At 33.6% G+C, this 72,089-nt stretch overlaps 2 protein-coding genes across 2 annotated transcripts; both read right to left on the bottom strand.

The window, feature by feature from the left end:
* Positions 1-14,241: 14,241 nt before the first annotated feature.
* On the bottom strand, positions 14,242-27,533 carry LOC133181488 (NFX1-type zinc finger-containing protein 1-like). Its single transcript, XM_061315980.1, has 3 exons — positions 27,481-27,533; positions 15,271-21,519; positions 14,242-14,906 (listed from the first exon to the last, which is right to left on the bottom strand). Exons 2-3 carry the CDS (start codon positions 21,485-21,487, stop codon positions 14,242-14,244), a joined length of 6,882 nt encoding a protein of 2,293 aa, XP_061171964.1. The 5' UTR covers positions 21,488-21,519; positions 27,481-27,533.
* A 5,248-nt stretch (positions 27,534-32,781) lies between these two features.
* On the bottom strand, positions 32,782-69,820 carry LOC133181633 (uncharacterized). The gene is made up of 20 exons (XM_061316177.1): positions 69,773-69,820; positions 68,240-68,330; positions 64,934-67,884; positions 64,693-64,836; positions 64,395-64,553; positions 64,193-64,279; positions 64,013-64,094; positions 63,356-63,432; positions 63,116-63,253; positions 61,464-61,601; positions 60,625-60,770; positions 57,576-57,735; positions 52,282-52,294; positions 45,708-45,718; positions 43,565-43,775; positions 42,419-42,526; positions 42,191-42,318; positions 41,597-41,685; positions 38,891-38,971; positions 32,782-33,592 (listed from the first exon to the last, which is right to left on the bottom strand). Exons 2-20 carry the CDS (start codon positions 68,274-68,276, stop codon positions 32,860-32,862), a joined length of 5,493 nt encoding a protein of 1,830 aa, XP_061172161.1. The 5' UTR covers positions 68,277-68,330; positions 69,773-69,820; the 3' UTR covers positions 32,782-32,859.
* Positions 69,821-72,089: the final 2,269 nt, after the last annotated feature.

The following is a 72,089-nucleotide window of genomic DNA, read 5'->3' as shown; positions in this document are numbered from 1 at the left end:
AGGGTCGAAATTCACAAAAAACCTACAAAAAATAAGGAAACCTGTTTTTTATACACTGAATTATCGACGGATTTTTCTGTTATTTCCCGATCATGACAAGGAGCACACGGCGGGTGTGACCGGTCGGCAGGGGATGCCACTACTCCATGGCACCTGATCCCATCTCTGATGTTTTGGAGGTCCGTGTTTGCTCTGCTCCTATTTTGTATTGTATAATGGACTTTTGAACTTGAATATTGTTCGTTATCTCCATATATTTCATTTGATTTCAATATAACTTGGCACATAAGTAAACTACACTAAGATACATAATTCTGATTATCGATTTTTGATTTCAATGAACGTTGTTGCCATGGTTACTATAAAATTTATTACTACTCCTACAGTTTTAGTCTGATATCAATATAATTTGGCACACAAGAAGACTACAATAAGATACATAATTCTTTTCATTAGTTTTTGATTTCAATGAACGTTGTTGCCATTATTATTTAAAATAGAAATTTCTATGAAAAACTTTCAAAATGCTACTCCTCCTACAGTTTTGATCTGATTTCAATATAACTTGGCACACAAGTAGATTAAACTTAGATTATCAGTTTTTGATTTCAATAAACGGTGTTGCCATGGTCACTAACAATAGAAATTTCTGAATACTTTCAAAACGCTACTCCTCCTACAATTTTTGTCTGATTTCAGTATAACTTGGCATACAAGTAGACTACACTGAGATTCATAATTTTCTTTATTGTTTTTTGATTTTGTTGAATGATGTTGCCATGGTTACTTAAATCAAAATTTCTGTAAAATTGTTTTAAAAGGCTACTCCTCCTACATTTTTAGTCTGATTGCAATAAATCTTGCCATAAAAAGACTAAACCAAGGATCATTTTTCTATTTATTGCTGTTGCAAAGTTTCAAGTCCAAGTGCTACTTTTTTCTTCCTTATAAGTACAACCAGTAGAAGTACAGTCTCCTTAGAGACTTCTGGTTATTATTTCCAAGGGAATGTGTCGTAAAATGAACACACATCATGAAAAAATTTAAGACTATAGACATTTCCATTATGTAGAATTAAAAATAAAGAAAAATATCAAATAATAATTCGAGATAAGAAAATCAAAATGCGTTGACTATGAAAAGATTCCTCATATCTCTACATACTGAAATAAAATAATTTATGAGAAACAAATTACTAGTAGTTCATCTATGTAGCCTAAAGTCGTTGAACGGAGCAGAGATCGACAAGCTTTTTTTTAAAGATTAAAACTAACCCCAGTCCTATAGGTCGGGACCCAATTTATAACGAAGTGTTCCTTTACATAAAAGTACAAAACAAATTATTAATTCGAAATGACAAATTAATAATTTATGACAAAGTAGTTATTCAAAATATCAAAGTGATTATTAATGGACTTTTGCGAGAAGCACTGACTTTTACGATCGACGGCTTACTTGTACAGTAGGACAGTATATGGAAATTAAAATTAAGCGTAATAGTTAAATAACGATTATAATGGGCCACCTCAAAGCACATATTACATTGTCTAAGAAGGGAACGACAACCACCCTACCCTCAACCCCCTCCCTTCCCACATTGACCAACTCTTGCTTAGTTTTCCTTCCGGAATGTTTTTTCTTCCTTATTTGATTCCTTCAGAAAATGAGATTGAAAGGAGATACTTATCCTCACGAATAAATAAATTAAGCTATGTAATTCTGCCTCCCATCATCTCTTGCGTTGAATGCTTACCAGTTTATCATGTAAGTGCTTCAAACAAAATATCTATAACCACTATTATGGTTTTCTTATCTTTTATCAATTCCGTACCTCCGTATATAAGGTAGGTTTAAATGTCAAAGTAAGTCGTCAACTGTAAAAGTCATTGCTTCTCGCAAAAGTCCATTAGTAATTACACACTAATAATTTGTTAGTAGTTAAAGTATCATAGTAATTTGAAATGTCAGATAACTAATTTGTTTGTTTGTTTGTTTATTGTTGTTTAACGTCCCTCTCGAGAATTTTTCACTCATATGGAGACGCCACTACTTGCCGGTGGAGATCTGCAAATTTTGACCTATACTCGGCACTCAGGGCCATTGAGCAGTGAGGGATCTTTATCGTGCCAGCACCTAATGCGACACGGGATCTCGGTTTATACAGTCTCATCCGAAGGACCGGTCTTCATCTCCCACAGTGGAATTCGAACCCCCGACGTAAGGATCAACTCCCTACTCCGCAACTCTAGAGCAAACGCTCTAACCACTGCGCCACGAGGGCGACCAACTAATTTGTAACTTATTTGTAATTACAAATTAGTAACTTATTGCAAATAAGTAATTTGTTTCTTACAAATTAATAATCTGTTTCTTAATATAATTTAGAATAACAAATTAATAATTTATAATTTCAAATTGATATTTTTTGTAATAATTATTTGTAATTACAAATTGATAATTTATCATTTCAAAGTAATTATTTGTTATAAAAAAAAAAGTAACAACTTGTACTTACAAAGCAAAATATTTTTAAATTTCAAATTAGGACAGGAGCTGTCTTTAGAACCTGTCCTACCAACTTGCGTTTGATTTTGAAGAACATTTAAAAAGGAAACGATTGTGTAAACTTTTAAAGTCAGTCCTTAACTTCTGACCTCATTGGTCAATAACATTGATTCTTAAAGTTTTCACCCCCCCCCCTTTTGACTATTAATTTACTTAACAGTTTTTATACAACAAACATATAAAATTTATGTAAATTTTTACAGGATCATACTCACATTTGTATCTTGTCCACTTTGAATATTATGGAAGAACACCGTACTTGATCAAACCGTATTTTGCAATGCATAATACGTTTAAATCACCGTCGTTTTTCAAAAACCATTGAAGTATCATATAACTCTGTTTATGGGATTTTGCCAAAACTTTATTTCTAACATACAGGCACACTAAATGGATTGTCAGTAATTATGTTTCTTTCAATAGTTTCTAATAGAGGTCGATGAAAATTTTGAAGATACGAGCGAAAACACAATTTCCCAGGCTTTTTAAAGATTAATAAAGATAATAACTCCGAATTTGCCCGTCTGATATTCCTAAATATTTTCCCCAACTTACTAACAAATACTGCAGTTCCTAGATATTGACCATCTAAAACAGAATCCCCCAAAGTGTTCTTTTTCTTCCGCTTCTTTTAACTCCTGCTGGACACATCACTAGTGGTGATGTAAATTTATCTGAAAACGATGACTTGAAAGCAATCATTTTAAAAGGTCCAAAATTCAGGGAGTCCTAGTCTTTCAAAAGGTAACAGAACTTCATATCTATTACAAATTCTGTTGAAGAGTATGCCAGACAATGAACAATATAAGTAGGGAAAAACTCGACACTTTGTCAGAATAGATAACGTTTTATATATATGTATATTAAAGAATCGTATTTGGCCATAAAAGACCAAATGCATACCATCTATATCCCTTCGTTTTCAGTAAACTTGAAGATAAAAAAAAAGAGACTATGAACAATATGTTATGATTCCAGCTGACAAAGCCTATAAATATATTCTTTGTTTGTAAGGCTCATTATTACAGTTGCATTTTAGAAGAACTTGACTTTAATTCCACATCTGGTAAACCAACTTATTTAGTCTTGCACATCCCTTGCAAAGGATGAAATTCTTCAAAATCACGCTTAGTTTTAAATACTTTTAAAATTCAATTCAAAGCTAGTAAATTTGAGTAACCGTACTTATACTACATTCCAAAGGTTCATAAAAAATCCTTACAAACGTCAAACGAGTTATCAAATCTACTCTAAAATAATTTATTAACCCAATCATCCCGCCCCCTCCAAGGTATAGTTTTATCTACCTATCGGATACCTTGGCGGTTATCTTAATTAAGTAAAAAAAATTAATACCGACTTGTCTTTTGGTGTGCAATATGATAATACGGAGAAAGGGAGACAACTTTTATTTTACACAAAATTCACCAAACTCGTGTCAAAAGAGAGAAAACGTGAAATTTCAACCACAATTAGTTGACTGGTAAATCTCTAATTTTAATCATAGAAGAGTTCTACTTCTGGTTATGTTAAAATAAAATATCCATTGGACATGCAATCCTTTCTAACAATATACCCTTCTCACCTGCATACGGAGTTTATATCTCTCAGCTGATTCGATACGCAAGAGCATGCTCTACGTACAATTTCTAAAACGAGGTAATATATTGAAAAACAAGTTGATGAAACAAGAATATCAGCAGTCTCGTTTAAAGGCATTATTTCGAAAGTTCTATGGTCGATACAATGACCTAGCCAGCAAAAACAATCAACAATTAAGTCAAATGCTGACTGACTTTTTTTTTCATACTAATTGTTTGGTCATTATTTACACACTGAATTGTCGACGGATTTTTCCGTTCTTTCCCGATCATGACAAGGAGCATACGGCGGGTGTGACCGGTCGGCAGGGGATGCTCACTCCTCAATGGCACCTGATCCCGCCTCTGGTGTCTTAGAGGTTCGTGTTTGCTCTGCTCCTATTTTGTAATGTTTAATGGACTTTTGAGCTCGAATACTGTTCGTTATCTCCACATATTTCACAGAACTGTATTCAGCATATATCCATTACATGCTTTACCATATCATGCTTTAAAATAGGCAAAACATCGGAACAGCCAAATCGCAAAAACATTTATATACAGTGCAGGAAACTAATTTTGTTACAGCATCGATGCTGATTTGAATGCTTCCTTTGCTTGCTGATTTGAATGCTTCCTTTGCTTGCTGATTTAATGCTAGTAATCCTTATCCTGATGCTGTTTTATAATTAGGTCAATGCTACCGGAAGTAGCATCATGCTACCGGAAGTAGATAATGAATTTCAGCATTGCCGTTTAAAACAATAAAAGTGCCTTTTACAATTATTTGATCATAATATCTCACTATGCATCAATAATGTGAATACTTTAAACAATATTCTTTCCTTCTTTTTTAATTTTTTACTGAATTAAAACTCATTGATTTTCTTATGCTAGTAGGATAATGCTGATTTTATGTAGGTCAATGCTGGTTTTATCCTTTGCTTGCTGATGCTGATCCTGGTAATGCTGTTTTTTAAATGCTGATGCTAGCTCGATCCTGATGCTACTAATGCTTATGCTGATGCTGGTTTATGTAACAGAATTAGTTCCCTGCACTGTGTGTGTATATATATATATATATATATATATATATATATATATATATATATATATATATATATATATATATATATATATATATATATATATATATATATATGTTGTTTAACTTCCCTCTCGAGAATTTTTCACTCATATGGAGACGCCACCACTTGCCGGTGTAGAGCTGCTAATTTTTGACCTATACTCGGCATCAGGCCATTGAGCAGTGAGGGATCTTTTTCGTGCCAGCACCTACCGCGACACGGGATCTCAGTTTATACGGTCTCATCCAAAAGACCGGTCTCCACGTCCCACAGTGGGATTCGAACCCGCGACGTAAGGATCAACTCCTCACTCTAGAGCAGACGCGTTAACCACTGCGCCACGCGGGCAACCAAAACCACATCTAACGGAAAGAGTGAGAATAACTTTAAATTTGGAAAAGCGAAGAAAAGTTGAATTACCAACTTTAAAGTTGGAAAAGCCAACTTTAAAGTTGGAAAATGAAAATCCAAGACTGAAGTTGGAATTACCAACTTTAAAGTCAGAATTATCAACTATAAAGTTGGAATTTTCAACTTAAAAAGTGGCACTAATACGCTTCCGTACTAATCAGGGTTCAATATGATATCTTCATCCCCCTCTTCTTAACTAAATAATTCTAATGGGGTTCAATATTTCACAGCCATATCTTGAACCCCCTCCTCCTAACGAGAAGTTTTAGTTGGAATTCAATATTTCACAGCCATATCTTGAAACCCCCACCCCCTCAACGATAAGAAAAATTAAATTTGGGGGATATCATTTTGCAGTCATGATATCTTGAATCCCTCCTCTTAATAAACTATTCTAGTGGGTTCAGTATTTCGGAAGAAATGACGTTGAAACCTAATGCATTCCTATATTGCTTGCAAATTATTTTAGATCTAGTTTATTAAAGCTTTCATTAGACAGATTTCTGCCATTGTACTGATGGAAGGAAATTAGCTGTATAGCTCCAATGTAGTGAATATTCCAGTTTTGGATAAGTTTGTATAAAATCTTTCTCCTGAGTCTTAAAGAACAAGGTACGGTTTCAACACAAATCTGGCCCGGTAATTTTCTTAAATATGAAAGAGACATAAGAAATTAAAACTCATGCTTTAATTTCGGAAATTCCAAGCAGTGAGATCACACAAATATTTTCATCATATGTCCTCATTAATGCTAATTGTAACGTCATGAACTTGTGCATTTTCCAGTATTTTCTCAGCAACTGGCCAAAGGGCCTTAACGGTCACCTGAGTATAATGTAACTCTTTAAAAAATCCATAGATTGAATACAAAATAAAACACGAGGCCCGCGAGCCTTATAGATCACCTGAGTATCATGTAACAATATTCCCACAATTGAATTTGGTTCGAGTTTTAAACCAGAGGCCATGAAATTCACAATTTTGAAAGAGGCACCATTGCTCATCATAACTATACATTTAGCATGCTTACTTTGATTACTTAATATCCAGAGGCAGAGCAGAGGAACAAAGAAAAAATGTTTTTCCACCATATAATCAGTAGTGCCCCCACCCCACAGGAACCCCTGACCCTGGGACCACACATTTCACAATTTTTGAAAAGGCACCCTTGCTCATCATAAATGTTTGATTAATACCAAAGAGCAGATTTCAAAGCATTAATTCATTTTCAGTATATAATCATTAGAGCACCCCCCGGTACCCCTGATCCAGGGGCCTTGAAATTCACAACTCTGGAAGAAGCGCCCTTGCTCATCATAACTATATACTTGAATCAAAGAATTAATGCATTTTACTATATAATCATTAGAGCCCCGCCCTAACACTAGAACCCCTGACCCAGAGGCCATAAAATTCACAATTTTGGAAGTGGCACCCTTCCTCATCATAACTATGTACATAGTTCATTGATTTAATACCCAGGCGCAAAGGAGAAGATTCTCAAAGAATTAATGCATTTTCACTATATAATCAATAGAGCCCCGCCCTAACATCAAAAAACGGATAGCAAAAGGTCAAGTGACCTAACAAAATAAGCTGATAAATTAAGCTATGTTACCCAAAAGCAAGAGAAATAGGATGATCAGGGATCAGCAAAATAAATAATTTAGTGTTCAGTAACAAATCTTAAAGTTGATCTATTTACTTGCCTGTACATGCCCCTATTTGTCATTATCCCCATGCGGGTTAAAAAAAACAACAGTTCTTTAGCACTTTTAGTAAACCCATCTCATTCCCTCTCACTTGGCCTTTGTACTCTGTACACACAAGTACTAGTACTCTGAAATTGACATTAAAAAGATGCTTGAGTTTCTGATTGACAATATCGTTTTGGTTTTTGGAGACCAGGTCTATCTAACAATCTATTGGAATTCCCATGGGTACCAATTGAGCTCCGTTATTAACAGACCTTTTTGTATTCATATGAAGTAGAATTTGTCCAAAATCTTATACGTGAAAAGAAGGAAACACTTGCTGTTGCCTTCACTTCGACATTTAGATATATCGACGACATATTGTCAATTAACAATGGTTATTTCCATTCTTATGTCGATACGATATATCCCGGTGGGCTTGAGATAAAAGATACCACAGAGTAGAGTCTGACACATCTGCTTCATGTTTGGATATTTTACTTGAAAAAGACGTTAATGGTAATCTAACAACCAAGCTTTATGATAAACGTGATGACTTTAACTTTTCAATCGTCAACTTCCCTTACTTATGCAGCAATATACCTTCATCACCTGCATACAGGGTATATATCTCTCAGTTGATTCGATACGCAAGAGCATGCTCTACGTATGTACAATTTCTAAAACGAGGTAAATTATTGACAAATAAGTTGATGAAACAAGAATATCAGCTGTCTCGTCTAAAGTCATCATTTTGTAAGTTCTATGGTCGATACAATGACCTTGTTAGCAAATACAATTTATCATTGAGTCAAATGCTGATTGACGTTTTTTTTCATACTAATTGTTAGGCCATTATTTACACACTGAATTGTCGACGGATTTTTCCGTTATTACCCAATCATGACAAGGAGCATACGGCGGGTGTGACCGGTCGGCAGGGGATGCTCACTCCTCAATGGCACCTGATCCCACCTCTGATGTTTTGGAAGTCCATATTTGCTCTGCTCCTATTTTGTATTGTTTAATGGACTTTTGAACTTGAATACTGTTCGTTATCTCCATATATTTCATTCCATAAAAGGACGGCTGGACTGTCTGCCCCCTTAGTAGAAACGAGTTCCTGTGATCAGGTAGGAATTTCACACAGGCACCTGAAGCGCGGATAACATAATCTCTTAACCCAACCAGCCACCCACCTAACTTCCAAAACACAACTAGTCTCTGTTTTCTCGAAAATATCTGATTTCTCCTTCAATTCCATCTATCTGTCATTCTGTGCAATCGGTTAGTATTTTTATTAAGGTAAAAATTTGGCCATATGCGGTATAATGAAAATACATGGTAAGGAACAAAAATTATAAACAAACGGCATTCTAGTGTAATGTTGAAATACCAGCATATAATGTTAAATTATCAGCATATACAGATATAATGAGTTATACACAGATGAAAGTTGGGGCGTTCCATACAAAATTTCACGATTTTTATTATATGACAATAATTATCACTTGATATCTATAATAAGACTATACATTGTAAAGGTTGGTCTTTGATGTACATGTATATCAATCTATACTCTCTTATTTATTTGCAAAGCATCATATCAATACAAAGGAATACTGCACTTAAGGACAAGCGAAATTTGCGATAAAATAAAGTTTCAAAACAAAGCATTTTCTTTTAATTGCAGTAATGCTCAACATCCAATCTACATGTACAACTTAATGTAATTACATTAAATAAAAGTATGTATTTACGAAGTACGAATCCGTTTTCAAAGGCGGGGTCATAGCAATTTCTTAAATCTCCATTTGATATTGAGAACGCCCACTTTTTACTGACTTCATACATAGTCAGCGCATGCTTGTCTATTGTTCTCCGTTCAACAGGGTGTCAGATCATTTCTCTCGAAAACCCTTTCTCTCCTATGTTATTTCTCTCCCATACCATTTCACGGTAGGTCATTTCACGGCAGGTCATTTCACTCTCCTACCTAGCTTGTCTTTTCAAATAAAATGCATGTATATATCACTGATAAAAAAAAAAATGCACGTGAGAGGGTCTGCTTTTGTAATTCCTGGTAAAAAATGTTAAAAAAAAGAAATCAAACAAATTTAAAATTCAGTATATTGTTGGGAACTTTTGGCATGTGGAAGGCGTCGTCGTCCATAAGAACCATATTATTAAGGGAAAAAAAGTAATCCAGAGTTAATTTCTTTTTAATTAAATAATCATTTTAACCGGCCCAGTATATAATAAAATTGTGTGTTTGTAGAAGCACTTAGATTTACAAGATACACTGTATACATGTATTTTTAAATAAATCAAAATCAGTATTATAAAAGAAGATAAACAGGTATGTATGAAAAATTTACTTTTAAAGGTTTATTTCATACCACTGATATTCGAAACATAGTTTGTTTTTTTTTCACTTTCACTCTATTCATCTTATGACAAAATTATTAAAAACAGAGAAGATCTGCCGCAAATGTAAATATTCATTACTGTTAGAAAAGAGTATAATGTAAAACGGGTATACTAAAATTTATCTTTTGTTTAAAGTTATCACTTTGTATTTTTTTTTCTTTCAAACTATAGGAAATTAATACTCATGAAAAGAAAAAATAAAGTTTGCTAATTATATGAACCCCCCCCCCCCCCAGAAATACTTGGAAGATGTATTCACATATTAAAAGTGCCTCCCGGAATATAGACATGATATTAAATATAATATCAACTGAAATAAATTGAAGAAGCAACTAAATGGGTTGTCAGTTTTAAAGGTTGATTTCTCCAGTGTGTATATAAAATTGCTCTTTTAATTTATTTAACCCTAATACTTCGCCCAAGATAATTGAATACTAGAAACTATGTCTATGTAATTGTCAAATATTATGAAAATATCTAAATTGCAAATCACAAAAAGAATTGATGATCTATGGAAAGATTTTAATGTCTTTATGGTACATGTATAGTAATCCAGGATATTCATAAAAGATTGTTTGCAATGTCAATGATTGTTTACTCTGATTTCTCTCTGAACAAAATCTGTATTAACAATTGTCAACGTGTAAAATATGCTGATACATGTACATCCCAAACTCATGTAAAAGTTTATTCATTGCTATTTCTATATAAAAGTACAAAAACTATAACGCGTGTTGGCTTGTTTGAAGATTCATGAATTTGGGTTCAACAATAAGAGGAAAACTCAGGGTTGGCCCAGAATTAGTATTTGACGGACAAATCTTACCGTAATACAATACTTATTATAAGAAATTTCTACAATATGAAATCCTTTGAAATAGGTCAGACACTTGAAAAAATATCTGCAAAGATTATTTGTATTTATGTGCAATATAAAGTAATTCATATCATCTCTGTTATTCTACTGTTATTAGAGAATTTTTCCGGAATTTCCAGTGCCGCAATTAATTCTTGCTACGATATATTTGTAACTTGATCTTGTTTATCTCCAGACCATGCATTCTGATGGAAACAAATTTTTGACCCACCCCCTCCCCTGCAACCACTCAATATATACTCAATTGTATTTGATTCAATAATATACATGTATTTACATTGAAGTAATGGTATGTTACTTGTTCTCAGATTTGCTATGTTAACGATGTTATAATATATCATACTTATTTTGTCGTGTGTTTCACATGCTTTTAAGATTGGCGTGTTTGGCATGTGTAACTTTTGTCCATATTTGGTTAATTTGTTGGGCATTTTAATAAATGCCCATGTCTTTGGGCGTGTTTGTTCTCCTATCTTTTTTGCCAATTCTTCAAGTCATATTTGTATTTTTTCGTTATGTATATTAATATCCTTATAAGGGATATATCCACATATGGGCATGTGTAATTTGTACATATTTGGTTAATTTGTTTGGCATTCTAATAAATGCCCATTTACGACAAATAGTTTGTTGTTATATTTGCAAAAAACAGAGCAGAGTAGACTCATGGATGGAGAAAATAAATTATGTTGAGGGAAGACGATGGTATAATTGCGGCTTTATGTTTGAGAAACTTAATTTATTACGGATCAAATACTTTCAGTATTCAAACAGGGAAAAAGGACGGTACTTTGTTGTCCTCAAATCAAATTAATTTATTAAATAAAGAAAATCCATGTGCATGAAGATCCCAAGGACAACTACTTTTGAAGCGGAAATTAATATTGATATGTTGTCTTTTATGTTTTGATTCGTTTTATTTTTCCTCAAATGCTGGAAAAGTTTTCACTGCTCTGTCTCTCCATTCTTTATTTTAAGGTGTAAATAAACGACGAGAAATACACTTCTAATGCACTCTGAATTCGTAGAGACACCCAACCCTTCCATTCAATATGTTGAAATAATTATAAAGAACTACTTCTACATGTATATCATTCATAGGATATCCTCGTGAACTTACGCATTTATGCGGGCGATAGGTTCACGAGAAACACTGTTTAAACTTCATTTGAGAAATATTGAATTATTTTGGATGTTTGTATATGCGTTATATTACAGGCCATTTCGTACACTAAGTATACTACATGTATATATCTTTGACAAAAGTCCTTAAATTTCAAATTTGCACCAATCCTGATAAAATTTAAGCAAACATTTAAAAAAACTACCTATATTTGATAAAACAACCGCAGAGGAATAAATTTGATTTTAAGTTCAATTAATTTTTAACCATATTAAAACTAAGCAATCTTGTATTTTTGTGAAATAATTAAACATTTTCACATTATTTACATGTAATTCTAGTCAGTTTAATTTTGATCGGGAAAAGTTTAAAATACAAAACTTTTATTTTTATTTCTTTTAAAGTATAATTTATACTTATTTATTAATAAGCCTGATATTTTTTTCCAGAATGGTTATAAGAAGTTAATGAATTCTCGATATGTAATTAAAGCAATTGAAAAATCACATACACATATGTTCCCAGCATGAATGAATATATATATATATATATATATATATATATATATATATATATATATATATATATATATATATATATATATATATATATATATTGCCTTTGTGTAATGTATCATAAATCCGATAGACAACAATTAGCCAATAAAATTTGCATTTTTATCTTACATTTTCTTGATAAACGTAATAAAATGAAGATAAAGTAAAGAGAATAAAGACTAACCTGGTACTATCCTTATCAGTTTTTTTTTATGATTCTACCAAAAAAAAAATATATATATATAAAATAGAATGATATAAAAAAAATAAATCATAAAAATAAAAGATAAATAATTTAATTCTTTAAAATAACTTTTAAAAAGAAAATTTGCATTATTGCGCATTTAATTTGTTCAATCTTTAAACTAGAATAAATAAATGAATATAAATAAATAAATAAAATAAATTAAATAAATAAAATAAATTAAATAAATAAAATACATTAAATAAATAAAATAAATTAAATAAATAAAATAAATTAAATAAATAAATGTAAATAAAGAAATAATTGAAATAATTGAATAAAAATTAACCCACCAATGTTTAAAGATTTCATTACTTATTCAAATAATATTATTACAAGTATAAAGAACTTGTATAAAAAATCTTAAAGTTAAAAAATACAAATATATTTTTTTTTCAATGGAAATAAATAAATAACTTAAAAGAACATTCATATCCCGAAATAAACCGATAATATTCTTGTTTGGAGTGAAATAACCTAGGTTGTGGAGTGAAATGACCTAGGTGAGGGAGGGAACTGACCTAGGAGAGATATTACCTGAGCGGAAATGACCTAGGCGAAAAAGGCACTGGAGGGAAATGACCCGAATTCTTTAACAGTGGTTGTATATTTGCATTACTTTATATGTTGTGTCAAAAGCTGGAGATAAATGGAAAAACATGCGCTCATAGTTTAAAAGAGACAAAAAAACCTGCTTCTACTCACATTCGATCTCGATGTTGTAACTAAAGGTTGTGTCTTGTTGAATACTATAATTCAGCACGTTTTTTGACTGTGTTCAAGAACAACATGCCTTTTGTCGGACCCAAGAACCAAACTGTTTGCCTGAGGCCGTTAGGCCTCGTTCGAGGGTCGACAGAACGCATTTTGTCCGTGAACACAGTCAATAAATGTTTTGTAATACCTTTTATCTAATTTTTTTTTTTGACATACATGTATGAAATGTTTGGAGAAAACGAACAGTATTCGAGCTCAAATGTCCATTAAACATTACAAAATAGGAGCAGAGCAAGACATCAGAGGTGGGATCAGGTGCCATGGAGGAGTGAGCATCCCCTGCCGACCGGTAAAACATATCCTGTGCTGGCTTCCATGATGTAAATTTCCTTTACCCACACTGCGGTAAAACTCGGTCAATTTTGTCACTGTCGAACACCAACGAATGAAGATAAGATTTAGCTGATTCCGCCCAGTGTGATGTAAGCGATCCAATATCTCATCGACAGGTCCAATACCTCACTCTGCGGTCAAACATCGATTTTTTTTTATGACCGCTCATAATAACTTTGGAAATATTGGACTTTTTTTAGCATAGATTCATACAGGAACCATTTTAAAGGTATAACAATGAAAATTGTGTCCTTGGTTAGAATCCACATATATTTCAAACTTCACTTATACATAAATCATGGTTTGAATTCAAATACTATTCGATTTTGAATCATTTCACAAAACACCATTCAAAATTATTACTTTTATGTCCCTGTTATTATTAAATATAATATACAAACAGTCTTTGTTTACCTATATAATAAAAACGTAGACCAAAAAAATTGCTTCGATAAAAAAAATAACACAAGTCTAACTACTGTTCATTTCGCTGGTTCCGAGAAATTTTTTTTTACATCATAAAAAGTATACATATTCTAACAAACGTTTGACATTACATATGTTAGTTTGGTCGAGTTTTCCGTCCTCTACCACGCTGTCCCCTACCCCTACCACCTCGCCAGCCTCTTTGATTTCGACCTCGTTGTCTTGAAAAGTTTTCATTTGGGAATTCAAAATCATTGGCATTTTCTTCAATATAACTGTTGTCTTGATGTGAGTGCTGCTGGAAAACAGACACATTATGACTTCCTCTTTTTTTACCCTGTCGTGGATTCCGTTTGTAAGGAACTTCCCTAATACTGTCTTCAGTCTGTGCTATGTCTTCTATCATGGATTCAAAGTCCACATTTGGTTCTGTTTGTTTCTCGTATTGATGACGGTGCTTCGAAGACTTCTCACGTCTGTTCCTTCTCTTACCACGATTCCCTCTTGGTTCATTTTTAGCCTCTAACCGTGTGTTTAATTCAGATGCACCATATCTTTCTGCAATTTCAGATTTTCCTTTCCTATCCATCTGATGTTTAACATGGGCCACATTTGTATTTGATGAGCTTGATGATGTTATGTTCACATTGTCATTCAAACGATCCTGTTTTGGCCGAGCTCCTTGATTTTCATAATTATTTGAGAAGGTTGACGGTAAACAAAATGGATATTTAAACATAGCCTTAACATCCTGGCAAGTAAAGCAGGTCTGGTAGTCATCATATTGACAGAAGGGATGTCCTGTAAATGAACAAAAATTATAAGAAGAAGATAAAATGATGTGTTCGCTATAAAGTCAGAATTTGTCATGGACGTCTGAACAGTTCAAGTTTTTTGAAACAAAATAATTTCTTTAGATACATTAAGCATGAAATATATATATATATATATATATATATATATATATATATATATATATATATATATATATATATATATATATATATATATATATATATATATATATTTTATAAAAAGTCATACAGCCATTGCCCCTTGAAAACAATTTAATGCAGAAAATAACGTTTCGTAATTAGAATGGATGAGAAGAGGAATTTATTTTATTTATATTTATTTATATATATTATATTTATATTTAGCTTACCATTTTTGCACAGTGTCCACTTATCTATGTGACAATCTATGATCCCCATTGGTTTTGGAAATCCTTCTGCTTTTCCAATTCTTGATGCAACTTGTTGAGTTAATACAGGTCTAACACAGTTTATACATTTTTCTATATTTTTCTGTTGCGAAGTCGAAATTTTTCCAGGACATTTTACAAATCGAACTAATGAAGTTATAGTTTCCTCGACTTTTTCAGCTGTGACAAGGTCCTGATTGTCACTGACTTCATTGACAGTGCTTCTCTTTTCATCAGACATCTCTTTGTCACATTGGCTTTTAACGATATCATTTTCAGCTAGTTTAATCGCTAACAACTTCCAGATATAACTTACGAAAGCCATACCCCTATATATATCGATGGCATTTTGATAGTTCAGCAATGAATCCGAGTTTAATATATTAAGTAAAACCTCTATGCAGAATTGAGAACGTCTAAGGTTATCCGCCTCTGCTTTCTCAAGTTTTCTTTCAAATGCTGAGATAAAAGTTCCAAACTCTGTTAGATATTTCACACATTCCTTTCTGTCTCCAAAAAGAAACGGATAAGAAGTGGTACCTCCAAGTTGCATCACCATTCTTAATTGAGACTTCATCATGTTCACTAGTTGTGCTTGTTTTTTTAGTATTTCATTGTATCGTGGGTGGTATATAACTGCTTTTTTACATGAAGGACAACGTAGAACAGTAAGGATATCATTTTTTTCCGAATCGAAAATAGCATCCAATTCATTTGCAGTGAAAATATGTCCACATAATTGTAGCTGAACCAGTCCTATTTTTTTATTTAGCTTTGCTTCTCTGCTTGGATTACACTCCAAACAATTTTGAATGCATGGTTCTCCGCAAAAAGCAGCGCATTTATGTCCACATGACAATACTTTGGGACATTGTTTGTTGCACCTTGGTCTATAACATGGTTCATGACAAAGCAATGTACATGTGAAATGAGGACATTGCCATTCGCATGGCTCTGTGCATTGATTACATGGTTGATTACATATATTTTTACAAGTTTTGTGTGAGCATCTAGCCATACATTGTTTATCGCATGCATAACAATCTCCACATCGTTTGCTTCCGCAGTCGTGCCCGCAAATGAGGCGATTTTTGCACATTTTATTACAGGTCTGATGAAGAAGTCCTCCATTACATTTTGTACAATCACCAGTACAAAGGTGTCCACAGGCTAGTACATACGTGCATTTTTCTCTGCATACATTTTTATACGGCTGCATGCAGGGATTGGTAACGTCATGTCCACACACTTCTGTCCTTGTAACATTGGCTGTACATGGTGGCAGTTCCATATTTGGATTTGCTTGAAGTTCTTGGTTTAAATGACATGGAATTTTATTCACATGATTGCATTCAAACTGTGTTATTTCCACCAATTCTGTGCATTTCTTTTTGTGTGGAGACTCCCAGCATTTCATTGACATCAAATGTCCACATCGTAATGTTTTTGTAACTGAACTTTTGCATTGAACTGTTGATATATTTCTCCAGCACTCTGTCTCTTGTTCATGAGTACAAAGTAACTCTTTTTTTATTCTCTCAGTGCATTTTTTTTCTGATGGTTTATCACAGCATTTCATTACCTGTACGTGACCACAAGACAAGGTTTTTTCAACATTAGACTGACATTTAACATCACTGCTGTTGATATCTTTATAACAATGTAGTTCCTTTTCGTGACCGCAATTTAGTATTTTTTTAACCATCTCCTTACATTTAATTTGAGATATTTCAATATAGCATGCCGTCTCTTTTGTATGACCACATTTGAGAGACTTTACGGTATTGAACAAACACTTCTTTTCCGCAGCATTTTCAAAGCATTTCAATGTCAACAAATGGCCGCAAAGTGGATGCTTTTTTTCTACTACTTTTTCACATAGGCATTTTTCATTGAAATGACATTTCCTCAAACACTCGTGACCCACAGGACAAAGTAAACCACAAGGTGAATCACACTTGGTTTTGTCTTTTTTGTAACATTGGACTTGTATATTGCTATGATGACATTTAAAGTTTGTATAAACTATACTTTTGCAACCCAAATCCTGTAAAGAAACATGACATTCTACTTCAACTGAATGCCCACAGGATGGAAAGGTTTTGCAAACTATTACTGAGCATTTGTTTCGTACTTGGAACAGCAGACTTGAAATATGGCAAGCACGTGTGAAGTCATGTTCACAATCATTCCTTTTTTCTACTACCTCTGTTGGGCATTTAAATGTTTTGACATTTTCAAAACATTTCATTTCTACCTCATGCTCACATTTTGGGAGAATTCTGCTTACCTTTTCCTGGCACTTATACAATTCGTAATCAATACAGCATAAAAGTTCAATTGAATGTTTGCAAGGCAGTGTCCTTGTAACCTTCCTTTGGCATTCAAACATTTTTATTGGTGTCCAGCAAGGCATATCTGCGCTGTGGCCACAATTCAACATTTTGTTAACAATCACAAGACATTTATATGTCTCTGGGTCTTGAAAACATGGTAAGTCTACCGTATGACCACATTGCAAGTCTTTTTCCACTTTCACTCTGCATTTACAAGGTTTTGGAAAATGACAAATCTTCTGACATGTATGACCTCTTTCACATATCTTTTCACAGCGGTCTCTACATGTTATGTCTAAATGCTCTTTGTCATAAGGATGGCAAAGATGTGTACAGGTGTGACCGCAATTCAATTCAAAGTTGCAAGGTAAGATACATCCTCCTTCTGGGGCTTTATCAAAATCGTCTGGAGTTTTTGCATATATCCTCTGAGTACCAGGGTGATTTTGGCAAAAAAGAGGTAACCCGTCTCCAAGAGCACCCGATTTCTTCATTTTGTCGATTGCAGACCGAAGCAGATTTGTTTTGCGTGTAAATTTTTCAATCATTTTGAAATTTCCAATCACATATAATCCGATCTTAGCTCTCGATAAGGCGACACAAATCCTATTTTCTTTCTTAAGGAAACCAATTCTACCCTCTTTGTTGCTTCGTACCAGTGACAGTAAGATAATATCGTTTTCCTCCCCCTGGTAATTGTCCAGTATTGAAATTCTTATTCCTGCAAACTCATTTTTTGGCATTAAATCTCTTATGCAAAACATTTGACCAGAGTATGGAGTCAGTATAGTAATATCTTGTCTTTTGTATCCCTGTTGTAGTAGATATCTTGTCAATCTTTTTATATATAATGCCTCAAATTCATTCGAGTAACTTTGTGATTCACCTTTCTGATATTCGTTATTGGTATGTGAAATAAAGTAGACATCCTTCTCGATGCCAAGTACATGGTCACGATTGAAAACGGTATCATCATCCTCCAGCCCAGGATAAATATCCTGTACAAGTTTAGATATTTCCGGTCTCATTCTGTGTTGCCGCATTAGACAGTTGAACTCAAGTTTATTCTCAATCATTCTTTCAAACATGGATAAAGCTAAATTGTAGCGTTCGGCAAGTTCGTAAACCGATGGTTTTGGTTCTAATTGCTTGTGATCACCAATCAATATCAAGTGTTCACATTGAGTACTCAGTGTAGAAATGATATGACCCTCTAAAACTTCCGCAGCTTCCTCCACAATGATAATTTTTGGTCCAATTTCATTGAGGACGGTTTGATACCGAGCGGCACCCGTAGTTGTCATAGCAATAACAAGCGAACTGCTAAGAATTTCCCTGTCAACGTAATTTTTTTCGACCAAATAGTCTTTGTATATTTTGTCATATTTTGCTGTCTGTTCGTTTAATTCCTTTGTCTGAACGTCACAATATTTTTCTACAAAATATTTATACATTCTCCATCTGTCTTGAATTGGCATACTCCATACATCATTAATTTTGAGTCGCATTTCCGTTCCTGTCATTGCCTTGCTTTTCTGGAAGTAGTTATTTACAATCGATGCTTCATTGTCAAGATATTTCATAAAATCTTCTGATAGATTAGGTTTTGATTTTGACTCAAGCAAAATCGACTCTATGCTTACTCCTACAGCCTTGAAATTGTATTCCACATCAAAGTCATCTTCTTCAATCATTCTTTCGTTCTTCACATGATCCCCCTCTGTTTCCACATCAATAACTTCCTCAGCATCTATTGTTTCCTTTAAATCAACTACATCATCTCCATCTGTCTTCTCATACTTTTCAAATGCAGCCTCAGTAAAATATCCTTCATTCACATTTAACCATTCCATCATCTTAAATGTCTTTCCTGCTTGTGTTTCATGCTCAATGATTCTCTTCACTTCTTTCACAGAACTGCTCAGTATTGTTTCATCTAAGATATTCTCTTGAGCGCAAAAGATATTCCATTTAAGCCTGCATATTTGCATATGTATGTCCTGTAGCTGCTTCTCAAATTTTCCGTGATTTACAAATACCTTCCTAAACGATCTTCTTCTATTTTTCAGTTTAAAATCCTCAATTTTTTCACTGTTACATCTTCCCCCTACACGAACTATATTTTGACTCCAATCCCCCCGATTCGTTGGATCCATGAAGTCAATCATCCCCTCTAAAAATTGATCAAGGGCATGGTTTGTATAACATACGATCAACATTGGATGTATCTTTTCTTTTTTTTGCTTACCTTTGGCTTCCTCATCATCGTTGTCGGAATCATCCTTCCGTTTCCAGTATGCAGAGTTATGCAGCAATGTTTTCGCAATTCTGAGACCGAGATGAGTTTTGCCAGTTCCAGGAGGCCCTTGTATAAGCACGAATTCTTTTGTAAGAGCAGACTTAAAGGCTTCGTACTGGGATTTGTCAAGACGTAGATCACTTGCCCTTGGCCATTTCATTTTGTTGAAAATGGAAATTTCTGTCCTTTTTTCTTGATTTCTAACAACTAAAGATCGTCGTTGAAGAGGACGATACTTCTGTAGCATGCTTTTTTCCTTTGCTTGAAATATTACGGATTGTGAAACAATTGGCTGTAAATCGTATTTAACATCATCTAGGCCAGTTAGGTATTTTGGTTTCTTAATGTCTCTTTGACAATGCACTATATATCTTTCAAAAGGCATTTCTCCTTCTTTGATACTTTGTAGACAATGCAAAACATGCCGATATGCTTCAAAGTAAGCAACACTTTCTACTACCGTTACAATAAGGCCCTTCGATAATTCTGGGGTACCCTTTTGTCTTTTGATTAGAACTTTGATTGTGCCTTTTCTCTGTAGGACCTCGTTGTCGGTTTCAGCTATTATGCCGAAATATAAACTTTTAAAATCATTTGGCGAGATACAAAGCAAGGAACCGTACATTAATCTGTTGCTCCTTTCCCATCTTATTCTTTTCACCTGATTCATATCTAACCTAATTGTATACATTGGACCATCTAGGGTCATTTCTTTTTCTTCTTCAATTGTAACATTTCTATAAAGTCTGGCATCCTGTAATTTTCGAATTTCTTTCTTTTCTAGATGCTTGGCACAAAGATACTCAATTATTCCACTTCGTAATTGTGCTATGCAATCTTCTCGAAGCAATCGAAACTGTATATCAAGATATTCATCCAAATTATCAAAAGGCACATCGCGAAGATTAGGCCTAAAGAAAGGTATCTTATGTATGTCATCAAGAGTTGGAAGAATAGACATTTCTCGAAAATTATTCGGTGGTTTTCGCGTGTCTTTTTTGTGACATTTTCCTTGTTCTTCGGGTCTAATGGAATGATCAGTTATTATATCCTTTAAAAGTTTAATTTCATCACCTAGATCTAAAAGGTGTTCATCTTCCTCCACATTCCTTTCAGCAATCAATACATTGATTTTATCCTCTGTTTCTTTGAACAACTCGATAAACCCGTGTGCTGTGGTAGGAGATCTTTTACACAAATGACTTAAAAAGCATACGATGTTTTCTAACTCAGGTAAATTCTTCTCTGTTGATACATGCCTTATTATGGTTTGAAGATTTTTTGCAAAGTTTGAAGATTCCAAGACAGGTATAAGGCTAAGAACTTGAGGTTTCTCGGCACATCTTTTATTTTCTAGTACATTTACCACGATTTGTAAGAAAAGTTTACACTCTTCCAAATCTTGTTCAGTTTTTCTCAAGGTAGCTCTGACTTTGTCCTCTGTCCATAGACCAGATGACAGGATATCCTCAACTTTATATGAAAGTAAAGTTTTCAAATCTGCTAAGCGGAGAGGTTTTGTGAAATAGTTTTCTATGTCCATTGCTACTTTAGCTAGTCACGTCCGCATGATTTCTGAGAAGAGAAAATGTATTTTCGTTTTTAAAAAATGGCAGTAGGCCCGTTGAAAGCAAATTCTATTCAATCAAAACATGAGCTTAAGACATAATCCTGTATTCAAATACTTAACTGGCAAAATTTTGCATTAAAAAGTCAAACAATCTAATACCCATTACCACTATTCATTTCGATTAAAATCTTTCTGGCTTAAGAATAAACTGTCATTTCCTTTAACATAGTCCACATATTTTGATTATATTATATCCAAATCATTCACAGGATCCTTAAAAAAATCATTTTTTTTTTTAAATTTAAAATACTGAAATATTTTTTCATCGATTTCTTTTAATTACGAAACAGGAAAATAAGAGCTAGTATATATTTAAAAGAACTTAGTGCGTAAATTCTTAAAATAAATCGTCATTTTTAACAACATGTTGTAGAAGGAAAAACATGAAAGCGAACAACTATCTACAATATCCATGTCTGCGAAAACAACAAAAAACGTAATTGCATAGGTTTACTACGGAAGCGTAAAGGTCTCTACACTTGTTGTGTTATAACGTGTATATTGTCTTATATTTCATTGTCTTATCAACATATTAAGTGTTATAACTCCTTTTGAATTTTTTGAATTGTATTTAGATATTTTTACATAATTTAAGGCACCTTCTTTTATTTAATTGATTTTATTGCTATCAGTATTATCGACTTCAAAAAATATTGATTTTAAGATATTGATCAAAACAAGATATTTAATCATATCAATATAGTGATGTTGATATGTAAAAATAAATATATAGATATATCGATATAAATATATGAATATTTCCGAGAAAGAAGTGAGAAAATAATATTATTGAATTAAACTTCGCGGGGAGGGAATTCTAATGAATCTTCACTTGGGATTCAGTGAAAGTTCCTGTATCATGTATTTGCTATCGTATACGATTATAGGCTGATACAGATTTAAAAATGTTTTGAAAAAGGGGGATGGAAAGACATCAGCAGTTAGATCATAGGCATAGTCAAAGGGGGAAACTGTTCCCATCACCACTTTCGAAGAGGCAAGAGTATCTTTGTGCTACCTGAGTATATTATAGATCCACAAATATATCCCGAAAATAAAGAAGAATACTCGTAGTTGGATAATGAAACCTCTGTTTTTTCTTTTCAAATATTTTATTTGGCTGACCCCATCCTTTTTCCCTTTTAACTTTCTGACTATAAGCTTATGCAGATTGGCTGCAATGAAGCATAAATTATTTTACATAATTCTAAGTAATAAGAAGTAAGATCTGATGTGCTGATAGTTAAATTTTATCTGATATATAACACGATTCACTGCTTATATTTGTTTGAAATCGGGGGGGGGGGGGGTGTCAACACTATGGAGGTTCAGGTCCATGTGACAGATCCTATGTTTACCACAGAATGAAAAAAACAAATATTTACAGTGTACGTAGCCAGTGTAACTTTTATAATATTGTTACTTTCGCTTCATCCCCAAATAGACTAGTACTAAATGTATTTTTGAATGGAACATTGAAACAATGGGGGAGGGGGGGGGGGCATCACTATCTATTTTAGTCACATCAGTATTTAATTCTGTAATTCTGTATACTTTTTTTTATTTTTTGCACATAATTTTTATTTCAAAGAGAGTTGATGAATTTTATTCATAAGACAAATTATTAAATTATTACTAGACTTGAATATATATTTAATTTCTTACTAATTAGAATGATGTAAATTGATTGTTGATTCAATGGGGACAATCTAACTGATCATGCCCCCTTTTTCTTCAATACTTTTTTCTCTATAATCATACAACAAATATTTGACACTTTATACATGGCACATTGTGCATGTGCTGTCAATAAATCTGAGTGATTTGACGTTTCATTAGAATTCCCGAGCCCGCGAAATTAGTTGGAGAACAATATTTTCAAACTTTTCCCGTAGAAATAGTGACATATTTATATTAATTTAACTATTATAAATATATTTTTATTGTTGTGTGTCGAGCACTCTACATCGATATCTTTAAATCTCATGCTTAAATCAATATTTTTCGAATCAATATTTTTCAAATCAATATTTTTTAAGTCGATATATCCTTTATCAATAAAATCCATCATACAGAAAAGACGCTTTAAATTATGTGAAAATACCCAGATACAATGCAATATATAAATGAAAATAAGAAATCATAACAGATTATATGTTGATAAGACAATAAAATGTAAGACAAGGTACAAAAATATAACACAAGTGTAGAGACCTTTACGCTTCGTAGTTTACCTATAAATCTACTACTTAATTAGTTTATGTTTATGCATGGAATTGTACTCATTTCAAATTTCGAATAGCATCTGTATCAAACAGAAATTATAGCTATTTTTTTCTATATCTATTCACATCATTATAGTATGTAAATGTTTTATAGACAAGAAGCATGGGTTTATATCAATTTCATCAACCTAAAACATTTTAAAGTAAACTTAACTTGATCAAATAGCAAAAGAAAACAAAGCAAAGCAAATAATCAACAATGCAAGAACAAATCCAACGTGATTTTAAAGATATATGTATTAAATGTATCTTTACCCATATATGTAAAAATGTTTGATACAATTATATTTCACATGTAGGGAAAGGGTGTATTGGTTTTTTAGAACTTGTGCTTAACCCTGTATGTAAAATTTACAGACAATAAAATGTATTCAAACTAAACCAAACCAATGTATCTATCAAGATTTTGTATGATTCGTAGTAATTGGGTTTTTTTTTATTTACCAAAAGAGCAGGTAAAACTCTATCACGTGAAAAAAGGGTGAAATTTAAACAAAACAAATGCATGTAATCAAAAATGGTTACTACTTGGTGAGATTTTCTAGTGCGGAGATTATCAGAGATACATGTATATATTTCAAAGCGTAGCGACCAAAACTATCTTTAATTGTAATATTATGTTTATGTTACCAAGAATTATTATTTGATAATAATTTTTTTAGACTCAAGCTTAGGAATGAACTTTGTTAATAAAGAACTGCTCAAATTTTGTTGGGTTAAATTATTATCAAACATACAGGGTGTTTCGGCAAAAATATCCCGACTTTGCTGGTTCATAAAAAAGGGTAATGTAATATATATATATAGGCTACTATATGAAAGGAAGTTTAAGAAACTTAAAATTAAGGAAACTTAGAAGGTTGGAAGTGAATACTACGGTGAAAATATTTTGATAATTACTATAAAAACTTTAGCAAGACTGTTAATACTTCCTAAGAGAAAAATTGATTATTTTTTCTGGAAAACCTTAAGCCACAAAATATAGTTCCTCGCTTAATGCTTTAATCAAGAGTTTTTAGTTTATTTTATAGTTTGCAGCTAAATTGGCACTGTAGAATCTAATTTTATTGTAAAAAATAAAATATGATGTAGAATTTTAGAAAAAGAGATTCAGACACAAGAATTTGCCAAAAAGCTCAAGATCGATCGTCCTTAAAGGCCTCCAAAAATATAGACATCCAAAGTCGGGATATGTTCGGCGAAACACCCTGTAAATAGTTTCGGTACGATACATTCCTGAATATTCGATACGTATTGATTAATCGATATATTGACACTGCCCTAATAAACACTCGTTGACTTTGGAGCTCACATGATATCGTAAAATGCAAGCTATATATATCGTCGTATACCCTAAATTCGTCCGTACCCTAAAATCGTCCTCAAACTTGACGCAGCCCGCACGTTTCGAACTATGTATCGATGACGTCACTTTTAATTGCTATGACTGGTAAACACAATGATGCAAATGTGTTAGCAATTATTTTTTAGAATATGCAGTTTAAACTTGTGGTAAAATTAAAGAAAAATAAAAATCCTCAAACTATCTGTTTTTCCTTAGGTCCATTTTTTATTGAAAGTGTACACGGCAGTTACGTTCCCAAAAATCACTTCCAGATCAAATTTACCATTATTTTATACCTGTCAGTGTATTGAATTACGTGCATGGGCTTTTGATTTAAGAATTTGAAAACAAAAATTTAATGCTCCCAAATCATAAGGATCTTATATACTTTCCTCCTAGAAATTGACGTTACCCGTGTTTGGTTGACGTAATATGCGGTATTACAAATTATTTCAGAAAAAAAATCTAAGTCATCACTGCAAATGATAGAGTCTCCAAAAATCAGATTTTATCAGTAATTTTGACTAATAACTGTGAATGCTTCCAACAATAGAATTTCTGTTGGTCCTACAAATTAAAACATTTTATATCATGCTGGTGTTTTTTCTTTTTTCTTTCATTTGTATGTGTGTGTGTGTTTTGTGTGTGTGTGTTTTGTTTGTTTGTTTTTGTTTTTTATAAGTTGTATATAATCGAGATTTTTTCCCTCCAGGAATATGTTATTAAAATGACAAATAAATAAAATCAATATTTATCGTACGTAAGAATTTATCATAAACCCCCCCCCCCTCCACCCTTAAAAAAATCAATCTTTCAACATACCCAAGCAATGATGATCACATTGTTTAAATAGATCTACTTTTGACCTAGCTCACTTGCTCAGTCGCCAGTCCTGATCAATACCCCCCCCCCCTCTTTCGCAAAAAAGTCGAAAAGTAGTCAAGTAATTAAGAAGAGAATATTTCATTTTTATATACCAAAAATTTATTTTATCAAACAGTAGTTTTATTTAGTCGACCAAAGAAGGTGTATTTTTGTCACAATTTTTACCAGTTTCACAGGTGCCATGTGCATTGAAGCATAACTAATCCAGCGATCGTCTATTTGGGTCTGAAATTCACGACATATTGATAATCTAGTAACACAAGATCTTTGTTGCCACTCTTTAATTAATTTCTCATCTACTACACGGTAGTTAAAAAGTGGTTTTTTTTTCCTGTAACGTGAATATTTTACATATTATAATTAGGTGATCAGTTTCAAGTCTACGTCGTAACCCCAACCATTAAATTAAAGTTTTCTGATTTTTCCAGATTGTGTCGGTCAGACTTGCATTGTTCGAATATATTGATTTTCTATCGGTTTTTGCCAGTAAGGCCAATGAATTTGGGAAAATCTGAAATATACATGTAACATTGTATAATTCGCATACCAGGTAATTTGATGAGCATGTATTGTAATGACATCGTTGACAATGTAAATCTGAAAGCACATTAATTCTTGTTTCTTAAAAAGAAAACGGAGTCGGTAATAGCTAAAGCAATTGATTGTTCTTAAATTGATAAGAATATTTAAAAAAAAAATACCTTTTGCACAGAAGAACTTTATTTACAATTTTTATTTTAATGATTTTTCCACCTTTTTTATCACAAATCACGAAAAACAAGTGGACCAATCGCTTGCGTCCGTTTTTATATCTGAAGGACGAAAATAGGGTATGGGTGACATTTTTAAGTGTAAAAGTTTGATTTTGTAGAAGAGCTCTAAAAATCTTGTCTAGAGTGATATGAAAAAATGAATTTTAACATTTAATCAGCATTTCCGTTCTATAGCTCGCACTGAAGTTTGTGTATCAATTTGCACGCGCTCGCCGTTACTATGACGTTGAATGTCGTAAGGGGACGATTTATGGGTACTCTAGGATATCTGATCATATATATGGCCTCCTGCCAATTAGATTTTTTCCGAGAATTGAAATAAAAACCGAAAGTGTGTTGTCTTCTTTCTTTTCAGAAAATCTTTATCAAAATCAAGCCCAAATTTTTAATGAGCTCGAAATACTAGTATTTAGTGGTGAAATTCCTGATACATCATTTTACATGTATTTATTACACATTGCCATACTAATTTAATTTAATTCGATAAACTTCTACATATCAAGGTGACGAGAAATTTTAAAAATTTCCTTATTTAAATTGAAAATGTTTTCCAAAGGCTCATATTATGTCAGTGAAGCAACCATAGATTTAAAAAATTGCAAATACTGTAATACATACTTAGTCTAGAATGGTTTTCATATTTTGACGAATTCCAATCGATCTTTCTGACAATGGAAAACTTTACAAGCATGCGCCTTAAAAGGCATGTTGCTAAACCGTAAAACGGAAACAAAAGAGTTCCAAAAAAGGTTAATGCTAATTTGCTAACGGAAGACAATTTTTGTTCGTGATTATTTAATTTGATGAGCAACTTATCACTGAAAAACGAGTTTTACATAATCTTTTAACGTTCTCTACCTCTTTATTAATGTTAATAATTATGGTATATCGATTCCTTATCAAAGGATTTGTGTCCTGTTAGCTTCAGACGACAATAAAGAACAAAGCATGCGAATTAAATTGTGGACAATCAAATCACCTTTGAATTCATTGATTATTGACAAAGATAAAGTTCACACATCTTTTTTTGTCGTAAAACATGTACTTAGAGTTTTCATACACCAAACATTGGGCCAACTTCATTTGTCACAGATCGGCGTACGCCGAATTGCGCCGGTCATATGATCGGCGTAAAACGGCTAACTGGCAAATGACGTAAACCGGCGAAAACAAAAAATAATTATATTATATAACAATCAATTAATTAAGATCTATCACTTTTTACGTTATGTCTTAGCGAAAAAAGGTTGGATAATTAGAAATTCAATATTTAAAAAAGTCATGGAATTGATGAAAAAAATTATTTGTAGAAAATAAGAACGGATTTTAAATACATGAATGGAGATTTGTTCAAGAAAAGTAAACAGTCAAAGAATATGCCGAATTGGTTAAAAGTATCCTCATTTTATAAGTTGTTTTATCTTCCCGCCATATTTCTAAGACCGGCGAATTGCTCGCCGGTCATTTCAGACCGGCGAGATCGGCGTACGCCGGCGAACCTTCCCCGGTCAAATGAAGCAACAAGCCGGGTTACCAAAGGTCAAGCGGCGCATTCGGCGTACGCCGGCTTGACAAATGAAGTCCCACCCATGTAAAATACATGTTATTCCTGAATCATACTCACATGTATGTCTTATTGTTCTCCAATGTGAATGTCATGAATGAACAATACTTGATTCTTATAAATCACTGTCATGTCATTTTTCAAAAACCTTTGAGGTCTACGTTTATGGCATTCTGCCAAATTTAATTTACACCCTAGATAAAGCTGCGTTAATGTACAGGTGCATGTATGCACTAGATCGTTTTTCGATAACCAACAGTGGACGTATTACTGATATTTCCGCAAATTTGGAACATTTTCAATTTTACTTTTCCGTTTTATTGCGTTTCCGCAAGTTGAACCTTATTTCTAGAACATTGATAAAGAGTGAAAAAGAGACAGGTTTTGCTTTCTTTTGAGAAAAAATGAAAAATATATGAGGAATGTTCCCATGATTGACTTGGGTACAAACATGGTGCCAGAATAGTCATGTAAATGATGCCCAATCCTACGTGGTGACACTAACTTCTGTTTTTATTAGTATTTTACATGTATTATGAAACATGGAGATAACGAACAATACTTGAGCTTAAAGTCCATTGAAACAATACAGATCGAAAGCACAGCAAACACGGACCTCTAATAAGCATCAGAGGTAGGATCAGGTGCCATGAAGAGGTAATCATCCCCTGTCGACCGGTCACATCCGCCGTGTGCTCATTGTCATGATCGGGCAAACGAAAAAATCATTAGACAATTCAGTGTTGGAATAATGGCCTAACAATTAGTATGAAAAACGTGAGTCAGCATTCGCCTTCATGATAGCTTGTTTTTGCTGATAAGGTCATTGTATCGACCAAATAACTTGCAAAATGTTAACTTGATATCCCTGTTTCATCAACTTGTTTGTCAGTAGCTTGTCTCGTTTTGGAAATTGTTCGTACGTGGATCATACGACTCCGTGATATATCAAACCAAATTTAGAGCAAATCGAGTCTGTCATATTATATTTATGAACGGATTTTAGTTTATCACGAATAAAACAAGAGACCCACGGGCCTTATTGGTCACCTGAGTAACATGTATTTTTGTTTGCTTAATTCCCAAGAGCAGAGGAGAATATTTTTGAAGAATTAATGCATTTTCACTACATAATCATTAGAGCACCACCTTAACACCAAACCCCTGACCCTGGGGTCATGAAATTCACAATTTTGGAAGAGGCACTCTTTCTCATCATAACTATGTACTTAGTTCATTGGCTTAATACCCAGGAGCAGAGGAGAAGATTTTTAAAGAATTAATGCATTTTACTATATAATCATTAGAGCCCCACCCAACACCAGAACCCCTGACCCAGGGGCCATGAAATTCACAATTTTAAAAGAGGCACCTTTCCTCATTATAACTATGTACTTAGTTCATTGGCTTAATACCCAGGAGCAGAGGAGAAGATTTTTAAGAAATAATGCATTTTCACTATATATTCAACAGAGCCCCGCCCTAACACCAGAACCCCTGACCCTGGGGCCATAAATTTCACAATTTTGGTAGAGGGCTCAATTCTTTTTACAATCATGACAGTTCGACTGCTTGATGTCAAGAAGTAAAGAAGAAGATTTTTAAAGATTGCATTAATTTTGATGGTTTTAGCCCCACCCCTCAGGCCCCAGGGGGGTAGGGTAATGAATTTCACAATTTTTACTCCCCTTCACCTATAGATGCTATATGCCAAATTTGGTTGAAATTGGTTCCAGAAAAGGCTGAAAATATTCAAATGTTAACGCACGACAGACAACACATGCCGACGGACGAAAACAGATAGCAATTGGTCACCTGAGTAAACTCAGGTGACCTAAAAAAATCGAAACGAGTTTGAACCACTTGGTAGAAGTCAGGGAGCTAGATCAAGAACAATGTACAAGAGAAATATTAACCTACCAGTGTCAGCTAATTTAATGGACATACTCCCACATATACGCTGTAATGGATCTAGTTATTTTGATAGAATATATTAACAACTTTATGTTGGCAGTATCTGTCATGACTTTACTTGAATATTTCTGCATCTCAATATTCACAATTAATTCATATTATACCAGATTTTCATAAGAAGATATTAAAGATACTTCCTATAATTATAAATTTATGTGAATCTTTGAACCCGTCATGGTCTCTTCCTATACTCTTGGGCCATAATTTGAACGAACCTGAATTTGTACTATATAAAGAAGAATTTGCAAAGGTATTGGCTTTTTGAGTTTAATTGTTCTTTAAAAGATTTTTAAATGAAGCCATCAAATTTTCATAACTTCATTATCATCTCCTTTAAAAAGAGGGCGTGACCCTCCAAATGAAAAAGGTAAAGATAATGAACAGTTATCAATCGTTTAAAAACCACATAAACACACACTCACACACACACAAACAATACAAATCTGTGAACAAGGCATAAAACAAAGACCCCTGGAAATTCCAGAGGTGGGTCAGGTGCCTAGAAGTAAGGTAGCATCCCCTGTCGACTGGTCACACCTTTCTGGGAACACTATGTATTGATCAAGTAGACAAATATTCCATTATATATTATTATGTAATCAAACACCTAAAAATTGGTATGAAATAAGTCTGCCAGAATGCAATCCAATGATAGGTTACATATGTTAGTGAGTTCATTATAACGACCATAGAATTTATGAAATGCTGACTTTAAACGAGGTTGTAGAAATCCCTGTAACATCAACTTACCTGTCAGTACCCTGCATCGGTTTTAAAATTTGATCGTGCTCTTGAGTATCAAATAAGTTGGGAGACATGCAGGCGATAGCGGAATATTACTACATAAATAAGGAAAGCTGATGATGGAAAAGCTGAAGTCATCTTGTTTGTCATACAGTTTAGTTGTTAGTTGGCCCTTGTCCATAGTCAATAAAACATCCAAATATGAAACAGACAAGGCAGACTCTGTAGTGTCTCATTTCGACTAGGATATATCAAGTTGACATATGATTAAAAGTAACTATTGATAAAATGTCGTCGATGTATCCGAATGTCGAGTTGAAGGCCACAGCAAGTCTTCTTCTCATGCTTCATAGGGATATAAAACAGGTCGGCTAATAAAGGAGGACAATTAGTGCTCATCGAAATTTCGAACAGTTTGTTGGAAGACCCGTTGATCTTTTCACAAAAAATCTTACAACAAAATTTTTATTTTAAGTGAAAACTCCAAGGAGTACATAGATGTTGCCCATGAGGACTCTGGCATCCTTTTAATATGAACAATCTGAATCCCCTTCAACCTACTGTAACAGGAGGAAAAAAATTATGGATGGACTGAGAATCAAACACAGGAAGCTCATTGATTAGAGCATCTGTATATTAATATAATGCTCTACAACCCAGAGGTCCTGGATTTGATTCCCAGTCCAGCCATGAATTTAACCTTTCCTGTCTGTTACATTTGGTTCTGAGAAATTAAGATTTGAGAATGTAGTGTTTACTGTTGTGTGGACTGTCAACCTCTATGGCTTGGTGATTGGAGAACCTAGGTAGTATTTCAGGGGTCCAAGATTCAATTCTGGTCCAGCCATAAATTTTATCGTTTACTGTAACACAAAGCTGCTTTCTGCCAAGTTTGGTTGAAATTGACTTTGTGGTTCTGAAGAAGAAGTCAAAAATGTTAGACATTTACAGACACCAGACAAATGTAATCATTAATGCAAATGAGCTAAAACCTGCTATAAAGCCAGTATTCAGGGAAAATGAATGGTGTTGCTATGGTAACTAAAACAAGAATTTCTTTGAAATTCATTTTCCATGGTTTCCATGGGGAAGCGCTGCATTTTCTACAATTTGGCTGGACCAGAATTGAATCTTGGACCTCTGAATTACTACCCAGGTTCTCCAATCACCAAGGCACCCATGCTGATATTCCAAGTCCACACAACCCTAAATCTCTCTCAGACTAGAATGGTATACAGCTTATACTATTCTAATTCGTCAACTACAGTTATGATTAACCAGAAGTCTCTGATGAGACTGTAGTTCAGTTCTACTGGTTTGTATTTATAACAAAGGAAGACAAAAGTAGCACTTACACTTAAAACTATGCAATAACAATAAATAGAATAATGGTCCTTGGTTTAGTCTCTTTGTGGCAATACTTATTGCAAGCAGATTAAAACTGTTGGGAGAGTGGCCTTTTGAAAGAATTTCACCAAAATTTCTTTTTTTAGTAACCATGGCAACATCATTCATCAAAATAAAATAACATATAAAATTATGTTTCTTAGTGCAGTCTACTTGTGTGTAAAGTTATACTGAAATCAGATCAAAACTGTAGAAGAATTTTGGAAGTACTGGTCTCTGACCAGTAGAGCTAAAAATTAGGCATTTATTTTCCAGACATTTTTACATGAAATTTTTATATGTAGTATTTATTATTTCAATTTTACAATTCAGATTAACTTTGATATTTTCAAATCATTTTGAATGCCATCTGGGCTGACATCAGCACTTATTTTCCTTTTGCGTAAAACTTCAGAACTTAACTCCATATCATAACTCAATTCTGTTAATATTTCTTGTGGCATTGATAAAACACTGACGTTGTCTTTTCCAGTATGTTTTGTTTCCTCCTGAAAAATCTGCTTAAATGCTTCTTTACTTTTTGTTCCGTTATCAGACATGGGTTTCAGATTTTGTTCAACTGGAATGGTTCTATATTTTTCTGTTGAATGTTCAAAAACCACTTCTTTAATGAAAATGTTCTTGCTGTCATCTGAATCCACACATTGCACAGGGAATTTAATTTTCACCTCTGCTGAGTGTTCCCTGTTTATTTCTGTCCCTTCCTCCTCCTTTTTTACCTCAGATTTAACAATAGGAATCACAGCATTGTGTGGATCCTTCACTAAGACATTTAATTTCTTTTCTTTATCAGTATGTACTGATTCCAGCAGAGTTTCTGGTCCCTGGAATTCTGGGATTGGAATATCAAGTAATTTGCACAACTGTGACATCACTTCATCTACATATTCATGAACTTTTAATGTAGCTTTGCTGTCATGCTTGGTTGGCTGTAGATTCACAATGACCAGCTTCCCACCCTTCTTCCGGGAGGCTAACGGAAGATTTCCACTGGGAACAATTTGTAAAGAAGTTCCAAGTGTAAGATTTAAGTCAGCTTTCCTAAAATATAAATTATGTCTAAATATATCCAAGAATTTAAAACATTTCTTGATAACACAAATTTTCAACAGAAGATTTGGTCTTTAGTGGAATATTGTCAAATCAATTAGTGAATTGAAAAATCAATCCAAACAAAAATTAAGTTTAGGCCAAAATAAAAAATACCTTTGTTTCCCCTAATGCAACCCACCCACTTAAATCGCGCCGACTGAAAAGTTTTTTTTAATAAGATTATTCAAATATTTTTTTTATTGTTTATCAACTTTATAAAGTATAATTTCATCATTTTATCAGCGGCTTTTGTTCTATTTCAAATTGGCGCCCAAAACATGTGGTCGCAGAGGGTTAGTTAGTGTTATAAAACAAAGGCAACATATCAATCTTATTATAGATCTTTAAATTGTTAGAATCGTACACTCATGAACAAATTTTGTGAATTAAATATACCATGACTAAGGAGTGTTTCGATGGTATTTACAAATGTGTCTTCTAAAATTAACGTACCTAGTAAGCATGGCAAAGCCTGCCTCATGAGCAGATGAGGGGCCCAACCTGTGTATACATATCAATAGATTTCAATGCATTACATTTGTTTTGATCTAATAAACAGTTCATGTATGATCCTATTTTTACTTTTTACTTTTACCAGTGCATTTTTCTTTAATTAGGCCCTTGAAAATAGGTTGTTTCTTTGCTTTAAAATCCCTTTAATATTGTTGGGCTGACATCATTTGTCAATAAAGATTTGCCTTGTGGAGGGCTCCAAATTTAGAACATTTACTCGGCACTTATGGCAATTGATCATTAAGCATCAGTAAGTGATCTTTTTTGTGCCAATAGCTATACTGCGACACTGGACCTACTTTTTTACGGTCTCATTCGACTGACCAGTCTCCATGTTCCACATTGGACCTGTGACTTAGAATAAGCTCCTAAATTGCGCCATGACTCCAAAATGAAACTCTCTAGAATCACAGAACCACGCAAGGCCCTTGAAATATATATTGCCTGCCTAAGCACTTGAAGATGATAGTAGGTTTGAAAGGTATACTCGGATGTTCGACGGCTGAGTATATGCGAATCTTGTCTTTTTAGAAATATTCGATTTAAAAAAAAAATTACATTGGTCTGAGATATTCCACAAGTTCAAATGAATAATACATGTATTTATGAATTAATTTACCATACATGTTGCTTTTAAATTTCATTTGTATGATATTCGGTTTAAAAATCAGGTTCTTTTGTTCTTTCTTGTTTACAAAGATATTATTCATTTTTTTCAGAATGTTTTTTTTCAATACTCTTGTCAGAAAAAAAAAAGTGTACCTACCTACCTACCCAACTTGAGATTTTAGGGTTGGGTTAGGGGAAACAAAGATATTTTTAATGATGGCCTTAGATGACGTATTACAATACCACGTCCACATATCAATCCATGCAGTTAGCATAGTGATATTATTCTTGAATTTCTTCCCTTAACTTTACAATATTAACTAATTTAACTACCCCAAAGTGTATGGATGGAAGGACGCATGTTCAGACAGATGGATGGACACCCCAACACTTTATTTCCCCCTCTTTTCAAGGGGGAGGTGTAAAAATATTCTCATTTGAATCAAATAACTCAACTCGCAGGGTAAAAAAAGAAGCAGTTCTTAAAAACTATGAAGATTGGGGATTAAAAATGCTAAACCAAATGTCTTTTATAGCTTTAATCTATGAAACTATTTTGGATAAGACATTTCATTTTACAAATTGGAAGATGGAACACCTCATTCCAAACTTTTAACCTAGACAAATTTATCCATCATGGAATTGAATATGCCACAGTTTTCTTGTAAACACTGAAAAATAAATTTTGGATAGATGTCTTCAAGTCCTGGTTAATATTACAAAATCTTGATAAACAGTCTGAGGTTGCTGATCTATGGAGAGGAATCAAAGTACTGAGAGTACTGATGGGTGGAAGCATAATTGTAAGTTCTCTACATGATGATCAGAAAACAAGAGGCCCAGGGGCCACATCGCTCACCTGAGCACTCTGGCTAGGAAAAAGCAGAAAGCAGTTCAGTCTTGAAAAGTTTTGATATAAAAGCGGTTCTAGGGGGTGGGTGGGGGGGGGGGGGGGGTGGAGGGTGTTGATTTGAACTAATTTGAATCTATACTTCATAGGGATGCATTTGAATTAATATGACAAATAATGGCTTTGCTGTTCTTAAGAAGACAATTTTAATTGATATATCATTTGTATTCCTTTGTTTGACTATGATCCCCTGTTATGGCCCCTCTATTCTCCTGGGGGTTCATGATTTGAACAAAATTTGAATCTACATTACCTGAGGATGCTTCCATTTAAATATGACTAATTATGGCTTTGCTGTTCTTGAAAAGAAAATTTTTAAAGATTTTTTCCTATGTATTCCTATGTAAAACTTTAATAGCCCATTGTGGCCCCACCCTACCCCAGGGGGTCATGATTTGAACAAACTTGAATCTACACTACCTGAGGATGCTTCCATTTAAATATAACCAACCATGGCTTTGCTGTTCTTGAGAAGAAGATATTTAAGATTTTTCCTCTGTATTCCTATGTAAAACTTTGATCGCCCATTGTGGCCCCATCCGACCCCCGGGGGTGATGATTTGAACAAATTTGAATCTACACTACCTGATAATGCTTCCATAAAAATATAACCAATCATGGCTTTACTGTTCTTGAGAAGAAGATTTTTAAAGATTTTTCCTGTATATTCCTATGTAAAACTTTGATCGCCCATTGTGGCCCCACCCTACCTACCCCCGGGGGTCATGATTTGAACAAAATTGAATCTACATTACCTGAAGATGCTTCCATATAAATATAACCGATCATGGCTTTACTGTTCTTGAGAAGAAGATTTTTAAAGATTTTTCCTGTATATTCCTAAGTAAAACTTTGATCGCCTATTGTGGCCCCACCCTACCCCCGGGGGTCATGATTTGAACAAACTTGAATCTACACTACCTGAGGATGCTTCCATATAAGTTTCATATTTCCAAGCCCAGTGGTTCTTGACAAGAAGATTTTTAAATGATGCCATTAATTTTTCACGAATTCATAATTATCTCCCCTTGGAAGAAGCCGTGGCCCTTCATTTGAACAAACTTAAATCCCTTTTACCCAAGGGTATTTTGTGGAAAGTTTGGTTGAAATTGGCACAGTAGTTCTTGAGAAGAAGATGAAAATGTGAAAAGTTAACGACAGGAACGACGACAACAGACAAATTTCGATCAGAAAAGCTCACTTGAGTCTTGGGCTCAGGTGAGCTAAAAAATGGTGCATTCTTCTTAGCCTGTTGTTCTAATTTTAGTTTAATGAATGTGTTCTTCCTAATTCAAATTCAGACAAATCTGTTTTTTTTTTAATTTTAATTTGACATAAAAGTTGAAAATTGATAAATTTTAAAAAGTGTTGTTCAAAATTCTCATAAATTGTTAAATTTCAAAGCCATTGTTAGCTACTGTTTAAATTTATCAAAAATAAAATTCAAAGACTTTTTCAGAGTTCTCATCATTGTCGGAAATCCACGGTCGTTCTCGCTTGAAGCGAGACCGACCGTGGGTTTCCAACAATGAGTTCTCACATAATTGTATTCAAACTTCTCATTAATTGTAAAAGAGCAAGGATCACTTATGGCCTTTTTTGGCCCTGTAAATTTCTGAAAAATTAAAACTGCATAATTTTAGTTGTCAAGGCAATAAATATCATTTGAACCCTTGGTGACTGAATTTTCATCAATAATGATGTAATTTTCCTGCTTGTCAATGCATTATGACATCACAAATTGCGTCACTATTTACATATCCTGAAGATTTTTTCAAAAATGGCCAAAATTTGATGCTATTTTTCAATATTTCGTATACAGCACAACCTCCGATCCAAAATGTGCAAATATATTAAAAGAGAACTACTTATGAAGATTAAAAAACATTTTTTAATTTTTTGATCGAGAGGTGTGTTCATATTTTTATTCTTTATTGAAGGTTCTATACACATGTATTCTGCAAAATTCAACAATGCAATTTCACACAACCTTTTTTCCAGTACCTGGACTCTTTAGAGGAAACTTTGATATACAAACTGAAAGCACTAAGTCTCTACTTTATAATGATGTTGAGAATGGGACATAAAGTGTTTGTGAATAAATTGGTCTATCTATCATTTTATGCATAAAGTGAACCTAGCTCTTTCAAAGACATTGCTGTTTAAGTGCTCATAAATTGCATCGTCGGAAACCTACGAGACCGACTGTGGGTTTCTGACGATGATAAATTGATAACTTTTAAAGACATAAAATTTATGTGGATAAACTTATTTATTTTACTTATATAAACAATAGATGAAGTTGTTATTTTCATTAATATTTGAAAAAAGTTTGCTTCTATCATTTATCCTTGGAAATGATCGACAACTTATTATTTAATTTATTTAGAGTGCTCATTAGTTATGTTTATCTGAACACCCACAGATCAAACAACTTTTGCTTACACAAACATCAAGTACATGTATGTTTGAAGAAAACCATCTGGGGTGCATCCACTCAGGGCACATGGGAAACACTTGGAATCCATGATTACAGGGGTGGGGGGATATGGTGGAACCAGCTTGCACTTAGCCACTTACTGTATGTGTACTTAAAAAAGCGGGCTTCATATTTTAGCGGCTTTGGCGCAGACAACAATGCGCTAATTCATGAATACCACCAAGAAATCATTCATAAATAAAATATATGGCACTGACATGTATAGCGCTAATTCATGACTTCGCCAACAACTCCATACCTAGTGATTGCGCTAAATTTTGAATAGACCAAATTATGTACACATACAGTAGTTTAAGTTTGTTTTTTTTTGTTTGTTGTTTAACGTCCCTATTGAGAATTGTTCACTCATATGGAGACGCCACCACTTGCCGGTGGAGAGCTGCAAATTTTGACCTATACTTGGCACTCAGGGCCATTGAGCAGTGAGGAATCTTTTTCGTGCCTGTTCCTACTGCAAGTAACATCAGTTTGGAGTACCACAGCAAGGGGCTAAAATGACCTGTGATGTAGAAGGTCATCAAAGCATTTGTAGTAGGAACTTCTACCTAAAAATGTGTTAATAAATAACCTTAGCATATCAGTGTATCATGATACTTGCAACATCACTTATTAGTACATGTATCATGATATGCATCATATCGCAAGGTACACTGTAATACTCAGGCTTATAATGAAGTTCTACAAAGTGCTGATTAACTACAAGAAAACACTTTACTTTGAATGTTGGTCTGCCAACTCAAGGTCTCTGTCAGGTAGGGAATCCTCCCAATCCAGTATTGTGTCTCTCAGACGCCCCCTGAAAGAATATTTAGCATAGGTAAATGTCTATCAGAACTGTTTTCATCGATATGGCTATATTGCTTTTACATGTTTATCTCAAAGTTCAATTATAGGACTATATGTCCCATCAACAAAATGTTCAGGCCAGATTAACCTAATATTAATTAATATCAACTTTCTTCCCTGCTCCCATCCACAATAATTTTGTTGTGAAATTGCAAGATTATAATCATTTTAAGTTGGTATTTGTTGTCCACCTTTGAGTGGCTTTTTATAACAGAAATATAGATTTTTTAATTTGGCTGTGGATCATTTGATTGGACATTCATGTCATACCAGTACATCTGATTCTCTCTTACAGTCCAGGAACAACAACTTGTTTTTAAATGTGTAACTGTGTTAGATTAATAAAATGGAATGTATTCTATACCCAAATTTAGCCTTCTGCGACATTTGCGTTTCAGATACATGTAATCACGACGTCAGTGACTTAACCACTGGACTCCAGGATGGAAAAAAAAACTAAACTACTGCAATATAAAGCTGATAGCTACTTGTACATGTACTAGACATTATAAATGAGTAATATTGCAAATTTCCTTTTAAGCCTCTTATTATCCTAAATATTGAAGTAAAAGTATAAAATTCCTAAATAGGTCACAGTGCCCTACTTTTCAGTTGATATATTTTGAAGCCCAAGATGCATCAAGTGACAAAGTTTTATGATTCTAAGCCTCTCATTATCCAAAATGTATTAATATACAAGTAGTTGTGAGATTCCAAAATAAGGTCACCATTATCTACCTTTTTGTTAACACATTCTGAGAACCTGAGATACCTCAACTGACGAAGTGTAATGATTCTAAGCCTCTTATTATTCAAAATATTTAGAAAAAGTCATGGAATTCCAAAAAGTAGGTCATGATGACCTACTAGTTTTGTTGACACATTTTGTGGACCTAAGATGCATCAACTAGCAAAGTCTGATGATTCTAAGCCTCTTAGTATCTGAAATATTAAGATATAACCTTGAAAAAAAGGGTTACTGTGACCTACTTTTTGGTTGATGTACTCGTAAGCCTTTTAAAAGATGCATCAATTAGCAAAGTTTGATGATCCTAGGCTTCACAGTGTCCAAATATGCATAAAAACAATTTGAAAATAAATTTCGAAAATTCAGAAAGTAGGTCACAGTGACCCCCTTTTTCATAAATATGTTAAAAAATCCAAGATGCATCAACTTATAAGGTTTGACGAATTCAAATGTCTATGTATCCAAAATGATGAACTAAACAGACCCTGAAATCCAAGATGCATCAACTGATCCTAAACCTCATCTTTTTCAAGATATGCATCTAAAACAATTTGAAACAAATAGCTGCAGCAATCAAAAAGTAGATAAGGGTGACCTACTTTTGGGTCAACATATTGCAAAGTCCTAAGATGCATCAACTTACAAGATTTTATGATCCTACTCCTAATAATAGGCAAAATATTTAAGTTTCAACAAAATGTTATTTAAGGTTAACTTTGAAGTGAAGTCCTTTGCCCTATGGTGATGCCTTGAATATTCTTCAACATATCCTCATCAAGTTTGGTGATAATCTTCCCAATGGTTCTTGAGAAGATTTTTTTTAGCAACCACTACTTTTGTTTTCATTTCCCTTTGGCTCAGAATAGCTAACAACAACAATATAATGTTCCTTGAATTTTGTTTAATTGCTGATTTTCTTTTCTTGTTTATCATTGATATATTGCAGCATTTAAAGTTTTTAAATGCTTTAAATTGCAGCATTTAAAGTTTTGACAGGTTTTCTCTTTTCTAAAAACTTTGATGTGATATATTTATTACATTTATTCAAGTTAATCAAGAGAATCCAATTTATATGACATACACCTGAGATTAAAGTTGATTCTGATATACTATCATGCATTTGAAACCATAGACAAACTATTCTGGTTCGAGTGTCTGACAACCACAGCCAATTGTGTCAACAATTGTGTTCTGTGAGAACAATCTCAAATGGTTGTTCTTGTATCCAATATATTGCCACATGTTTGGTGTATGTCATGAATAAGTTTGATGTATTTGCTTTCCATGCTACAAACATTTGGCAAACCTTGGATGATTCCATTGTCTTCATCAAGTGATAGGTGAGGTACAAATCAGCCATATGTACCGAGTGGCTACACAAATAACCTCAGTTAGTACAGCATTTTATTTAAACTCTAAGTTGGTAAATAAAACTTAAATACGATTATATTCCGGTAAAATGTTTGCCATGTGGATGACCAGGTTTTTAACATCTAATTGCCCAAAGCAAAATTTACTTGCATTGACTAGTGTTTATCCACAACCCTGTAAACTGTTCCAACCCAGGATATACAATTACAACTTGGTAGCTTTATATTTATTATCATTTAGTGTAAAAATTAGGATAATTTCCCTTCAAAAATCCCTTCAAACTGTACAAAATTGAAGTGTAATTTCAAGTAGATGGATACCTTTTTGTCACAAGTCATAATGTACGTGATACAGGTTAGGTTACACATGTTACAATATGAATAAATTTTTCTATCAAATCAAATAGCCCATTATAACAAGAATTAAATTATTATATAGAATAAATTGAAATCTAACCTGCACTTTCTGTCTCCTGTTTTGGTGAACAAGCATGGATTTCCTGTTGGTTTTAAACCCATGGTGGCTACAGCTGAATTGTTTATAAACTACAGAGATGGAGGAAAAAAAATTGTCAACATCATCTCATAGAAAATTAGGATGAAATCTGTTTTTAAGTTATATTTACTATCAATGATACAAGGCAAGATTTCGATGCAAAGAGAATGAATGGTTTAAACCTTCCCCAATGTAGATATCAAAGAACAATGTAGAACTGTGAATATCAAATTATTCTGCTCTTCCTTTATTTTAAAGTACCGGGATAATAGTTTTGTTTTTGTAATATCATATACAGTCAAACCTCGTTATCTCGAACTCAGTGGGACCAAGAAAAAGTTGGAAATATCCGAGGATTCAAGATATCAAGGATAAAATACTTAGAGAATAAGTGTTTAGGACTTCCAAATCAATTTGACATATCTATGGTATTCGAGGTATCAGTGTTCGAGATACCGAAGTTCAACTGTACAGGTATTTGACTTTGGCATTGTGATTCAAACTAATCAGTAGTTTGTGTGCTTTTCAATACTTTTTTATGGCAGACACACTTGCCTGTGTTCCACATTTATTACATTCCTCAACAAACATGTTCCCATGGAGCTCCGACAGTCTGTTTCTGGGAAATCCAGATCTGACATGTAAGCCATCAACGTTCTGTGTAATTACGTACTTAACAATTCCTAAAAAAGATTTAATTAATGAATTATATATCCAATAAATAAAGTAGTAAGAAATGCAAGTTTTAACAAATATGGACACAAGAAACCCCCTTGCACTTACCTGCTCTCTCTAAAGCCACGAGTGCCATATGAGTTAGAGTTGGCCTGGCATTATCAAATGTCACACTTACTTGTGGTTTTTCTCCTTTCTGCTCCAAAGTCCACACACCTGTAGAGAGAATATTCAAATCATTTTCAAAATCTGCAAATTCTACACATGGATGAGAGATATAAACAACATTTTCCTTCAAAAAAATATGAAGTCCTAAGAGAAAAAAATATGTTTGTTTATGGTTATCCCACCGACCCTACTTTCATGCACTTTTTTTTTTTTTTTTTTTTTTACATCGTATCAGTACATTTTCCCTCAAACATAAGAGTATACAGGTATAAGGTCACTTTTTTTAGGTTGTTTAAAAGCTGTCAGGTATAGATGATTAAAACAAAAGATTTTATGGCTAAAAAAAAAAGAACTTTACACTGACTTTAAAAACTGTATTTCAAAGCTATGCCTTTATGTAAAATAAATAAATAAAATAGAATATAACAAAATAAAAACAAAATCCTACCCACTGACCCTATTTTCTGTAAGCATGTAATAGTAAACTTTTTTTTTTCTTAGGCCCAATAAGGACTAGGGCTGGTACGATATTTGGAGATATTGATAATATCGATTCTGTGTGAGGATGATATGCATATTGATACATATGAAGAAATATCGCCAAATAAAAATCTGACTTATGTTTTTCTTTGTTTACTTAACATTTTGGGTTTGATATATAAAATAAATATGGTAAATGTAAATATGAAATACATAAAAATTAACACAACTTGTGTAAAATAATTTTGTTTTACAACAGATATACAACAGTTACTTCTTTGAAAAAATTATTCTTATTTGTGAAGAAATGATTTGTTCATTTCAATACCAAAAGAAGATTTTATAACCAATTCAACATATCGTGATACATATCATATTGTTACTCAAATATCGTGATATGTATCAATATAGATAGCCCTAATAAGGACAATTTTAATGATTGTGCCTTGTAAAGACCAATATGAAGAAATGCTTAACTCCTACACATAACTCTTGAATCTGTCAAATTTTCCTTGTTTAATGTAATGGCTCATTGTCTATCACCAAAACCTTCACCAATTTCTCAAAAAGAAAAGAGTATGTCAATATTAATGTCCTTCCTGATACCTCTGGGCCCACGAAAGTCTGGGATTCCAGCAGCTGTGCTGATGCCTGCCCCTGTGTGCACCACCAAGTGTCTGCTGGATCTTATCATGTCAGCTAACTGTTGGACTTTTTCTGATACCACTTCTGGGGGGTCAAACTTTTCTGCTTGGCCACATTTTCCTTTGTGTTCATAAGGAGATAATCCATCGGAGTAATTGACAGACATTTTCTTCTGTAAAGAAAATGAATATAAAATGAAAGAAAAAGTGAGCAAGCTCACATACCCCACGCTTCCCCAAAACTCGACAATGCAACACGTAATGAATGGCACAGTGCATTTTAAATACACAGTATAATTCAAAAAAGGGGCATTACTTGCAAAAAATCATCACATCAAAACTTCTTGCATATAAGGACATTCAAATCTTTGTATGTTACAAATTTAACTGGGCTGAAGTTTCTAGATAAATAATGGAATCAAAATTTCTTGGTAATATACAAATCTATACATAATTCTGAAATACCTACAAAGTTTCAGGAAATTCAGTGCCGGAATTATGCTGACAAACTGCTATTTAAATTCCTCAGTGATTTCGATTTGTTAATGAGTGTAAGTCCATGTCCAACACATGACAGTTTACACATTTAAATAATTGATGGAAACAAAATTATGATGTAGTCATTCATATGAATCTGTTTATATACTGTACTTATGAAATTATTTAAGGCAAAGCACACCAATTTGAAGGGGGGGGGGGGGGGGGAGAGAACTATCGAAGATGGTGTGTGTGTGAGTGTGTGTTTGTGTTAAACCATTAATATTTTGATCTCAAAATCAATAGGGGTCTTTTAAGGTCATAAAATATTTCACATAGAATTTCATTATAAAAAGCTGATTCCAGTGGAGTTTCTTATTACCTAGCTGGAAAGTTTCTTCAATAAAAGGCAAAACTCTTAAGGCAAAAATAATGGAATCGGAATTTCCTGGTAATATGCACATCTACACACTGTGTACTAAATATCTGCAAAGTTTGTCCAAATTCTGTGCAGCGGTTTAAGAGGAGTTGTGCTGACAAACTGTTCATCTCTATATTCAAGATGTGGCCAAAAACCTAAGTTGAAAAGTGCCGAAATTCCCAGAAAAAATAATGGAATCAGAATTTCCTGGTAATATGCACATCTACACACTGTGTACTAAATATCTGCAGAGATTGACCAAATTCTGTGCAGCGGTTTAAGAGGAGTTGCGCAGACAAACTGTTCATCTTTATATTCAAGATATGGCCAAAAATCTAAGTTGAAAAGTGCCGAAATTCCCAGAAAATATAAAGGAATCGGAATTTCCTGGTAATATGCACATCTATACATTGTGTGCTAAATATCTGCAAAGTTTGACCAAATTCTATGCAGCGGTTTAATAGGAGTTGTGCTGACAAACTGTTCACCTCTATATTCAAGATATGGCCAAAAATCTAAGTTGAAAAGTGCCGAAATTCCCAGAAAAATATGGAATCGGAATTTCCTGGTAATATGCACATCTACACACTGTGTACTAAATATCTGCAAAGTTTGACCAAATTCTGTGCAGCGGTTTAAGAGGAGTTGCGCTGACAAACTGTTCATCTCTATATTCAAGATATGGCTAAAAATCTAAGTTGAAAAGTGCTGAAATTCCCAGAAAAATAATGGAATCGGAATTTCCTGGTAATATGCACATCTACACATTGTGTCCTAAATATCTGCAAAGTTTGACCAAATTCTGTGCAGCGGTTTAAGAGGAGTTGTGCTGACAAACTGTTCATCTTTATATTGAAGATATGGCCAAAAATCTAAGTTGAAAAGTGCCGAAATTCCAAGAAAATATAAAGGAATCGGAATTTCCTGGTAATATGCACATCTATACATTGTGTGCTAAATATCTGCAAAGTTTGACCAAATTCTGTGCATTGGTTTATGAGGAGTTGCGCTGACAAACTGTTCATCTCCATATTCAAGATATGGCCAAAAATCTAAGTTGAAAAGTGCCGAAATTCCGAGAAAAATTAAAGGAATCGGAATTTCCTGGTAATATGCACATCTACACATTGTGTCCTAAATATCTGCAAAGTTTGACGAAATTCTGTTCAGCGGTTTATGAGGAGTTGCGCTGACAAAAAAACAGGACTGACGGACTGACTGACTGACACACTGACTGACTGACTGACACACTGACTGACTGACTGACTGACGGACGGGTCAAAAACATTATACCTCACGCAACTTGTTGCGTGGGGTATAATTAGCAATTTTAGGTGTCATAAAAAAATCTATACATCTACTTTGCTCATTATCTTTTATTTTCCGATGTGTTCCTCATCAAATATACATGCAATATGTACCAGCTGTACACAAAATGTCATGTAGTTTGGACCCCATTCACAGGATAATGATGGGACACTGAAATTCCAAGGAAATTCAAATATGTCCCTTATTGTGAACTGGTTACCAAAAGCTGCCACTTTTTCTTGCTTTCATGACATGGGAAATGTGTTGGACATGTCACTTACCCGGTACTGTGTTTGGTTAATGTAAACAAAACATCACTTTGAAGGTGTGAACTATTTCCCGTGATTATTACATTGTTATTTTAATGTATCAAAAACTCCTCTTATGTTGAACTGTTTTGTTTTTTTTTTAAGGGGGGGTGTTAAATAATAACTTACAATAGGTAGAATTTTTCAATAGAAAGACATGTCAAATAAAAAACAAAATGATTCAAATCCAACTCTACACGACAATGACACAATGTTCAATCCATGACTTATTTGCTCTAATTGTATGTCCATTCAATTATTATTCAATTACTTTACAGTTTAAGAGACTGATCTCAAGATGTTTACAGTAGGATCTTCTGAGGGATCATTCTCCTATACAGTAGGGATACAGAAAAACTTGTTAACTGGAAGTTGTTGCTTTTTAAGTATATTGATGCAGATTTATAATACTTATAGCTATAAATGAAAATCTTTATATTTTGCACTGTATATTTATACCCAATTTGGGATATTATATCGCAAATGGGCTATTATGTCCCATTTGGGCAATTGGTCCCAACCTGTCTAACATCAAAAATACTAAAACAGTGCCCCATAGTGTCCGTCTACATTTTTTCAGACAAGTTTCTACTTCTACCAGTAAGCTGCCACTATCAAAATGCTGACTATTTTGCCACTGTTGGGTGTGCACTAGTCCAAAATATCTGACGTTTTCCTGGCTTTTTTACGATTTTGATATTTTACGTGCCAGGAAAACGTCAGAACCGACGCCATTATGAAAACTGGAAATTTAGCTGTCTCCAACTGGAGTTAATTTTCGATACGTTCAAAATCGAATTAAATGCTGAACTCACAATTTATCAATAGCACAATGCTTCTTGTACTCACCAATATCGATGAAAAGAAAACATCACTCCACATTTCAATACAGGACTTGCAAGATTTTAAAATACACGAAATGAAAACAAATCTCGACAGTCAGATAAAATGTTTTCATTGGATTGTATATTTTATAATTGAACCATAAAAACGATGTTGGTGAGTACTAAAAGTATTGTACTATTGATAAGTTCTAAGTGTGACATTTTATTCGGTTAGCAAGTATCGAAAATCAACCTGAGATTGCCGCCTCCAGTTGGAGGCGGCGAATTCCCAGTTTTCGTAATGGCACCGGTTCTGAAGTTTTCCTGGCATGTAAAATATCAAAATCTTAAAAAGGTTAGGAAAACGTTAGATATTTCAGACTAGGTGTGCACATTTAAAAAAAAAATTGTGTGTGTCTGTTTACAGGTCAGTTAAAAACAGAGCTAGAGGTTTACTGACGGAAACATGCCTTGAAGCAGTCAAGACTCGGGGCCATCACAGTAGAGGTGGGTGGGGCGTTCCACTCCTTGTTGATACATGGGTAGAATGATTCCTTCCTCACTTAAGTTCAATATGAAGGTAGGCTATTTGAAATGCCAGAATATAGATGTTCTTTCTTGGATTTTAAGTTTCTGGCTAGTGTCAATCTAAACTTTGTTGTTAATCAGCTACACAGCAACATCACAGCAACAAAATCACTTAAGATTTTTAAATCTCAAGTGACTAAGACATAGTCCTGTTTTTATCCAATTTCTTATAAAAAACTTTCATTTAAACATGCACACACACAACTGGCAAAATCCTCAGCTTGATGAAGGAGGTCAGACAGATGTATTCTCTTTAGGGAAGTGGACAGGCTTTCGCCTACATCATCTGTGGATGTTAGCAAAAGCCTGTCCACTTCTCTAAAGAGAATAAGACAGAGGGTGAATAAGAAGCAGTTAACAGCAGTGGCGTAGCTGTCATTAGGCACATAAGGCACATGCCTACACTTCAATTTTTCAGAAAGAAAAATATAAAACAAAACTGTAAAAAAAAAAAAAAAAAAAATGAGTACATATTTTTGCCATTGATATAGTTTCATACAGATAATCTGTGTATAAATAACAACCAAAACTGTGCTACGTAATAATCTGCAATAGTTAATTGGCTGTTTCTATGAAAGAATTCTCAGTTTATATACAGTCTTTAAAAAAAATTACATGCAAGTAATTACATAAATATATGTGGTATTCATTGTATAATTAATTAATTAACTTGAATTGACAACAATTAACTTTTTTTTATGACTGCCCACCCAAATTTACCTCATCTTTGTGGATAAACTAGCTTTTTTTCTGAACAAACTTAAGTTTGTTCATCATTTTGTTGCCAAATATTGATTTTGTATATGTTTATTTATGAATACTTTTTAAATAAATTTCTTTTTCATATTCTAAATTTGATTACGCCGAAAATTATGAAAATTCTCCTACCAGGGCCCTTCCGGCATAGGCGTCGGAAGCAAATTGAAAGTGGGGGGGGGGGGCTAATTGAAAGTGGAGGGGGGGGGGAAACCAACAAAAAAAGGTTAGCCCAAATTTTCAACGCCTATATTATGTCTATCTTTGCAAAAAAAGTGGGGGGGCTAAGCCCTCCCCTAGCCCCCCCCCCCGGTTCCGACGCCTATGCATGGACCCGCTGAGGCCTTGATTGGCCCCCAGTACTCTCATCGTAATTTGTGCCTATACTTCATTAAAAGTCCTAGCTTCGCCCCTGAACAGGTTAAAGCGTATAACGTTAGTTAATATACGTCTATGCCTGTCTTCCCCACATCTGCACAAAGGCATAGCACTAAAAATAGACATTCTTTAAACCAGCTACTCACAATCTTTAGCTGTTGTTAAACTACAGATGAATCTTGCTCCTGTAAATTAATCTACAGGCACAGTAAAACATTTTCTCAGCACTGTATTTTTAGGCGCCTTTGATAAATTAAAAGATTCACGGTTCACCATTAATGATTGTTTTCACATCACTTTTCTAAAAGTAAAACCAATATCGTCGACGTTAAAATTTCCGGTCTGAAGTACATGAGTTTTTATACGTAAATAACAAGTTTCTGTCCTTCAAAAAGGACTGTGATACGTGGACCATAGGCATATGTTTTTAACAGAAATTGTAAAAAAAAAAAAAAAAAAAAAAAAATCATAAATTAAAAAATCTGTTTTGTAATAAAAATATGCGTTGTAAAAAAGATTTTGTTTAATCCTATATTGAAACATGTATGCACTTTTTCATCATAATTTAACGTTTCAGACTAATTACTTTTCTAAAAATTATGCTTGATCAAGGCATCCAATATACCCTTGACCTTTAACACTGGAATGTTAGAAGTAAATGGGGGTCATCCACAGGCCTTAAGCAACGGTTTCAAAAGTGGGGGAGGGGGGTGTCAACCTCCAAAAAAATCTGACAAGCCAAAAAAAAAAAAAAAAAAAAAAAAGGAAAGAAAAGAAAAACCTCTTTACCTGCCAATCAAATTCAGGAATTTGCCAGTGCTCGACCTTACAACAACAAAGAATTGTGGGGGGGGGGGGGGGAGGCAACCAGCACTGAAATGAAAATTTACTATAGCAGAATATATACTCAGAAAAAGCCCCCCCCCCCCGCGTTCTACGGACTAGATCCAGTATCACTCTATTAAGCAGTGTTGTTTCCTTTTCTGTTGGAGGCAGCATATGATAACAGACCCGTAGGAAATTAAATACGATACAAAGAGAAAGCTAACTAACAGAACTTTTGCGTCCCCTCAAATAATTTCGTCAGTAAAAACTGCACAATAGTAATGTAAGCTAATTTACGGTCATACCTCTCAAGATACGTCAGATTACGTTTTTTGTCAAGAATTTCTGTCAACCCCCCCCCCCCTCCCCCCACGTACAATTTTGAGTAAAAATCGTTGAGGAAAAGGCGTTGAATTCTTCCAATATATGGATTAATTTTTGAAAGTATAAACAATCTCAAAAAAGGTTTGTTATGATTAATCTGACGATTATTTTCAATGCAAAATCATGAATTTTCTCCAAAATCGTTTCAGAGCGAATTTGTTATTTTCTCCACATTACGGGTATATGAGAGGCATTCTAACTGTGGTGAGGGCCTGTACCGAGACACAATTAGATTATTCTAAATAGGATCCTACATTCTTCTGTAAAAACTCAATAAAAAGTGTAAATTATGTTAATTACCAATAAATCCCCCTAGAGTGGCGCGAGACAATTATATTAATGGTATCGGCTTTGACAGGGCCACCGCCAGGGTTTCTTAAAGGGGGGTGGATCTGGGAGAGGCACTCCCTCCCCCTAGCTAGAATTGTTTTAGTGGGTAATATATTGGTGGGATCTTGCGCATTCTTGGAGTTATTTTTTCACGTATTAGATAAACAAAATCTAGAAGCATTACTTTAGATAACAAATAATGAATTTATTTTGTTTAGAAATGATGTTTTCGAGTGTTTCTTTTAAGCAAGGGTGCGATCGCACCGTGCGCACCCCATTCTCGACGCCCTTGTTTGGGGAGGGTAGATTCTAAGTTCTTCGGTCTTCTTAGATTTAAGATCTTCTTCGGTCTACATAGTCGTAGAAACTTGAGAGCACCTGCTATGGAACTGTTGACATTTGACTTGAAATTGGAAGAAGTTCAAAGGTTATTGCATGTAAACAAAAATAAATGCGGAAGGCAATGATATGATATTGTACATGTATTACGTAGTTGATCCATGACCTTCAGGTTACAAGGAATCCTTCCTAATTGATTATCTAACTACGTACTTAGGATGAAAGTAAGTAATCTAACTGCGTACTTTACTTACTTTCATCATAACTCCCCCCTCCTTTCTCAGAACAACAACGACGTAGAAAAGAATGAGTGTACTTAAATTTTGGCCCTTTTTGCGATTTCTCTACCAAGTTGTAAATGAAGCGAATCCAAAATATTTTACAAGCAGTAACAAAATCGATATATGCATGATTATTCTCTGTTATTTATCTCTTAAACCCGTATCTACCAGTTGCATTGACACCTCCATAAACACAACTGCTCTCATCATATGCACTCTCGCATGGAGATTATATATGCTGCTCAATAGCATATGTAAGAAACATAGAAAAAAAGTAACTTGTAGGTAATAAGAAAAAAAAATTCGGAAAAAGAAATTTAAAGCAATATGAGCTGCAATTTTGATGTTAGAAATTTTTGTTGCAAAATTGTAATTAACTGTTTCAATGACAGAAAAAAAAAGAACGTTTATAAACTTCTGTTGTTCATACATGTATTTGCGATGGAAGAACTATTTATAAGCTTTGATTGAAGCAAAATTACATTATTGTCGTCCTGTACAATATTGATTTCTTATATAATACTATATATTTGATTGTACAGAATCCTTTATTCTGAAAAAATTTGATACTTTATTTCTGTCTAATTGATCAAAAAAGTTTAAATTACATACAAATTTATTATAACACATTTTAGCAGCAAAATGAAATTCTTAAAAATGCAGCTCATATTGCTTTAATAAGAAATTTTGTTTGCCATTATTTTTCAAACCTTTTTTAAAATTAATTATGAGCAACTTTCAAAAATTTTACCGTGGCAATAAAAAAATTCTCCAGATAAAACACATGTGCTGAAATAAATAATGAACATGCATAATTTCACACATTAAAGGAAAGATAACTCTTTACGAAGGTATATTTCTGACTTAGCGAAATGACGCGATAGTGACATGACGTGATCGTAAATTTTTATTATTTATCAATTTTTATTTACACAAAATGGCATAGATTCCGATGTTAATTACCACTACCATTACGCACTCACTCACTCATCCACTTACCCACACACTCGCAAGTGAGTTACTACATCCCCTCCAATTTCGATGCGAGTGGATAAGGAAAAAGGTAAATATAACTAAAAGTGATCGATCTCCTAAATCATGAATACAATACAAATCATGAATGGGACAAAACACGCGCCCCTAGAAACACTGAGATGGGATCTAGTGCCTAGGGGATGTAAGCATACCCAAGTAGAACGTAGTCAAATTAGTGTAAAAACAACAAATTCGTGTAAAACAACAATCTTATGTATGTGGTATGAAACATTCTGTCAAAATATTTCGAAAAATAGGTTGTATTTGCAAACAAGGCGATTTTGTCGGCCATAGAATTTGAGATATGTTGACTTTCAACAAGATTGTTGAAAGCCATGTAAGATCAACTAATTTGGCAGTAGCTGATCTTTCTCAGTTAAAATTGATCGTACCCAGAACATGCAAATCAACTGGGAGACAAACACACTTTAAATAACTCTGATTCTACACAAGAACTCTGAGGTTAATATTCAAAGAATGGTCTTCCAACAATCTGTGCACTAATTGTGCTCCTTTATTAGCCGACCTATGAAGCGGAACTTTTTCAAAAACTTCTACATGAGAAAAAAAAACACGTGCTTTGGCCTTCAACTCGACATTCAGAAATATCGACGACGTTTTATTAAATAACAATACATGTACATGTAGTTACTTAAATTCACACGTCGACTCGATATATTCCAGTGAACTCGAAATAAAAGACACCACAGAGTCTGCCACATCGGTTTCATAGTTGGACGTTTTACTAACTATAGACGATAAGGGCCAACTAAACTCTATGACATACAAGATGACTTCAGCTTTTCCATCGTCAACTTTCCTTATACATTGTATATGTAGTAATATCCAACTATCACCTGCATATGGTGTTTATGTCTCCAAACCTATTCGATAATTAAGGCATGCTCTGATCAAGAGATTCCAAAAACCTTATTTAAAGTCGGCAGTTCGTAAATTCTTTGGTCGTTATAAGACCTTGTTGGCAAATACAAAATCGTTTGGCTGTATTTTGACTAACATAATTCACACCATTTGTTAGGCTTTTGTTTTTACACTAAATTTGACTAGGGATTACTCCGACTACCTGATCAATACACAGGGTACACGGCGGGTATGACCGATCAACAGGGGATGCTTACGCTTCCTTGGCACCTGATCCCACCTCTGGATGTTTCCAGGGGTTCGTGTTTTATGCTCTGTTCACATATTTGTATTGTTTGTAGTTTTTTTTTTTTTGAGATCGATGTTTCCATTCGTGTTTTATGCTCTGTTCACAGATTTGTATTGTTTGTAGTCTTTTTTTATTTTGAGATCGATCAGTTTGTTATCTTCACCTACTTCATACAGATGGAATTGGAATATTACCGGGTACTGAATAAATAGGGGAAGTCGTCGATGGGAAAATGAATCATCACGATTCAGTATATTTCTAGTTATTAGTTGAAAGAATTTCACAGAGAATTCTATTTTTACATCTTTCTTCAAATCTTAATATATTTTACTTGTGAACCATTTTTTCTAAAAATCAGACCAAAATTGTGAGAGAGGTAGCGTTTTGAAAGAATTTCTCAGAATTTTTATTTTCTGTAACCATTAGTACAATGAAAAAAAGTGAAGATAACGAACAGTGATCGATCTAAAAAAATCTACAAACAATTCAAATCTGTGAACAGGGCACAAAACACTGACATTCGGAAATCCAGAGGTGGGATCAGGTGCCTAGGAGGAGTAAGCATCCCCTGTTGATCAGTCTCGCCCGCCGTGAGCCCTATGTATTGATAAGGTAGAGGGAATATTCCGTAGTAAAATTTTGTATAAAAAAAAAACTAACAATTGATATGGAACACATCAGCCAAAATACGTACCAAATTCGTTGGTCGAAAAATATGCATTTAAGTTTGTGTGTGTGTGTGTGTGTGTGTGTGTGTGTGTGTGTGTGTGTGTGTATCAAGTTTTTTTTTTTAAATTGGAACAAAATTAGGAGGAGTAGCTCTTTGGAAAAAAAAGTAACAGAAATTCTTTCTTTGTTACCTGGTAGTAATAATTACAACATCATTCGTCAAAACTGGACCAAAACTTTAGGAGGGATAGGATTGTAATAATATCTACCGACGAACACATTACCATCACATAAGCCTTTATGTCTTTGACCAGCTGAACTAATTATATGTTAGAAAGATTTTTATTTTGTTTATGAAGTATTTCACTATTTGTAGCGACAGAAAAGCAACGGGCGATAACTCTAATATTTGCTAAACTATTGTTGCCAAAAAAATAAATGATCGGGTGGGCGTGTGTTACGGACTGATACAATAAGATGACGATATATACAATCACAAAAGTTTTTCGGAAACCTTCGTGAGGTATTACTGCAAGTGTATATGGATGAAAATAAATAAATTGCATCATTTTAGCGGTAAAAAAATAATAATGAAATATTCGTTTCAAGAGAAAAAAATGAATTTCAGAATATACACCTTAAAAACCTGATTTTTATAAAATAAAAACGTGTTTCCTCTAAGAATTCAATCTAATAATAATTTTAAATCCTTGTACTTAACACCAAATCACGTTCAATCACATGGACTATTTTTGCCTGACAGGGTTATTTGCCCTTTGCTTGCATTAAACGTGTGACGGGTGTGTAGGATTTTAGTAAATTGCAAAGGGCCAGAGGTCATAAAATCATGTGAATATCTTGCTTTAAATGATTTAGTTTGTTTTGATTTCGTACTTTGTTTTGAATTTGTAAGGTGAAAGTGCAATGATGTATGACAACGAGACCAATATGAGTGTCATATGTCTGTGTCTGGTTTTCCAAAGTGAAAATTATCGTTTCAAAAATTAGAGAAAGTTTATTCTAAATACATAAATTAACACACAGAAATGATAATTTACATCATTGCACCCCCACCCCCATCCCACCCCAAGCCAACTCGCCAATCAGCTGATTTCTAGATCAATTTGTTTTACTTCATTAAAAAAAACTTTCAACAATACCTGTCCTCAAATTAAATTTAGAAAATGACAAGACAAACAAGAAGAACTTTGTACATCATGATCACATGTTACTGAGAGAAACTACGGTACGTGTAATGTACGAGTGAATTGAGAAAGAATAATTATTGTATCAAGACTTAATTTTTGAACATGATGAATAATCCAAAATATAAATTTATGGGTGACAGTAAACATATCCTCATTTTCTGCCTCATGCAATATTCTTTGAAAATTATGATGTATAGCCAGTTTAGCTTTTCTTGTTCCTTTCTAATACTAGAATAAAATGTGTGCGAGTTTGATGTGCATGTGAAAAATGTGGATGTTACACTTGTTATTCATTAACTTATATTTTACTTGCTGAGGCTTTCTGATTTGATTACACAATTTCTGATCATAATATTAAGTTTCATAACTTTAAGCCTATTCTTTTTCATCATCAAAGTTATCATCATCCTTGAAAAAAATCTTTTTTCACCCTAGTAAGAATTTTTTTAATACATTTTTATTGTATATATTGTAGTTCGTTCTTTTTGCCAGGGGGGGGGGGTATAATTTTTTTTTAGCAATTCTGATCAAAGAACTCTAGCTGGAGAAATATCAAGTTTTTAGATACATGTATTGATATTTCTCATAGTGTTTTTTTTTTCCATTTTATTTATCAAGAATGAAAAGACATTTTTTGTACCACAGTTCAGACTTAAAAATAATGCTGACCCTATCATATTTATTTTTCAAACAATTATATACACTGGGGAAAAAATCTTAATGCATATTTTTTTGTTTATATAATTTTAATAAAGTACTTTGCATTAAATAAAGACTTATAACTCAGTAGACTTGGTCTATTTTATTTTTTAAAAAATGGCAACACTTTTTGTTTCAAGATTTAAAAAATGAAAACACAAAAATTATCATAACTTTTTCATTTTTCAACCAATTTCAAAAAATAAAACTGTTTTGGAAATGGTTTTGAAGCCTCTTAAAAATAAAATGTTGCTTTTTAAATTAAGAAGTGCTTTTAAAAATCATGTTCCATAGCTACTATTTGTGAATCTTGTGAGACAGTATTTATCTCATAATGCACTATGATTCAGATTTGAGAAATCAGTATTAGAAGGATGACATAAAAATTACTACATTTATTTATTTTTTAGCTTTGAATATGAAAATAAAAACTGCTGAAATACTCAGAGCATCCTCATATTTGGAATTGAAACAAATAAATTAGAAATAAAAGTTATTATTATTAGTTTAATCTTCAATGAAAATGAAAGGAATATAAACTAGATATATCTACATTGAACCTATTTACATTTTTCATTGGCACTTAAGGAATTCTTTTTTTTTAAAACTCTAACAAAATGTATGAGTAAGTTTAATTTCATTTGCAATCATTCAATACGTTACAACCGTCATGCAAATGTCACAAAAGTGGATGGAAATGACACATTTTTATGAGGTGAATAGCACCAGTTTTTAATATATGATGCAATATTTAAATCCATTCATTTGTGTGTGTGTGTGTGTAAATATAAATATAAATATATATATATATATATATATATATATATATATATATATATATATATATATATATATATATATATATATATATATAAGTGCGATCTACCTGCAGATACACAATAAGGACCGGAGGTATTTCAGGTCCGGAGTTATTTCATATCAACTGGGTTTTAATATTTATATTAAACGTAATACATGTATTTTAGTAGTCTAGCCGTAGTGCCAGTTGTTTTTTTTTTAAATTTCCTTTTTCCATTCGTGACCTTGTATCTTTTTATTAAGTAGATCCGACACATTTGGATATACAGTGCTGTTCATTTTCTAGTGCTTTATATGTATGCAATATTTATATGTATATCATATGAGTATTTTTTAAAGCCAGTGAACTTTAGTATATTGATATTGCACATTCCCCAGCAAGACAATTCATCAAAATGAATTTTGTAAAGAAAGCTAATTTACAATGTATATATACAAATGACAACCATGAGAAATGAGACAAGGTTTTCTCTTAAATTTCGTATTAAATATCGTCATCTTACTGCAGTAGAAAGAGAAATTTTAAAGAGTTAAGAAACGAGGGGAATGCTTCAATCAAAAGAATTTTTCGTATGCCTTATACACACAGGGAAAGGTAATGAAAGTGCTGGACATGAAAAATATGTAGTCTGCGACATGAAAATGATAGCTTGACAAGACTAACAAGTAAATTGTTAAAAAGACACATCCTCTTTAAATTGAAATGATATGGGTTGAATGATATACTACAACACGTTATTGTGATAACTACTGAACACTAACTTTGATTAGCATACCCCCGGTATAACAAAATACAAAAAATACAACAAACAAACAAAAACAAACAATGGAAACAAAAATAAGAATGAAAATATGGTTGTAATATGTCCACAAGTAGAATAAATTCTTCCTTTGACAGCATCATTATTATAACATGTGTTGCAGTTGAATAGCAGAGGATGACGATTGTGTCAGTTTAGGGCTTCCCATGATTACTGCGTATTCATTCAATGTCTGCAAAAGAATACAGACTGGACTTGTACAATATATATCTCTTTTTTTTTCAACAAAGAAAATTACAAATGTCTCTTTTTTATTCCTAAACATGTATACAGGAACACGCCAATGAAACTTCTCTGTTATAAAAATTGGTCGAGGAAATTGAATAAAATACCTTATAAATGAGAGCGTATTGTTCCTTGTTTTGAACCACACCAGCACGCTCTTTGCGCATGTTGCAGACACATCCCAGGATATCTACCACCCTCTTGTTTTCGTAGGAGCGCATACAGATATCAATAGCTATCAGTGTCCCAGTTCTGCCTGTACCCGAACTGAAAAAAATATTGTATACATATATCAAATAAGATTTGCGCTTCACTCCTGCCTTTAACTCGATCTGAAAATACATATATCAAATACGAAAAAATACTTCAGTTCTACGAGTACCTGAACAGAAAATACACGAATACCTATTTAAGGAAGGATGGATGGATGGATCGATCAATCGATGGATAGATGGATGGATGGATAGATAGATAGATGGATGGATGGATGGATGGATGGATAGATAGATTAGATAGATAGATAGATAAATAAATAGATAGATAGATAGTGTTTAAGGAAGAGTTGCTTTAAAAAACGGTACCCCTTTTATCGAGTATAATGGTTAAGTCAATGTTTTGTTAAGGGAAACCCTAAATATCTGCCTGTAAAATACGTAAAATAGGAGGAGCACAATGGCACTATGTAATAAAGATTCTGTGAAAGTCTCATCAAATTTCATTGATCCAGGAAGAGTCGCGGAAAATGAGATGGGTAGCTCCAGTGTTAAATGAAAAATGGTAAAGTCCATGATTTGCTATTAGAAAACCCAAATATCTTACCAATCAAAACGTAAAATAGGAGGTACAAAATGGCACTATGTAATAAAAGGATCTGTGAAAATTTCATGTAATTGCATTCAATGGTGTGAGAGGAGTTGCGGATAAGGAATAGCTAATCCAGGTGTAACGAATGTATGGTTGGAAGAAAGTACGGAGGGACACCTCCATTACTATATAACCCCAACATTTCAAGCCGGGATATAATAAATCTGAACAACATTTAGAAGATTCTCGATTGACATCGGTTCGGCATCAAGACACAAAGAACAATCCAAGTTTGTCACTTGCAGTGTACATGCAAAGTCCGCAATCTTGCAATATAAACGATGAAAAGGTTAAACTTTTAGACAGTGACAAAGTGTCGTTAATTGCCTGCCAAACACTTAGTTGTGCTGTACACTTTCCTAGTCATAATTCCATAATAGCCTACTTACAAAGTGCCCTTGTTATCTGCGGTGTTGCTCATCTGTCCTGGTAATATTTGTACCAAGGATAACTTTTATGTAGAGTGCCTTTGTGACCTAGGATAACTTTTATACAGAGTGCCTTCGTTACTGAGGATAACTTTTATACAGAGTGCCTTCGTTACTGAGGATAACTTTTATACAGAGTGCCTTCGTGACCTCAGATAACTTTTATGTAGAGTGCCTTTGTGACCTAGGATTACTTTTATACAAAGTGCCTTCGTTACTGAGGATAACTTTTATACAGAGTGCCTTTGTTACCTAGGATAACTTTTATACAGAGTGCCTTTGTTACCTAGGATTACTTAAATACAGAGTGCCTTCGTTACTGAGGATAACTTTTATACAAAGTGCCTTCGCTACTGAGGATAACTTTTATACAGAGTGCCTTTGTTACCTAGGATAACTTTAATACAGAGTGCCTTCGTTACTGAGGATAACTTTTATACAGAGTGCCTTTTACTGAGAATAACTTTTATACAGAGTGCCTTCGTTACTGAGAATAACTTTTATACAGTGCCTGTGTTACCTAGGATAACTTTTATACAGAGTGCCTTTGTTACCCAGGATAGATTAATACAGTGTGCCTGTGGTACCTGTGTCAGCTGTATTTATAATGTAATACATGGAATAACCCTTGTACAGGATGCCTCTGTAATACCTACAGTGTACTATCAGTGTATTATACCTGTAGTGTACTATCAGTGTGTAATACCTAAGTGTACTATCAGTGTGTTATACCTACAATGTACTATCAGTGTGTTATACCTACAGTGTACTATCAGTGAGTTATACCTACAGTGTACTATCAGTGTGTTATACCTACAGTGCACTATCAGTGTGTAATACCTACAGTGTACTATCAGTGTGTAATAGCTACAGTGTCCTATCAGTGTATTATACCTACAGTGTACTATCCATGTGTTATATCACAGTGTACTATCAGTGTATTATACCTACAGTGTACTATCAGTGTGTTATATCACAGTGTACTATCAGTGTGTTATACCTACAGTGTACTATCAGTGTATTATACCTACAGTGTATTATCAGTGTGTTATACCTACAGTGTACTATCAGTGTGTAATACCTACAGTGTACTATCAGTGGGTTATACCTACAGTGTACTATCAATGTATTATACCTACAGTGTACTATCAGTGTGTAATACCTACAGTGTACTATCAGTGTGTTATACCTACAGTGTACTATCAGTGTATTATACCTACAGTGTATTATCAGTGTGTTATACCTACAGTGTACTATCAGTGTATTATACCTACAGTGTGCCATCAGTGTGTAATACCTACAGTGTACTATCAGTGTGTTATACCTACAGTGTACTATCAGTGTGTTATACCTACAGTGTACTATCGGTGTGTTATACCTACAGTGTACTATCAGTGTGTAATACCTACAGTGCACTATCAGTGTGTTATATCTACAGTGTACTATCAGTGTGTTATACCTACAGTGTACTATCAGTGTGTAATACCTACAGTGTACTATCAGTGTGTTATACCTACAGTGTACTATTAGTGTGTTATACCTACAGTGTACTATCAGTGTGTAATACCTACAGAGCACTATCAGTGTGTTATATCTACAGTGTACTTTCAGTGTGTTATACCTACAGTGTACTATCAGTGTGTAATACCTACAGTGTACTATCAGTGTGTTATACCTACAGTGTACTATCAGTCTGTAATACCTACAGTGTACTATCAGTGTATTATACCTACAGTGTATTATCAGTGTGTTATACCTACAGTGTACCATCAGTGTGTTATACCTACAGTGTACCATCAGTGTGTTATACCTACAGTGTACTATCAGTTTGTTGTACATGCAGTTTTATATCCGTGGTTTATACCTGCAGTGTACTATTAATGGTGCCCCACTATCCTCATAATGGACGCGTGTGTCTAGGATAAGTTTGATAACGGATATTGGTTCTGGAATGGAATCCACAGACCAACTTGTAAACCAAAAATGTCGAATTTCTCTTAAAAGATTGTTCTACAAAGAAGAAACAAAATAATCATTTATTTACTCCTCAAAATATCACAAAAAAACCTAGATAGATGGAGTCAGCAATTTCTACATCTCCAACAAAGTAACTGATGTTCCATTCAGTCTTTCCCAGATTGTAAATTAGGAACGAATCGTGATTTACAATTTATTGAAAATTATCGGTTGGCTGTTAGGCACCCAAAATGCCTGTGCTCTCATGTAAAAAGCCAAAAACTTTCTTTTAGGTCTGACGACACGTTGCTCGAATGTCTATTTTGTATCTTATCCTAATATACAACAAATAAATCATAATTATCATTATCTTGTGATTTAAACTATTTTCAAAAAGTATAGGTAGATAAAGACACCAAAAGGTTGTGATATTGGCAATGCTAGTGATTTCCAATAGGATTATATAGTAAATAACATCCACTGGTATCTTGCACAAATGCCTGATAAAATACCTTAATATTTTCTTAGGAAACTTATTAAAGTAGCAATACTTCAATGACAAAGTCTTGAAAAAAATTATATATTATTGAGGAACGTGTCGTCTGACCTTAAAACGCGTTTTTGATCAATTAAATGTCCTTGAGGCAAAATAGACAAAATTTTTCCAAGTTCTGAGTGTCAGATAAAGTGGAAAGTTTTAAAAAAGTTAGAAACAAAAACAAGCAAAAACCCCCAAAACAACCTTACTTCTATGTCTTTTACTTCCAACAATGACATAATATACTCTTGTCTAACTTCTTTCTTTTTCAGCACAAGTACAATATCCCCGTATCGAACACGTCCATTAATTCCCTCTGTGTCTGGAATATAGTGTGCATCCCGGGGCTGCAATAGAAGTAGGATTTCAAGGTTTTTCCTAAAAAAATAATTTCCAAATAAGGTATCAATATGCAAAGCACAAAATACCATATTTCTATACAAGACCTAGGTGTCTAATATCAAAAAGTGTTTTAACATGTGAGGTTAAATTATATAGACGGATGCAGGATAACTGCAGTACTGCTACTGATATGGCGTTACAGCAATTGTTTAAAAATGAAAAGTATGGAGATAACGAACAGTATTCAAGCTCAAAAGTCCATTAAACAATACAAATTTTGGAGCTGAGCAAAACAACAGAGGTGGGATCAGGTGCCATGGAGGAGTGAGCATCCCCGGTCACACCCGCCGTGTGCTCCTTGTCATGATCGGGAAATAATGGAAAAATCTATCGACAATTCAGTGTGTAAATAATGGACTAACAATTAGACGTACTTTTTTTCCACCTTGGATTAAGGTCATACGCAACGTACATGTGCATATACTTTACACTGTACCTTTCCAACTGATAATTTTCCAAGATATATTTTTAATTTTGAATCATTGTACCATCAGATGTTATCAGACAAAAAATCAGCATACATTACCATGAATTTTAACGAAATTACGAAATTATGAAAATCCTTGTATTTTGTAAAGAAAAATTAACAAAAATATAGTTTTAGCTGATATTTCCTCAAAATTTTACTCAGAGGATGTGTACAGTATTACCTCACATCGTAAAATCTCAAAAAGGTCCTTTAATTATTGGAACTCTTGAACTATCCAGGAATAAGAAATAAAAGTTCAAAACTACGTTGCATATGTCCTTAATTAAGCTAATTTTCCGCGGACATAATTGCAATCCATGAAATCCGTGTAATTTTCTAACTGCCGATCGAGTAAGAAATTAAGTTATTACCCCGCAGAAGTCGCCCGCGTGGCTCAGTGGTTAGAGCGTTCGCTCTACAGTCGCGGGGTAAATCCTTACATAACTTTTTTTAACGAAAGTTGAACTTCAATTGTAAATATCAAGAAATCAACACGTTTTTACTTTCAAAGTTATCCCAGAGAAAACAGTTGAAAATGTAAATATTTATCTGCTAACTAAAACTTAAATTCACTTAGCGTTATTAATTTGCCCTGCAAAATAGAAGTACTGCAGTCATCATGAAAGGGTTGATTATGAATATGAGGTAAATTACTGTAGATTCCCAAATATTCGCGAGGAATTCATTATCGCATTATTCCGCGAGAAGCACCACTCGCAAAATTAAATTTCTCGCTCTGATTTTTATGTGGCTTAAATGCATGTAAAAAGTCTTGATCAGCAGTCTACTCGCCAATCGTTTTGTCACCTTGGAATCATATTGCAATATTTAGTACTCGCGTAAATTAAGGAATCTACAGTTATCTTGTTAGGTAAGGCCACATTTCTATGTCAGTATCATGTCATCCACCTTTGCCTGATACAAATACTGGTGATTTTAAGTCATGTCATTTCTCTGGTTACTCGGTAATTAAATGATAAATAACTAAACCGGTTGCATTTCGTTGACAGCAGTGATCATTATGATGACACGACTCTGTTGCTCCCACACCATTCTCCAGAAATCTGCAATTGTATTGGGCAGTGGGGCTTGTGTAGCAATATAGGCATGTAAGTCACAATTGTATCCCTACAAAAGATGGTCATTGAAGGGGAAATTATTCTCTGGTTGTACAGAGTAATACCGAACTATAATCACTGCTCACTGCTTGTTATATACATTAACACTTACTGTGACAAAATTTGCATTAATGTATTCAGAATGTTCTTCGTGTTCCAATTTCTTTAACTTAACACGCGAGTGGGTTACTGTAAGAAAAAGAAAATAGAAAGTGTAAAATCCTAAAAACCATAAATATAATCATTTTAATTTTATTAAAAAAATTATTATAATATACTGCTGTCAAGTTCTTTTTTAAGAATAAATATGAAGGAGATAATTACAGGAACTTTTAAACAGGCAACTGTTGCGTTGTTCTCTATATCCACTGTCTTTAATGTTTATACATTTTATTTGCACATCATAAAGCATCCGCCCTTTTTGGCAAGCCATTTTGACTGAGAGGATTTAAGAGTAGTTTTACTTTGCATGTAATTTTTGCATACTTACACTAAGACCTGGTCCACATAGTTTCATTTTAATCATAATAGTACATGTATTAACATGTATTATATGCTATATCTTGACTCAAACTATAAAATTTCATCTTTATCATTAAAGATGATCAAAGTTTATTATCTTAACTTTTTGCATTGATCTTTTTTGTCATAAAACGTTTAAAAAATAATTCCATAATGTATATGTAACAATATGATAAACATTTTATTCTAGCCCATACCACCGCCTTATTTTTAGGACAAATTTCAATCACAATAACAAATTTCTTACGTGGAATAACGTTGGCATATCTGTTTTTATCCTCAGCTCCTATTGGGACACATGAAAGACTTGGCATTTCATAAGGGAGTTTCTTTAAAAAAGAAATGCAAAGCATTTACGTTGTCATTCTGTTATATTCCATGTTTATATAACATGTACAACTCATTGGTTTTAAGATATAGGACTTACGTCAAACTCTTTGTATATTTCAACCATATCTCTTGTCATGTTAGACAAATTGTTGAATCCAAGAGGGTTTGAGCATGACGAAGTACCCTGTAATTTCAGATCATTACCCCCACTTTATCTCTAAATTCTATTTTTTTTTTTTAGGCAAATCAAAGCAATTGACATTAGAAAGTGAATATTGAATTCTGTTATAGTGAATTACCTCCTCGTTGTTCTCTAAACCAGGGTTCCAAAAACCGCTGTGTGGCCTCGACTTTGGAACAGCGTTAAGAGCAATAGAATCTAAACTTCTCAGAGAAAAACGATTGGAGCCTGGGAGAAAGTTCTCTGAACCTTTATTGTGTCGTCTATGCATCAATATCTGACAAGAATGTTCAGAATGGTCACCATGTAAAGTGAAGTAAAACTTCAGACGTGCATGTTATGTTTAATGTTGAGAAATAAGGAATTTGGCTATGTGAGATATAAACCCCTTCCTTTCTATAAATATACGACTTTACCTGTAACATAATCAGGCAAACACAGCAAATACCTCCGATAATGACGATGATAATGGAAATGGTCATCCCGGAGTTAAGACCTTTGTCCGATTCGTCTTTCTGATTTTTGTTCACATAAGAGTTGATAAGATGGACATTCACAAGCTATTATATAAACGTTTCAAATAAACATCAGCAAGGTCTTCAAACAAAAGAAAGGATTTTGTAATGCCACAAAATTTTGACTCTTTTAAATACTTACCTTTTGACCATATCGAGACTGGGAGGTTAAAAATCCAGTTCGGAGAAATTCTGAAGAATCGATAGTCAGTTTTACATCTATCTGTCCTTTGATGTCAGTGACGTATAAATCCACTGTAACGATAGTAATATCCCCTTTAGGCCTAGAATCGATTCTGTTCTCATTGACTTTGTCGTAACACAACTGATTGATGAACTTAATCTGCTTTTCCTCGAAATTCTTATCCATTTTCCGCCTTATAATTTTTGTCAAGTCTTTCAGGAACGTCGATTTTCCAGAACAGAACTCGCTCAATGTCATCCGGAACTGCATGCTAATGTATACGGGAGGCACAAGTAGTGGTGTTGTGTAAATATCACTTGGTTTCTCGGTTGCTTTCGGAGTTTCTGTAGGCTTTTTTGTCGTTGGGGCATTAGTTCTTTGTTTTTTAGTTGTTGACCGCGAAACTGCTGGATTTGGTCGTCTTGTAGTTATGGTATTTACTGAAGGACGTGTTGAGATGGTAGTGGTATTTTTGAGAGCAGTTATGAGAGTGGTAAATGTGTGACTGATCTTTGAAGACTCTATGGTTGTATTTCTGTCCTGATTACTTATTGTGAACGTGTTGTGTCCAGGCATTGAATATATTGTACTATTTTCAGTTGTCTTAGAGGGATTTGGGTTTACGGTGCTTTTTAGCTTTAACGTAGAGAGAATTGATTTAGAACTTTCTTTGCTGACAATTCTTTGAGATGGCGAGGTTTTGAAGTTAGCTTCTGTACGTTCAGGAGATACTGTACTTCCAGAAGTTATACTAGTAAGAACCTCAGGTAATCTATTGGTTAACACCCCTTCACTGACAGTAGGATGGGTGCTGATGATATGAGAATGAACTGTTTTCAAGAGCTCTGTGGTAGAATTTAGAGCTGCCTCAGTATGAACAAGTGATGAACGAGTGTGCGATACTCCTTCGTTATCAGTGTGCTGTGTACTGTCAATTCTGTGATACTCGGTTCTAGATTCAGAAACTGTTGTATGTAAATCCACATATCTTTCTCCTGTAATAGCTGGGTATGTTGATTCTCTCTCCATAATTGTAGCTGAAAAACTTGTTAACTCCACATTTTCTTTGGTTACTTTTTCGTTACTTTTTTCTGTCATGTATCCATTAGTACTCGAAGATGTACTTATATATCCGACTTGCTCTGGTGACTCTGTCTTTGGCAAAACTGTAGTTGTAGAAAGGAACTCCATTGGTTCTGTTGGGATGTGTAGAGTAACGTGCGGCACGGGTTCATCGGGACTCTGTGTCTTACCGCTGACCACTGGACCAAACTCTGTTGCAGCACTAACCCGTGTAGTTCTTTGATATATGGGTTCGGTTGGCTCAGGATTTATTGGTTCTGTTGGTAACTTTATGGTCATTTCGGGTACCATTTCGCTCGGAGGAAATGTTGTACCCTCGTTACTTTCTCTTTGATGAGAATACGTACTCGAATAAATTGGTCGAAATGTTTGAAATGTATCTTTGTTTGTGGTGGTACTCACTGTAGATCGAGTCCTTATTGGTAGTTCTTCTGGTATAACAGACGATTTTCTGTTTAAGATTTGTTCGGTTGGAAAGATTTGATGAGTTGTTGATTTCATAGAGAAATCTTTCTCGGTAACCTGGTGAACGACGGGCTCTCTAGAAAAGTGTGTTATATAGGAACCTTCTTCTCGTGAGTTCTTTGTATTTGTTGGCTCTCCGATATATTCATTTGGTAATTGTCCAGATTCTGATGTTAAAGTTTGTCGATGTAATGATGATTCGGTGATTTCGTGTTGATCGGGTTCTTTCTGCGGAAGGGTCATTTCTGGGACGTTGCCTTTGGTACGATATTTATTCTCCTTGGTATGTATAGCTTCCATTACTGTTGTGTTTGCATGGCTTAACCTATCATCTGTATTGTTAACGTTTTCCAGATATTCAGTGTCAGGATTTTCCCCTGAAATGTGTATTGTGGCTAAGGGAACATTTTCTGTCGGTAAGGCAAATGTGCTATGTCTGTTTTCGAGAACATTGTCACTGTTATTTCGTCCATCTTTTGAGTGCGGTTCCACTACGGTTCCAGAATCAGGATCAATGTCTGGAAACAGTATGTTTTGATGTGGTGTTTCTAAAGGTGTGATAGTTGTTGATGAATTAATTTTTCTTGTGGTGCCATAATTTTCTATCTTAATTTCATTATTGTTCAGGTGTAAATCTTGAAGATTAGTTCCATTTCCATTCCGAATTTCGCGGTTAGGTTCCTCTGGTAATCTTCCTCTCTCTGGTCCTTCGGATTGAGTATTTCCAAGTGACAGCGATATGTTTTGTGTTTCAGCATAAGGAGAAGGTAAAATCGTACGTTTTACTATCGGGATGAGTTTTTCTTGATGTTCATCTTGTCCAAAGTTTATGTTTGATGATTGATCCCGATTACCAACTTCAATTCTACTGCCAAAGACCTCTTGTCCTAATTCTATATCACTTATACTTCTTTGGATATGAATGACATTTTGATGGGTTGTAACGTTAGTCCCATTTGATGAATTTGTAGTAGAATTCAATTCTGCAAGAAGAAAATGTGTTTCTTCCTTCTGATTTGGTACGATATCGGATTCTCTTGATATGTTTTGTGCAACAGTAGAATTTCTTTGCAAATTCCCTTTGATTGTCTGAATTAAGAACAACCTCCGGTCGGAAACTAAATTTCCGTTTTGAATTATGTGCTGCCGTTGTTGCAGTTGAGGAATCGTGTCGTTCTCTCTGCTCCTTGGAATGTTTTGGATATTGTTTTCGAAGAACGGTTGATTATATTCTTGGTCTTGAGCACCCACTGTGTCCCTGACGGGATACGCATGCTGATATTCCTTCGATTCCTCAGCTTGTAGCTGGTTTCTCTCAAACAATGGGTTTCCTACATATTCTTTACATACGCAAAGTAAACCTGTAATTGCCATGTTAAATCTTACAAGGTATGTAAAGTTTTTAATTACATTGATTAAAGCATTTTCTGCAGTATCTACTATACATTCTCAACAGTTTAATCAAGACCATACTAATCAGAAATGTTACTTATCTATTACATGTAACTTATCTTTATGCAAATTTCTTACTCGATAAATTATTGCTTGATTTATATCCATTTCATTGCCTCAATTTTGGCAACATAGATACCAATATAACTGAAAGCTTGATTAACAAATTGTAGCGATCTGCATGTAAAAATCAGACCGTGTTTGACAAAATGCTGGATCTTGTTTATGCACAAATATTCACAAATTAGATAAGACCATACATACAAGCTATGACAACCCAAGTATTGACAATGGACGGCATCGACAACCTCAACTAAATTAACTCGAGACTTTCGTCAGAAACCAGGAACGACATCTGAAAAAAAAATTATTAAAGATTTCTGAACTATTTAAATTTGTAAAAGCTCACTTCAAATATTACTGAGATAATTCATAAGGAATTAGCAACTATTTTTGGGATGAAAATCTTACAGTTTCTTTACATGAAGTTTGAAATTTCACTTGAAAAGCTAGTAAGAATTGAATTATTATTTAATAATATTATTTTCTGTTTTAGATTGTGGTTAACTTTAAACTTATGAATTGAATTATATACTTTCCTGATTCAGAATTTGGTTAACTTAAAACTGAATTTTATCACAACATTATTTCCAACAAATTTCATAGACAGTTATTATGTCCATGTCATTTACAAAACCATATCCATGTTCTACTGTGTTTGTGACAATGCCAATGTCGATGAAGCCAGATACGAAGTTTGATGTACTAAGTATTAAAGTATTTTTAACTTGAATAACAATTGTTATCAGTAAAGTTTAATACATGTAGTTTAATTGTACTTGTGAGAAGCGTAATTTTTTTTTATTTATTTATTTTAAGTATGTTAAACTTTCTCGATGTTGTGAAGAAATTGGCGTTAATTAAGGAATGTTTTTAAGTTTTGTGTGAGTTATTGGTGTGTAAATCACACAGACTTGTCACATAGGCATATTTCATGAAGCGCGCTAGCGCTTCATGAAATATGCCTACGTGACAAGTGCTACAATGAGGCTATATTTGTAGACAAATATAGCCTCATTGTTACGTCACTTTAGCGCGAGTTTCTCCGTGTATATTTCTACGCGTGAGTATACACAAAAATGGTTTTCAAATCAATTTCACAGTTGGCTTAGTAGAAAAACACAGCAAATGTAAAAATATGTAAAATGTACGTTACAAGTTAGGTTAGTATAGGATCTAAATATCTGCGCATATGTTACTTTTAAATCTTTGATGCACACATATAAGCATTAAGATATGTATATGTGTATAATCAGGCTCTACAACAAACTCAACTTATCATTACATAATATATATATATATATGTATATTATATATTCAGTCCTTACATGCATTGAGAGATGTCAATTGAAAAAAAAAATTACGTCACGTAGATGATTTATATGAGCTGCCATAGAGTAAAAGACGAATTTCAATATGAAAGATCTATCTTTAAAATTCAATAAATATATGTATTTGAAGCAATTTAATTTTTCATTTAAATACATTAAATATTTGATATAATAAATATTTACCTCGTCAGTTTCAGGGATGGTGGGCCTTTGCTTTATCGGTCTAAACTTATCACATGATACAGGGAACTTATTTTATGCAGGTCAAATCAACAATAATGATAACATTTATTAGATCTATATGGCTGTATCATAATGAGGCGATAGCAGCGTGGTTTTCTTGGTACATAACTATTTCGAGTATCAATAAAACGACCTTCTTATTATATTACTATAGATTACTTACCTTGGCCGGATTTCACTGTGTCCAGTGATGTTTATGTTTAAAAAAAATGAATTTAAAAAGAAAAGTAATCCCAAGCACTGGTTTTTTGACATGACATTCCGTCAGAAATTACAAGGTATTTGTAACCGATGGCGTAGTACTAAAATTGAATGTATTTCTTTGGTTTAATTAAGAGGTTAGGAATGTACAGAAGTTTTTGTGGAGGACAGGATAATTAGATCGTCACATTGAATAGCTTATTTCCTGACCCACTTACTGTTGAGGAGGAAGTTCTGTTCTTATACTTTAAATACTAGCCATGGCAGAGGTGCAACCGTGTCTTCTGAAAAGTGTTTATATTTATTTTTTTTTTTGAAAGGGAGAGCGAACACATCCATGGCAAAATTACTCTCTATAAGCCATACTTAACTCATTAATCGAGTTACAATTTATTGAATCTACAATACATAATTAGTAAAACGAGAAGGATTTTTTAGGTACCTATATAATTCAGATATACAAGTATAGCCCTTAGTCCGACTGATTTCGTGCACAAACTGTATCCTGTTTAATAATTAGTTTTTCTGCAAGTGTGTTACGATAGAATACATTGTGTCGACATGCAAGATTGTTATTTCGACATGCATTACGTGTATGTCAACATACAACATATATATAAAATAGTTAACATACATATTTACTATGCATATGACATGTCAAATGTTGCAATTAATATTCGATCTTTTTCATATGTATTGTATATTTTTCCATTTGTATTCTATAATTTTCCATTTTGTAAATAACGAGAGCATCTTTTTATTACCTTATCCAAAAGGTTTCTTTTTTTAAAATCTAAGTGCTTTTTTTTGTTCCATTTTATATTTTAATTGTATAATTTTTATTTTGTATTCTATAATTTTCAATTTGTATTGTAAATTTTTATGTGTATTCTATAATTTTCAATTTGTATTCTTTAATTTCCCATTTGTATTCTCTAATTTTCATTCGGATTGCATAATATTTTGTTTTATTTTGTGAATTAAATTGTAAATTAAAAAGTTCAGAAGTCTTTTATAAAAATTTGTATTCTAAAGTTTTCTATTTGTATTGATAATGATACAATAAAAATGGAATATCATACAATACAAATAATAAAATATGCAATACACACGGAAAATTTTACAATACAAATGAAAAAAATACACAATGCAAATGGAAAATTATTGAAAACATATAAAAATTAAATAAAACTAATGAAAAATTGTAGAATACAAATGAAAAATTATACAATACAAATCGAAAATTATTAGAATACAAGTACAAGCTTTCCATTGTCAACTTTCCTTATTTACTAGTATGAAGTGATATTCACCTGCATATGGGATTTACGTTTTCCAAATTATTTAATACTCAAGAGTATTCTCTGAGTATGATCATTTTTTAAACAAAGGCAGACTACTGATAGATAAGTTGATATTACAGGGATTTCAATAACCTTGTTTAAAAACAACATTTCGTAGATTCTATAATGACCTTGTTAGCAAATATAACCTATCATTGGTTCGTGTTTTGGATGACTTTTTTCATACCAATTGATTGATTGATTGATTTCAGACTGTTTAACGTCCCATTCGAGAATTTTTCACTCATATAGAGACGTCATAGTATGGCGGTGAAGAGCTTCAAATTTAGACCTATACTCGGCACTTAGGGCCATTGAGCAATGAGGGTTCCTTATCGTGCCAATGCCTTCCGTGACACGGGATCGACCTCGGTTTTTAAAGTCTCATCCGAAAGACCCGTGACTTTCACTTCTAATGCCGGGCGCTTGGCGAAGGAACAAGCACTATCTATGTTTACGTCTTAGGTTTGACGCGGCGCGGCGAGCGAGAATCGAACCCGGGCCTCCCGATCACGAAGCAAGCGCCCTACCACTAGGCTTCCGTGACCGATCTCATACCAATTGAAGAACGAAAACAGGAGAATAATGGAACAAAGGATTGACAAGAAAAAGAAAAGGTAACCCGTCGTCGGAGTCAAGAAATAAGGGAAAGCATAAACCTATGTATCCATGGCTGTATATCATACACCTTGCATGCTTTTTCTTTCGATCTAGTCAAGAACACATAAAGATATATAATATTTTATTTTATATTATGGCAGTCATACGTTTCAATATTTGATCTTTTCCATTTGTAATGTAAAAATTCTTATCTTTATTGTATAATTTTTTTTTTATTTGTATTCTATATTTTCCATTTGAATGTTATAATTTTCCATTTCTGTTATAGAAGTTTCTTTTTAAGTTCTACATATTCCATTTGTTTTGTTAAAATTT

The sequence above is a fragment of the Saccostrea echinata genome, unplaced genomic scaffold (genome assembly GCF_033153115.1).
Source record: "Saccostrea echinata isolate AGI-Se365-2 ecotype Australia unplaced genomic scaffold, CSIRO_AGI_Sech_v1 ptg000009l, whole genome shotgun sequence".
In the NCBI taxonomy this organism is placed as follows: Eukaryota; Metazoa; Mollusca; class Bivalvia; order Ostreida; family Ostreidae; genus Saccostrea; species Saccostrea echinata.
Note: the sequence above shows the minus strand (reverse complement) of the source record. Positions and strands in the feature narration are given on the sequence as shown.

What these genes read in the sequence shown, in the direction of transcription:
- LOC133181488 (XM_061315980.1), bottom strand. Translation starts at nt 21,487, where the DNA reads ATGGACATAGAAAACTATTTCACAAAACCTCTCCGCTTAGCAGATTTG. An exon ending in GTGGACACTGTGCAAAAATG is followed by an intron (nt 14,907 to 15,270) that starts GTAAGCTAAATA and finishes GTTCATTTACAG; the next exon opens with GACATCCCTTCTGTCAATAT.
- LOC133181633 (XM_061316177.1), bottom strand. Translation starts at nt 68,276, where the DNA reads ATGCCGTCCATTGTCAATACTTGGGTTGTCATAGCTT. An exon ending in ATATGCCAACGTTATTCCAC is followed by an intron (nt 63,433 to 64,012) that starts GTAAGAAATTTG and finishes TTTTTCTTACAG; the next exon opens with TAACCCACTCGCGTGTTAAG. An exon ending in ACAGGAGACAGAAAGTGCAG is followed by an intron (nt 38,972 to 41,596) that starts GTTAGATTTCAA and finishes ATATTCTTTCAG; the next exon opens with GGGGCGTCTGAGAGACACAA.